Source organism: Garra rufa, chromosome 22 (assembly GCF_049309525.1).
Source record: "Garra rufa chromosome 22, GarRuf1.0, whole genome shotgun sequence".
Lineage (NCBI taxonomy): Eukaryota > Metazoa > Chordata > Actinopteri > Cypriniformes > Cyprinidae > Garra > Garra rufa.
The window spans coordinates 40068382-40140470 of record NC_133382.1 but is presented as its reverse complement, the minus strand read 5'-3'; the positions used below and the strand labels follow the sequence as shown (position 1 = coordinate 40140470).

Genomic DNA, 72089 nt, shown 5'->3' with positions numbered 1-72089 from the left:
GAAAACAGTTTATTAAATGAATCAATCAACAACAGACTCACGGCTGTCACAGTTCTGTTGTTGCATTAGTTACTGATAAACACTGTGTAGTTTGATTCATAAAGGCGTAAAGAAAGTTAGATAGTCTGTGCAATATAACTGTACGAAATCTTTCAATCCAAACTCAGAATAAAGTGGTGTGACTATAAATGACATCTGTGATTGTCAAGAGCTTTTTATTCAAATATAATGTACATTATGTATCTTTCCGATGCCTATTTATGTACAGTACCTGTGTGTTAAAGGAACATCTAATTGTAGCACTTTTAATTGATTTGTAACTGAGTTTAATCACTGTAATTGGTCAGAAACACTTGATTGTGGTTCTACAGGTAATTGTTGCTAATGTCGTGATGTTATTTCTTGACTTTGTGCCCCGTCGCCATGGAGACCAGCATCACTGTAGCAGCATCTGTTGCTCTGCGTTTGAATGTCAAGCAACCGATGTTTACGGGAAAAGCAACATGTGAGGATCATGTGAATGTGATGCATGCGTATGATCTTGCTGTAATTGGGGAAATTTCCTGTCCTACACACACAAGCACACTGATTCATTACCAAATCAGTAAATTAGAATGATTTCTAATTGAGGACTGGAGTAGTGATGCTGAAAATACAGCTTTGATCACAAAAATAAATTACATTGTAACAGATATTCACATAGAAAGCAGCTGTTTTGAATTATAATAATATTATATAATAAGATAAATGCATCCGGTGTGAACAGAAGAGACTACTTTCCGAAACCACGGAACCACAAACTTTTGACCAGTGTAAAGAATCAAGTATAATGGCTTAAACTTCTTATCGCATCTCTCTAATTGCTTTTTTCCTAAGCAAGTATTGAAGTTTTAATTTTGAGCTATTAAAATATTAAAATCCACTTACAGGTTGATTAAGGCAGAGATCAGATCTTTATTACTGAGCATGTGATGAATGTCCCAATTAAAGAATCACCTTACCCAATGTAATATTTTTTAAAGATATATTTTAGCTGAGATAAAAGGAGTGGAATTTAGTATAGAGATGCTATGACATGTCCTTTCAAATATCTAGCGACTACTAACAATAATTAACAATCGCGACTTTAAGCAGGTTTGTGAATCATTTGGTTTAGATATGAACTTCGGAGCGGGTTCGTGATTCTTTTGATTGAGATCAGAACTTTGATGCAGGTTCACAAATCATTTGATTCAAATCAGGACTTTGGTGAGGGATCGTGAATCATTTTGATTCAGATTTGAATTTCGGAGCGGGTTCTCGAATCATTTGATTCAGGTTGGGACTTCAGTGAGGATTTGTGAATCTTTTGATTTACATAAGAACTTCGGAGAACGGATTGTGAATCATTTAATTCTGTTTGGGACTTTCGGTGCAGAACGCGAATCATTTGATTCAGATCAATTTATTTAAATCGGGACTTCGGTGCAGGTTTTGTGAATCTTTTTTAATTTTTTTTTTTTATTACACAGTACTCAACTTAAATTCACTGAGTCAATACGGTTATAAAAACAAAACAAAGAAAAAAAATTATGATACACAAATACAAATCCCTTAAGAAAATTAGCCATGGATTCACTTTATAACTTATTAAACAAATTAAGTTATATTTTTCCATATTCTCTTTTGAGTAGTTAAATAATCAGAAGAAAACTATGTAGAAATGCATAAATAAATGTAGTATAACACAAATGGTACAAAAATAGCACAATTAACAATGACACTTTTGACAAATTTATTTGTGCATATCTGCATTTATTCATTTCCACATTTGATTATTTATTTATTTGTTGATTAATTAATTCATGTATGTACAGTACAGACCAAAAGTTTGGACACGTGTTCAAACTTTTGGTCTGTACTGTATATTTTTCTGTTTATTAAAGTTTTTAACTCTACATTTGTGCAGTTTTCAGTGGATTAGTGATATTTTTTAAATATATATAAATTAATAAATAAATATTTTTTAAATGGGTTTTTATACAAAAACTGCTTTTTATGTAAAATTCACTTTATAAAAGACCCACATTTCTAACTTTAATTCATGGGGATAACATGGATAATTTCACATGGTTTAGTGTAAGATTTTTGCCCATCTTTTAGAAAATCCAGTTTTAAAAGTAAAAAAACAACAACTACAAATAACATTTACCAGTAGGTGGCTGCAGAGCTCCACTATTTGCTATTTGACCACCTGAAAGATATTTTTTCACAAGTTTTTTCAGTTGAATTCATATCTACAGTACAGACCAAAAGTTTGGACACACCTGAATGAGAAGGTGTGTCCAAACTTTTGGTCTGTACTGTATTTCTACATTTATTTGTTTTATTTATTTATGCATTTAAGCATTTATTTAAGTACTTGAGTCATTTCTCGTCCTCCATAGAAAACATCTTTAAAACAGAAAAAAAAGTAACTTACTGTACAGAAATGAGATCGGATCAAATCTAGGCTAAACATCGACATCTAGCGGTCAGTGGTTGTATGCGCAATACACCTGCATGCACAAGTTGGCGTTCTAAAGCCATAAAGTGCGATTAAATCCACATCAAAGCGTTCATTTCGAAGAGCTGCACTTACAGTTCATGATCTGGTCCAGACAGGATCACTTCACATGATGCTGTTGCACGAGACAAACAAAGAAATTATCAAAGCTGCTCTGCTGCTCAGCCCAAACAATCTCCACCTGCGCCATCCTAACCCGCAGTAACTCCACACACCGCCAGAGGGAAAAACACAGAAAAATAATCTACTTTTTCCAATTTTATTTATATATTTTATTTATTTATTTACTTTTAATATTCTAATTACACTTTTTTGTAGCCTATATTTTATATATAATACACCAGAAGTTAAAAAAACGTAATTAAATGGGACATTAAAAAGGACAGGGGTATGTAACTAGTAAAAATAAATAATATTAAAGGAAAATATTAAAGTTACATATTTCAATCATTTTTAATTATGACTCAATTATTTGGTCAATAAAATTGTGACTTTTTGTACAAAATATTTTGTAAGCCAAAAAAGAATATTAAATGTATTTGGATTTTTTTGGTGTTGTTCTTTTCATATTTAACAAATCCAGAAAAAGAGAAAAGAAAAATAAGTCAATGTTTTCCATTATAAATTGGGAAAAGCCCTTCTACAATAATTTAGTGTAATGTCAATGCCAAAATAAATGCACTAAAGCTTTTAGATGCTGCTTACAAAAATAATAATTTGTGTCAAAATCTTCAATCTTACTGACGTTAGTGCATAAATAACAATTTTCTAAATAATAGTTTTATTATTAATAATAATAGTGCTATATATAAATAAATTAGTGCTATAAAAGTCTGTATATATATATATATATATATATATATATATATATATATATATATATATATATATATATATATATATATATACATAATGTGTGAACACAAATTTATTTTGGATGCCATTAATAGCGATTAATCCATTTGGCAGCACTAAAATAAAACGCCGTTTTAAAATAATACCCAGATTCAATTTAGTTTCACTTAAAGTACATCCAAATTGACAAATATCTCTAGACATCGTGATTTTAATGTGAAGCATCTTTTTATTTATTATTTTGTTTTTAGCATTGTGATCTTATTTTCATTCCTCACACACAAAAATAATGATTTAATTATGTTTTTTAACTGTAAAAAAAATACTAAAAATTATTAATATTCACTGCCCAATGAGATCGCGCACCGACGGTGACGTGCGTCAAGGCGGAAGTAAGGGTGCCGTGCGCGCTCACGTGAGAGATTCTGCGGGTTACTAGAGACGCTCCGGCGCACCGCTGCTCGCGCGCTTACATATAATAACGGCAGCGATCGCCTCAGAAACCGGAGGATTCAACAACGACGCACTGAGGCCGCGACACGCGTCTGATCAACGGTAAGAGATGAGAAAAACACACAGAAACACGGAGAGAGAGAACCGGACGAGGCTTTATTCAGGCCCGGGATTAACGGTGTGTGTGTGTGTTAGCTTACACCTGATGATGGCTCTCTGTCACTCTTCTGATCATCTCATCAGTGTTTTACGATATATTCATATAATAATCATCATAATAATAATAATAGATCATATTTATATTCAAGCAGAAACTGATTTACTGTACAGAATGTGTATCTATTATATGAAGTGTACATTATAGAATACAGTAAAGCTGTTGTTGTACCTCAATATACCATCCTGCTGAATATTATTTACATGCACATTGATGTTTGTGGAAAAACATGTATATAATATATCTTAATATTATGATATAGCGGCCTAAATGTCAAAACATGGTGCTAAAAGTAACAGTATTACCATGTAAATATTACCTACTTGTCTAAAAACATGCCATGTTTGTTCTGTTTATTCTCTTGATAAAATGCTTTACTTACTTAGATTTTTACAAGACTTTTTTGTCTTGGTTCCAGCCAAAATATCTAACAGTTCTTAAATCAGGAAGGATTTTCTAGACAAGTACAAATTATTTTCTTGTTTTCAGAAAAAAACAACAACCAAGTCTTAAAATTAAGTGCGTTTTTGCTTGAAACGAGTAAATAATTTGCCAATGGGGTAAGCGAAAAAATCTCATTTTAAACCAAAAACAAATCCATACAAAGCATTTTCCCAAAGTAAAGAAAAATGAGAATGTTTTCCATAAAAAATTGGGGAAAGTCTTTCTACAATAGTTTAATAGCAATGCCAAAATAAGCACTAAAGTCATTGGGTGCTGCTTACAGAAAGAATCATTTGTGTCAAAATCTCAAATCCTATTGACATTAGCGTATTTATAAATAGTAGTTTATTAATAGAAATAGTACAATAAATAAATAAATTAGTGCTGTCAAATTGGTTAATCACAACTAATCACATCCAAAATGAAAGTTTGTGTGTATATTTATTATGTATATATAAAAACACACATGCACATTTATATTACTTTTTTTTTTTGTAGGTTTATATACATAATAAATATACACACTATACATAATGTGTGACCCAAACTTATTTTGGATGCGATTAAGCTGTTATTGTACCTCAATATACCATGGTACTGATGTTTTACCCTAATATTATTTACATGCATATTGATGTTTGTAAAAAAAACATGTTAATATTATGATATAACGCCCTAAATCAAAAATCATGGGGCAAAAAGTACCAGAACCACAGTATTACAAATGTAAGTATTACCTACTTGTCTAAAAACATGCCATGTTGTTAGTGGTGTGTCTTTTTTGTTTATTCTGCATGTATTCACTTCATAAAATGCTTTTCTTATACTTCATAAGTAAAAATTATGTTCTTGTTTTTAGAAAAAAAAAACAAGTCAAAATTAAGTGAGTTTTTGCTTAGAACAAGCAAAATGATCTGCCAGTGAGGTAGGAAAAATAATCTTATTTCAAACAGAAAACAAGATTATTTTTCTTACCCCATTGGCAGATTATTTAGCTTGTTTCAAGCAAAAACACACCTAATTTTGACATGTTTTTTTCTAAAAAAAAAAAAAAGATTTTTTTTTACTTGTCTAGAAAATCCTTCTTGATTTAAGAATTTTTAGATATTTTAGCTGGAAACAAGACACAAAATCTAAGTAAGAAAAACATTTTTTGCCGTGTTTACAGTTACCAGTCTGATTAAATGGATATAAAAAAAGATGTTTAATTATATATCTTTTATTTTTAAGGAAACATCTGCAATGTCATTTATTTTCGACTGGATCTACAGAGGCTTCAGTGGAGTGCTGCAGTTTTTAGGTGATTCAAATCTTTTATTACTCTAAACTACTCTAACATGGAAAATAGACAGAATAAAGAATAAGTAAATAGCTAGACTCTCTGACTCTGATGTTTTAATGTTTTTGAAATACGTCTCTTCTGCTCACTAAGGCTGCATTTGTTTGATCAGATGTGCAATAAAAATTGTGAAATATTATTCTAATTTAAAGTAGCTGTTTTCGATGTATAGTTAATCAAACATTTACATACACCTTGCAGAATCTGCAAAATGTTCATTATTTGATCAAAATAGGAGGGGTCATACGAAATGCATGTTATTTTGTTTTTAGTACTGACTTAAATAAGATGTTTCACATAACAATAACGCTTACATATAGTCCACAAGAGAAAATAATAGTTGAATTTATAAAAATGACCCTGTTTAATACTGTGTTGTTACCTGAATGATCCACAGCTGTGTTTTTTTTTTAGTGATAGTTGTTCATGAGTCCCTTGTTTGTCCTGAACAGTTAAACTGCCTGCTGTTCTTCAGAAAAATCCTTCAGCTCCCACAAATTCTTTGGTTTTTCCATCATTTCTGTGTATTTGAACCCTTTCCAACAATGACTGTATGATTTTGAGATCCATCTTTTCACACTGAGGACAACTGAGGGACTCATATGCAACTATTACAGAAGGTTCAAACACTCACTGATGCTCCAGAAGGAAAAACCATGCATTAAGAGCCGGGGGTGAAAACCTTTAAACAGACTGGAGACGTGTAATTTTTTCTCATTTTGCCTAAATATCATATTTTTTTCATTTAGTGCTGCCCTTCAAAAGCTACAGAAGATACATGTTTCCCAGAAAACAAAATAAGTTCAATTTACCCTGAATTTCAAATTTCGTAAGTTTTCACCCCCGGCGCTTAATGCATGTTTTTTCCTTCTGGAGCATCAGTGAGTGTTTGAACCTTCTGTAATAGTTGCGTATGAGTCCCTCAGTTGTCCTCAGTGTGAAAAGATGGATCTCAAAATCATACAGTCATTGTAGGAACGGGTTCAAAACACAAAAATGCTGGAAAACCGAAGAATTTGTGTGAGCTGAAGGATGTTTTTGAAAAACAGCAGGCAGTTCAACTGTTCAGGGAACAGGGAACAAACAAGGGACTCATGAACAGCTGTGGATCATTCAGGTAACAACACAGTGTTAAGAATCAAGCGTATATAATCTTTTGAACAGAGACAACTTTCAAATTCAACTATTATTTTTTCTTGTGGACTATATGTAAACATCTTTTATGTGAAATATTTTATTCAGGTCAGTGCTAAATAAACAACATGCATTTGTATGATCCCTCTTATATTGGTAAAATAATAAACATTTTGCAGATTCTGCAAGGTGTGTGTCAACTTTTGACCTCAGCTGTAAATATCGGTTAAACTGTAATTGATTGCTTGTCTTCAGTGTCACATGATCCTTCAGAAATCATTCTAATACACTGATTTGCTGGTTAAGAAACATTTCTGATTATCATCAATGCTTTTAAACCTTCTGTTTCTGTTTCTTGCAGGTTTGTATAAGAAGTCCGGAAAGCTGGTTTTTCTTGGGCTGGATAATGCTGGGAAAACAACTCTGCTGCACATGCTCAAAGATGACAGACTAGGACAACATGTGCCCACATTACACCCCAGTAAGGCTCAATTACTACAATTAAAACACAACAGAGCTGTGAGATAAATAATTCCCATCAGGCAGTGCTCAGATTTGACTGTGTTTTGTCTCAGCATCAGAGGAGCTGACCATCGCTGGAATGACATTCACTACATTTGATCTGGGTGGACATGTACAAGGTCAGAACTACTGTTTCAATACCAGTCTTTTAGTACAGTTCATTTGTTTTCAGTTACGGTGCCTTGCACTTCATTTTTTTTCGCATTTTGTTTTGTTGCAGCATTATGTTAAACTGCTTTAAATTACTTTTTTCACACATCAATCTACATCTCATACTCCATAATGGCAAAGCACAAAACAGGTTTTTAACATTTGTGACCCTGGACCACAAAACCAGTAAGTTGCTGGGGTATATTCGCAGCAATAGCCAAAAATACATTGTATGGGTCAAAATTATTGATTTTTCTTTTATGCCAAAAATCATTAGGAAATTAAGTAAAGATCATGTTCCATGAATGTTTTTTGTAAAATTCCTACTGTAAACATATCAAAATGTAATTTTTGATTAGTAATATGCATTGTTAAGAATTTAATTTGGACAACTTTAAAGGTGATTTTCTCAGTATTTTGATTTTTTTGCATCCTCAGATTCCAGATTTTCAAATAGATGTATCTCGGCCAAATATTGTCCTATCCTAACAAACCATACATCAATAGAAAGCTTATTTATTGAGCTTTCATATGAAGTATACATCTCAGTTTTGTCAAATTTAACCTTATGACTGGTTTTGTGGTCCAGGGTCACATTTGTGCAAATTTATTAGAAAAAAATAACTGAGAAGATCCCCAACAAAACAAAATGTGGGAAAAAATGGGGTATGAATACTTTTGCAAGGCACTGTTTAAAGCAATAGTAATATAAGCATTTTTATCATTTACTCACCTCATGTTTTTCTAAGCCTGTATGCTGTTAAATTTCTGTGAGAAGAAAAAGTTTAAATTATTTTGATATTTATTTGTCTTTATTCGTCTGTAGCGCGGAGAGTGTGGAAGAACTACTTTCCTGCGGTCAACGGCGTGGTCTTCCTCGTGGATTGTGCCGATCACGAGCGCCTCGCAGAATCAAAAGTGGAACTGGACGTAAGTCTCCATTCTTTCAGATGATGATCACAGGCATTCACCTTACACACACAATGTTTATTATTTTACCAATATAAGAGGGATTATATGAAATGCATGGTATTTTGTATTTAGTACTCTCTAAGGTCAGTCTCTGTCTTTTCAGGCTCTGCTGTCGGACGAGACCATCTCCGGCGTGCCCGTGCTGGTTTTGGGGAATAAGATCGACCGTCCGGAGGCTGTGAGCGAGATGAGACTGCGAGAGGCGTTCGCTCTGGACGGACAGACCACTGGGAAGGTCAGCACCAGCCAATCACAAACAACACCAGACACACTGAAATGAAAATTCCTGGCCAGAGCCAAACAAAATGAAACACTGGGCCGAAGGCCAATTACTGAACATGGTTTTTTGTGTCTTTTGCCCCATGCATTTTGCTAATTTTTTTTAACCATTGCATTAATTAAATAGCCAAAATGTCCTTTTTACAGTTTTGTCTTGCTTTAAAAAAAAAAAAAAAAAAAAATCTATTACAAAACAACATTTAAAAAAAAATTACTTAACACTGAATATTTTTTACTTTCTACTAGACATTATACATTGCAAAAAATGCTTTTTTTTTTTGTCTTGTTTCCAGCCAAAATATCTAAACATTCTTAAATCAAGAAGGATTTTCTATACAAGTAAAATTAATTTTCTTGATTTCAGAAAAAATCAAGTCAAAATGAATTGAGTTTTTCCTTAAAACAAGCAAAATAATCTGCCAATGGGGTAAGAAAAAATATCTCATTTCAAACAGAAAACAAGATTATTTTTCTTACCCCATTGGCAGATTATTTAGCTTGTTTTCAAGAAAAAACACTTAATTTTGACTTGTTTTTTTTTTTTTTTTTTTTTTTTGGAAAATCAGAAAAAAATGTTTTACTTGTCCAGAAAATCCTTCTTGATTTAAGAATTTTTTGATATTTTGGTTGGACACAGGACAAAAATGTAAGCAAGAAAAGCTTTTTTTGCCGTGTAGCCTACCAACAAAGCACAATTTAACTTAAAATGAATAAGTTAGTAAAATAAGATTCTTCAGCCATTTTTAAGAGCCCCTTCTCGAATCAGGCATGAGTTTTTAATGCACAAATAAATGCATCCTTGCTGAGCAAAGGACAATGTTAGAATAAATGTATTATTAGAGCTGTTAGGATTATTTTTGTCTTACTTTTTTATTTTATTTTGTGGTAAACCCGCAAGAAGAGCTCAGTCCTAGTTTTTGCAGATTTGTGAATGATTGTCATCTTTGGTCTTTGAACCCTGGCTAAGGAGCTGCTGTCAGAATAAATACAATTGGTGTCTGGTGTATTAGACAACAGAACGTTCTGGAGTTGATTGACTAATGGATGATTTCAGTCATCATACAGTAACCTTTCTCTCCTCATGAAGACATGCGATGCGCTTCTAAACAGTCTCTCGCTGCCGGTCTTTCTCGGACAGTTTTAAATGCTTCCACACTGACCACATGTTTGCTACATTAGTGCACGCCTTTATTTGATCGCGTTGTGTAATTTTTTTTGTATAATTTATTTAGCCTTTTCACTTATTCTGCCTTATTTTTGCTATTTTTGGTCAAATAATTTCAGCTGCCGAACATTCGGTGCATCTGTACTGATCATTCAGTCAAGCATTTCTGACATTTTTCTGCAAAGTAACATGTTTGTATTTAGTTTAATACTGTTTTAAGCGACTGCTGTTGTGTTTTTAGGGTAGCGTGTCGCTGAAGGAGCTGAACGTGCGGCCGCTGGAGGTCTTCATGTGCAGCGTTTTGAAGAAGCAGGGTTACGGTGAAGGTTTCCGGTGGCTCTCGCAGTACATCGACTGATTGCAATCCTTCTGGCCTGATTTTAGTTCTGCTCTGTGATTAGCAGCAATAAATATGGAAGCCGGTTTCTGACACCGAATTAAAAAAAATGAAGGTAATTTATCTCACAATTCAGAATTTGATTAAAGAAAAGTCAGAATTGTGAGATATAAATTCAGAACTCAGAATTTGAATTTATATCTGACCATTTTAATTTTTTCTTGCCATTCTAAGGGGAAAAAATGACAATTGTGAGAAAGTCATAATTCTGAGTTTTTAAAGACATTAAAGACAAATTTTGACTTTTTTTCTTAGAATTGCAATTAAAAAGTATGAATTGTGAGATTTCCCAATTCTGTTTTTTTGTTTCTGCCATGGAAAATGTTAATTGCAACTTATCACAATTTTGACATTTGTTCTCGCAATTTCAAGTTTATATCTCGCAAATCTGAGTTTATACAATATCTCAAAAAAAAAAAAGATTTGTTAAAAAAAAGTAAGTCAGAATTCTGAGTTTATATCTCATAATTTTGACCTTTTCCTCATAAAAATTAATATACATCTGACAATAGTTTCACCGTTTGGACAAAAAGTCAGAATTGCAATATATATATATATGGACAAAATATAAACTCAGAATTGCTAGAAAACAAGTACAAATTGTAAAAATCACATTTCTGTTTTTTTGTTTGGTGGTAATTACAACTTTTGTTTTGTTCTCAGAAGTGTGAGTTTATACAATATCTCAAAATTCTGACTTTTTTCCCCTCACAATAAAAAAAAAAAGCAGAATTGTGAGAGAAAAAGTTTATGTCTTACAATTTTGACCTCTTCCTCATAAAAAATTAATTTACATCCCATAATTTGAACTTATTTTCTCATAATTCTAAGAAAAAGTCACATTTGCAAGAAAACTCGTCTGAATTATAAAATATAAACTCAGAATTGCTAGAAAACAGGTATGAATTGTGAAATCTCACAGTTCGGTTTTGTTTGTTTTTTACCATGGAATAAAAACTAAAAAAGATAATTGCAACTTTATCTCACACTTCAGATTTTTCTTTTACAATTTGTAATTCTAAAAAAAAAAAAAATCTGAATTGCAAGTAAAATATAAAATAAAATATAAAAACACAATTACAAATGTGAAATAAAAAGTCACAGTTCCTATTTTAATTATTTATTCTGTAGCAGAAATAAGCATCCATAAATAAGAGCTGTTGATTTTTTAGTGGATATTTTACTAATTGGTTTCTTGTTTTAGTCTCATCACTCCATCTGTTCTGCATGTTAAAGCTGTAAGGTGTTATATTGCAATTGACACACTGCAGCTTTAAATGCAGACGCACGTGCCGTTACTTTATTGAATTCCATGGGAAATGAGAAAAAATAACCCTGGAATCAAGCCATTCATTTTTACACAACAATCACAGTGTGAGATTTCAGTTCCTACAGCGTTTGATTGGGGAGTTTTACATTTGCACTGTTATACTTGAGTGTTGTACTGTAGTATTATTAAGCATCTTTCTGCATTATAGAGAGCTGATGTGTTTGAGATCTACAGTATGTTGTAATATATATATATTCTACTGTACAGTGTTTGTGTAGATAATGTTCATATAGTGGTGTTTGTTGATCATCAGATGAAGCTTGGACTCGTCTGACGCGAAAGCACCTCCCAGGTTTTTTTTTTTTTTCTTTGTTTTTGTTTGCAAATTTGTAAATATTGTATAATGGAGTATAAATGTGTTTTTATTGTTCATAGCCTTGACTTGAGTGTACAGGAATCCATCATAACTGTAATGTATGTAAACAAATATAAACTAAACATATTTTGAAGAATGTTTCTGCTGTTGTTTTTCAATTTCTTGAACTTCAAGTTCGGAATTCTAGTAAAAAAATGGTAAAACTAATAATAGAGTACTCTGGCTTTTAAAAATTGAAATTAAAATGCACAAAAAGAAAAACATACAATATAGAAAGATAATCATACAGCCAAGTGTTTAAGTACTTCTAAACAAAGAAAAAACAACTTGCTTCATCATGCATGCAACAAATCTGCTGTAGGTGAACTGGAGCAGGATGCAATTCAAACTAGAACAGGAAATTAAGTGATAAACATTAAACCAGAATCATAGATTTTATGCAAGTATGTTAAAAGCATCATAACAGTAATTCATAGGACTCATATGATGCATGAGCTTTGAGAGCTGAATTCTGTTCAATTTTCAGTAAACATCAATAAAATATTACATTTATGGCAGTTTATACGCACTACTTGTTTGTGTTTTATCATATATACTAAGTCATATGTGAGCCTAGACCACAAAACCAGTCATAAGGGTCATATTTGTATTCGAAATTGAGCTTTCTATTGATGTATGGTTTGTTAGGATAGGACAATATTTGGCTGAGTTACAACTATTTGGATAATCTGCAAAAAAATCTAAATATTGAGAAAATCTCCTTTAAAGGTGTCCAAATGAAGGTCTTGGTGATGCATATTTCTAAGTTTTGATATATTTATGGTAGGAGTTTACAATATCTTGATGGAACATGAACCTGTTTAATCTCAAATTTTCCACAGACATCAAAATATCCAAAATCATGTGTAATTAGTAGCCCTTTGATATAATAATTAATTTTTTATATTTCTTTGGAAAAGTGAGTGAAAAATTGTGTTTTATAGTCGGTGGGATAATGTGTGCACTGAATTAACTTATTTCTGCAGTCATAAAATGGTTATATATGTTAGCTCAGCTATTATTAACTGTTTGATCACATTCTAGGGTTACTATTATGCATAAAAACCCCTTATACAACATTGATAAGAATACCGAGATAAAAGACAAAAATATATAATCATTAACATATTTCAAAATCGTTACTTTATTGTAAAATATATCATCAAATTGTTATATTAGTGCTAGCAGTATTGCAACATCAATATTGTAACTTTGATTTAGTGCAATATTTTGTCATTGTAACATTTGAGTGCAATCTTCACTAATAACAGCAATTGGATTTATTATAATTTTTTGATTATATTTTGTTTTAGTTTTTAGCTAAAGTTGTAGTAATTTAGTAACTTATTGTTTTTAGTAACTAATTATAATCTCTATAATAGTAATTTAGAAACTATTGCTTTTATTTACATTTTAAATTACTTTTTTCTACTTTTTTTATTTAGTTTAGTAAAAGTTGTAGTAATTTTGTAAACATTGTAGCCTTAATTTAGTAATTATTATAGTTTTTTGTAAAAGTAATTTTGCTGCTATTATAGTGTTTATTAATATTTTGAATTCGTTTTTATTTTAATGCTTAGCTTTTATCCTTTTTTAAAGTTATTATGTAATTCTAGTATTTAAAGTATTTATTAACTATTATAGATTTTTAGTATTGGTAATTTACAAACTTTTAGTTTTTTTATCAATTTCAATATTTTGTTTATTTTTAGATTTATTGTAAAATTGCTGTAATTTAGTGACTCAGTTATAGTCTGTGGGATAATGTGTGTACTGAGTATATTTCTGCAGTCATAAGAATGGTTATATATCTTGGCCCATTTTAAACTGATCACATTCTAGGCTTACTATTATGCATAAAAACCCCTTATACAATAATAAGAATACAGAGATAAAAGTATATATATATTCACCATTATCCCACCGCTCACAATTGTGACCATGTTTACTCATCCTCCTACGACAACACTTAACAAATCTGAATATATGTGAATTTATATATTAATACGAGACATCTTAGAGATAATGTGTACCAAAATCTTTGTCTTATCTTTATGTTAACATACTTTACTAGCCTTATGTTTTTGAGCGACCTTCATGGTCTCATGGTGCAAACAGGAAATAAACTGCTCTGGTCGTGTGACAATTTGCACTAATCGTGTGAAAATGCACATATTTTTTTTTGAGTGAGACCCTTTTTCTATACCATATTTGCAGGAAGTGCATTGTGACCGGTTGGATTAAATGGGTTTTAATATCCTAATGATTTTTGGCATGAAAGAAAAATATTCCTTTAAAGTGTGTTAAACCTCAGTCATATTCAGTTCCACTGCAGAACAGCAGGAGGCAGCAGTGATTTCCAGATCATTCGGTTGCACCAGTGGTGTAGCAAGTCAGCCCTGGGCCCATATGCAAAAAAAAAAAAAATGTTTTTCTTAAGGTTTTGTGAGTATTCACAAGCTGTTTTATTTATGGTATAAATGCTTGGAAAAATATTTAACATTCTCAAGTCCATGCATTATTTGTAGCATGCAAGTCTCAGCCTATAAATTCTGTCAATTCTATGATAAAATACAAACAAATAATAAATATTTTACGCTCTTTAAATTGTAGTGAGATAACTATATTCGCCTCAGGAAAAGATCTTTGACTCACATGCTGCTTGATCTTTTTTAATATTTGCAGCACGAAATAAAATGAAAAAAAAAATTGAATGCATGTTAAAAAAATCTATCAATCAGATTTTTAAAAAATGTCAATAAAACATCTTATGAATAAGTCATAATAATAGTAACACCTCAGAAAAGCCAACAAGCCTATAACTTTGCCAACATTGTTGTATTTTTCTCATAAATCAGCCAGTTGAAGCCTTACGTTTTTATTGCTGTTTTTCATGTTAAATGTTAAATATAAAGACAGATTGGATGCCTTTTTTGGGGCTGAGGCAATATTTGTTGCATATATTCCATGCATATTTTTTGTGAAGTGCTCCTCCTCGAGACACATGTTTGTTTTCTTTCACTACTTTACAAAAGCACAACGTTTTATTAATATTGTGAGCGAACACAGATGAAAATAGACCGTTCCGAATGATGTATTACTTTGACCTTTATGAGCAAAAATGATGGCGTATTTTAGGTTTCCACTGTTATTAAGTGCTTTCTTGTCAGCTGCAAAGCATGCTTTAGCTTCCGCTCTCCGCACAAACGATTGGATATGCGTCTAACAGCACACATTTATCTAAGTTAAATGTTTAAATTAATATTGTAAAATGCATCAAGTGTTTTATGTCTGTAGATTTTATTTTAGGCAAGTCGTGTTGATTTGAGAAGGCTAAATTGATCAAACATGCTCCGACTCATTGCCGCTGGCCGCTTGGTCGTTACTTTAAAAAATGAAAGTTTGAATTTAACAAACATAAAATGTTCCAAACATATTTTTAAATTAACTTAATAAAGAAACCAAAAGAAATCTAGCCGTTTTGCCATTAATGCCTCCACTGCATACCCAGACGCTACACCCCTGGTGAATAAAGCAGAAATAATATCAAAATCAATACTCATTCTGCATAGTATTTCTGATGCATTAATATGCATGAATGATCTGATTCTCATATATTTTATTTAGATTTTTGTGTCGATATCACAGCAGTGTTTTCAGTGACTCTGAGGCTGTATATTAATTCCGTTCACTGCAAACAGCAGCGCTGCCAGATATTGATTTTCAGACGCTTTGTCAAACTCAGTCGCATCGTGCTATATATTTCTCCTCTCGAGTTTCTTAAGATGTAGAGAACATCAAATACATCCTTACACACGAACACACAGCTGATTTAGTATCAGAGAGACGCTTCAATTATTTACAACATTTTATTTCACAGATTTCGAGGAGCCGACGTCACGCCACCTTCAGCCACAGCGCCGCTATCTCAACATCACACGCCACGCTATCTTACACAGACAACAGCTTTCTGTTGGGAACTATCATGCAATATGAAAAATAAAGCAATTCAGAGGCCGAGAACATTTACATCAATAACTCATGTTTTGTTTTTAGCAAAATGAGCTTTGAAGTTCCACACAGGCCTCCAGAAACAATCAAAGACACATTCAGGTCAAACTGACACATTCAAGAAACCGGAGTCACTTCTGATTCAGAGACGAGTGTGAAAGCAATTTCAGTTGTCAGTCAACACAAATTATAGAAGAGTTAATTACATTTCAGTCATTTGTCTGTTTGCTACATTGATTCCTTTGCGAATATTTTATCGGCAGAGCAAAACGGAGTCTCAAAATTAATGCATTTACAAAATATGATTCGCAAATGTGTAAGCTTATTTACATTCACAGAAAATGTGTTCATGTAGAACCTTTCAGAAATACGCAAACATAATCGTCTACATATGGATTCGATTTTGCATTTGTGAATTTCTGTGAACGTCAATTTCAAATGCATTTGCAAATCTTTTTTTGTAAATATGAATCAAGATTTTCAATATCTATTTTCAAATACAGTATATATTTTAGTGTGAGTTATCGCAATTAAATCGCATCCAAAATTGTTTTTGTTTACATAATATGTGTGTGTGTGTTGTGTATATTTATTAGATAAATAAAAATATATAGACACACGCAGTGAATATTTTGAAAATATTCACATGCATATACTTATATAATTTATATTATATATAAATATATGTAAACAACATTTTTCTTAAATATACACATGCATGTATATAAATAATAAATATACACACATATATTATGTAAACAAAATGCAATTAACAATTAATTGTTTGACAGCACTAATGTATATCTAAAATACATTTAATTAATATAAATAATAATCGTTAATTTTTTATAAACTTTAAATATATATTTACAATAGCTTCAAACGTAAGTTAATTCACAATCACAAAAAGTCAATCTATTGATGTAACTTTCAGAAAGACCCCAAAAACTTGCATTTGCAAATAAAATTGTGAATATAAATTAGGTTTTAAATGTCAATTTGTGTTTGCAAAAAAATTATATATCGATAGATTATACTTTGATACAGATATAGATACATTACTTATAAATTATAAATATATACTTAAACTTAAATATACACTAGTTTACATCACAAAAAAGTTTCAGAAAGATGCAAACGTGTATTTATGCATTAGAGTTTGCATTTTGTGAATCACAATTTTGCATTTGCAAATAATATTTTATAAATATGAATTGAGATATGACTGTCGATTTCTGTTTATAAATATATATTTATAATAAATATATATAGAATAAATTAGTGCTGTCAAACAATTAATTGCATAGAAAATTAAAGTTTAGATGTGTGTGTGTTGTGTGTATGTATTATGTATATATAAATGCACATATATTTATATTTATATTCATTATTTATATTTATAAAACATGTATATATTTATATTCATATAATTTATATAATATATAAATATATTTAACATATATAAACAACATATTTTTCATAAATATATACATGCATGTGTGTGCATTTATATATACATAATAAATATACAAGGGAAACACATTTTATGTAAAAAAAACAATCACAATTAATCATATGACAGCACTAAAATAAACATACTTATTAATACATTGCTTATAAATAATAAAATAAATACAAGCTAATTCACAAAAAAAGTTTTTATATTTACAAACAACAACTGATGAATTCATAACCTTACTTATATTCACAAAATCCGATTTCATACAGTATCTTAGCGCATTTCTTTTTTTGCAAATGTAAATTAGAGAATGAATTTTGAGACTATTTTGCTGCTCCAGACAGCAAATGTCATATATACTTCAATTTCTTGAGTCTTAATTTAGGGATTAGCCATTAGAAATTCATCTAATTTGTCATCTTTAGCACATCGGAGCAACTGATGGCCATCACGTTTTTTTTTTTTTACAGATACAGAAGCTTATAGTCATATTCACACGGATGAATGTCTGTACAGTGAGTGTAAAGTTCTGTTGCATAAATCACCTCAAATAAACCTAAACACTCTGTTAATGATGAAGATGCATCAAACTCAAAGCTTTCATGTCTTCCGTGTCGCTGAGTTTGAGTCTGTCTTGCATCTGAATCTTGCATCCGTTAAACCGACGGCGGAAATCAAAAACACTGAAATGCAAACTCAAACACTGGTCGAAATGTTTGAGGAAGCGAAAGTACTGTAAAACAGGTGGTTTGTCGGTGCGCTGGACGTCAGACGATGAAGGTGTTTTACCAGATGTATCCGCCGTCGTCGCTCTCTCCCGGCTCGGCCTCCTCTTCTTCTTCCTCTGCATTCTCGTCGGCGTCTTTCTCCTCCTCATCTTCCCAGCCCACGCCGCTGCTGAAATCTCCGGAGCTGAGCAGCTCGTCTACGGCACACAGATGCATTTCAATTAGGGATGCACCGAAATAAAAATTCTTGGACAAAGCCGAAACTGAATATTTTCCCCGATGCATTTTGCCATTTTCAAGTAAATAGCCAAAAATGTGCATTTTACCATTTTCAGTTTGCTCTTGTTTTAAAAAAAAACAATTACAAAGCAACAATTTAGACATATTTACTTTAACACTAAACATTTTTAACATTCTAGAAGACGTTATATCCTACCAACAAAGCACAATTTAAATTAATAAGTTAGTAAAATAATATTCTTTAGCCATTTTAAAGCATCCTTGCTGAGCAAAGGACAATGTTAGAATAAATGTGACCCTGGACCACAAAACCAGTCTTAAGTCGCTGGGGTATATTTGTAGCAATAGCCAAAAATACATAGTATGGGTCAAAATTTTTTATTTTTATTTTATGCCAAAAATCATTAGGAAATTAAGTAAAGATCATGTTCCATGAAGATTTTTTGTAAAATTCCTACTGTAAACCTATCAAAATGTAATTTTTGATTAGTAATATGCATTGTTAAGAACCTAATTTGGACAACTTTAAAGGTGATTTTCTCAGTATTTTGATTTTTTTCCACCCTCAGATTCCTGATTTTCAAATAGTTGTATCTCGGCCAAATATTGTCCTATCCTAACAAACCATATACCAATAGAAAGCTTATGTATTAAGCTTTCATATGATGTATAAATCTCAGTTTTGTAAAATTTAACTTTATGACTGGTTTTGTGGTCCAGGGTCACATATTTACTTAACACTAAACATATTTAACATTCTAGAAGACGTTATATCCTACCAACAAAGCACAATTTAAATGAATAAGTTAGTAAAATAATATTCTTTAGCCATTTTTAAGAGCCCCTTCTTGAATCAGGCATGAGTTTTAATGCACAAATAAATGCATCCTTGCTGAGCAAAGGACAATGTTAGAATAAATGTATTAATAGAGCTGTTAGGATTATTTTTGTCTTACTTTTTTATTTTATTTTGGCATAAACCCGCAAGAAGAGCTCAGTCCTAGTTTTTGCATATTTGTGAATGATTGTCATCTTTGGTCTTTGAACCCTGGCTAAGGAGCTGCTGTCAGAATAAACACAATTGGTGTCTGGTGTATTAGACAACAGAACGATCTGGAGTTGATTGACTAATGGATGATTTCAGTCATCATACAGTAACCTTTCTCTTCTCATGAAGACATGCGATGCGCTTCTAAACACTCTCTCGCTGTTAAGATTAGATGAATAAATAATGCAAACAACATTGTTAAGTGTTTCTTTTACAGCACTGTATCTATTTGTGTCAAAAGATTTCAATAACAATACATATTTCTAGAGGATGTTTTCTCAAAATGAGTTTTTTCTTCTACACTGAGCCATAAATCTCCACTTACACATACCAAACTTTACATTTTCATTCCTGTCTATATCCTGTCTATTTTTACAGAGGGATTTGTACATACTATGATTTGCTTGATTATATCGAAAAATGAGTTAGGGCATGATGAAATGAGATTCCCTCTGTAAAAAGTTTTGACTCTAATATGTCAAAAACAAGAATTTTGAAACTGACTTCATCCAGTGTTTAGATTTTTGTACAAGAAATGTTTGCAACTTAGCCTGTATTTCATTAAATAATGCTCATTTGCATATTTAAACCTTACATTTTAGAAAACTAATACAAAAAATGTTTTCAATTATCAATGTAATCAATCAACTGAGTAAGTAAGGTGATAACTATTAGTTATTTGTTTTACCCTATTCACCTGCAGTGTCTCTCCTTAATTAATGGACCACAAAACCAGTCTTAAGTCGCTGGGGTATATTTGTAGCAATAGCCAAAAATACATAGTATGGGTCAAAATTATTGATTTTTCTTTTATGTCAAAAATCATTAGGAAATTAAGTAAATTTTCATGAAGATTTTTTGTAAAATTCCTACTGTAAACATATCAAAATGTAATTTTTGATTAGTAATATGCATTGTTAAGAACTTAATTTGGACAACTTTAAAGGTGATTTTCTCAGTATTTTGATTTTTTTGCACCCTCAGATTCCAGATTTTCAAATAGATGTATCTCAGCCAAATATTGTCCTATCCTAACAAACCACACATCAATAGAAAGCTTATTTATTGAGCTGTCATATGACGTATATATCTCAGTTTTGTAAAATTTAACCTTATGACTGGTTTTGTGGTCCAGGGTCACAAATGAGAAAAAACTGTTTCATTTGTATCTTTTTTTTTTTTTATTGTATTGCTATCTTTAAATTAATCAATCATATAAAGTTTAGGACCCACTCATAATCGTGTTAAATAATCGTGATTATGATGTTTACCATAATCAAGCAGCCCTATTCCACACCGCCCACTTGTTTGCTGCATTAGTACGCGCTTCTCTTTGATCGCGGCACCTCAGTGTTCGGTATAATTCATTCTGACCTTTCGCTTATTTATTATTTCGGTTTGCGAACATTCGGTGCATCCCTAATGAAGATGCCAAAGGCGTCGAGCAGCTGTCACTCACCACAGTCGGGGTTTCCATGTATGCGTGACCCTGTGGCTTCGGCTCCGTGAGGGTCGACGCACCAGCACTCGCCGCGGCTGTGGTCGCACTGCTGCTTCCGGTAGTAGCCGTCCTCATCGCAGCTGGGGATGTACATGCCTACACACAGACAAGTTTATTTCACTCTAGTCTAGTTTTAGTCAAAAAAAGGGGAAAAAGTAGTCTTTTAACAAATTAATGTAGGTCAGTAAGTATTTTGCTGTTGGGTAGTGTCACTTATAAGTTCTGAAAATAGCAGATCTATAGTTCAACACAATGTGAGCTTCCGGATCGACTATTTTCACCAATAATTACAATAATGAAGGAATGTTTTAGAACATAAAAGACAAACAAGGATGGAATGCTAAAACGGCTTGCCATACTAGTATGGCAAAGAGTATTTAATGCTAATGCTTTTTAAGTTTTAATTGGCATGCACAATAAGCAGAAATGTCATGCATTTTAAACGTCTGACGGACCACCCACTAACATTTTCGTCTATTCTCGTCTCGTCAACGAAAACTCACACACGTCTCGTCATGTTTTAGTCATCAACGAGCCATTTTTATCTCGCCATCGTCTCGTTATCGTCATGAAAAAAAGTGGCGTCAACGAAATGATTTCGTCATCGTCATCGTTGACGAAAACAACACTGGTTCACAGTGTGTTAGGTTAGTTTAAATTCGTTTTATTTCGTTCAAATTTTCAATAAAATTGAGTTTAGTTTTTATTAGTTTCAACAACAATTTTTTTTAATTTTAGTTTCGTTTTTATTTTGTGAACACATTTTGTTTTTATATAGTTTCGTTTCAGTTTTAGTTTGAGTTTTTTTGAAGATCAAATGGAGATCATGATTTCCTCTCAATTCTAAACTAAGCAAAATAAATTGAGACAAAATATAAAATGCTGCAGTCTATTTAAAAGTGTTTAATTCATTTGAATGAATTAATAATCATTTAATACATAATATTGGTATTTAAAGCAACACTAAGTAACTTTTCCCTCAACGCTCCCTCTACAGGTTGGAAGCGGAATTGTCCGTTACCGCTGTCGTAAATAATTTAGCCTAGCGTCGCGTCACATGCACGTTATTTGTTTGGAGGCTATCCAGGACCGGCTTTGGAAATAACGATGTCCAGTAACAAGGTAGAGTATGTTGTATGACTTTATAAAAGTATGAAAAACTTTTGTGAAGCCTGCCGTAAAGCAAGTCGCATTTGAATTACAAAACCGCGACCCGACGACCCAAACTTACATAGTGCTGTTATGGCCGATAGAGGGTCGCAAAGCAAATTCGAAAGTGCCGTTTCACCCTGTTATGAGTTGATGAACCACTGACACGAGTTCGGAAACATTATTTTAAGGTAAAAACAACTCTTTTGTGTTGACAATTCCACTTCCAACCTGTAGAGGGAGCGTTGAGGGAAAAGTTACTTAGTGTTGCTTTAAAATACAATATATTTAATACACCAATTTATAATATTAAATTTATGAAAAGGTGGTTTGAATGAATAAATGACTAGCTCACAAAAACATTTTGTGTGTGTGTGTGTGTGTGTGTGTGTGTGTGTGTGTGTGTGTGTTTGTTCAGTTCACTGTTCACTTCTCAAAACTAACATTATTGGATGAATCTGTGCTTTTATCTCTGGTCAATGAGAAATACATTTTTTAACAGTTGTTTCCATCTACTGGCGAAACAATGCAATCGACACAAACGTTAGTTGAAGCGCCAATTACTTTCAGAAGATGACGTGCTCTATTTTGATCTCTAATAGACATAAATGTTTGAATCCAAACTACGACCTTTAATCAGACTACTCTCAGACTGCTCTCTCTGTCAGCGGTAAGACTTTTTCAAAGACAATAGACATGGGGAATATTTGTCATTTAGAAATGAGATCACGCGGGTGTTTGAATCTTGATCTTTTAATGATGAATCTGCTCTAGTATATTGGTTTGATCACCTGTGTTACATAAAAAAAAATAATAATTTTGCCTAAAACTGATGCTGTAGCCTAGATTTAATGCAGGTGCTGTTCAGGTCGCTGATATATTGATCATCGCTGATGATGATATTTTCTATCACCTAAAGTATTCAGTTATAAGTAATTAAATACTTTTTAGAGAGTTGTAATTGTACAAGGTGTAATTAGTAACTAGTAATTAATTACTTTTTTAGAGTAACTTACCCAACATCAATGTGTGTGCAGAACAGTACATTTACATCAACAACATGTTTGGACCATTTATACATTTTACATTTAATATAAACTTAAATGTATAACACTTATACATTTTATTAAAAGTTTTTACTTAATTCATGTTCTTGGTATTTTATTATTATTATTTTTTAAATAAATTGATTTAATAAATATTTATATTTATTTTATTTATTTATATTTAATGATTTTTTTAGCTGGTTAAACAAGGAAAAGGCATTATTTCTATAATACAAGAACATTAATATGGTTACAAAATGTTTACCAAATTAAAACTATAAACTATGAATTAAAACTACTTATTTTATTATTATTTACTTATTTTATCTAGTTAACCAAGCAAAATAAATAAAGTGACCAAGAGCATTTTGACCATTTTAAAACTATGAACTGTTGATTAAAACTTTTTACTTTCTTAATTCATGTATATGATCTTTTTAATTTAATTTAATTTAATTTAATTTATTTTTTTATGTGTGTATATATGTTTGTATCTGTTTCATTCATTTATTCATTCATTTAGCTACTTATCTAATATTTACCAATATTTAAGATGTCATCAATCACCTATATACAATATAATCCACAAATTCCCTGATAAAGAAAATACATTGCATGCATTTTCCATTCAATAAACATTTTTTCTGATTTAACCAAGGTCTAATCTAAGGGTTTGATGTATTATTAAGTGCATTTATTCCAAATCAGAACAAAAGTCTGGATCTAATCTGGATCTTTAAAGGAATAGCTTTAGTCTTTTCATTGCACATATTTTGCGTATTTTATCCTTCAGCTTTAACCATTTTCTAGTGTGTGTGTGTTTTTACCTGGTTTCCTCTTAGACGCCTCCTGTATCTGGATCCTCTCAATTTCAGCCAAACACGGAGGTTCTAGGAAAAACACATGAAAAAATTATTTATAAAAAAGAAAGAAATCAGTTTATTTTTTATTAAAAAATGTATAAAAAACGTGGAATAAAAATACAATTAAATTAAATTAATAATTTAAAAAACAATAATAGGTTTCTTTAAAATGCAAGATATTGTTTGGCTCCGTATTAGAATTTTTTTTAATAACTTTTGTTTCCAATTAATTTTTCAATCAAAGGACCAAGATTCCTCATTATATGAGCTGTTTAATTGGACATTAAATGTTACACTCACTCTCTCTCCAGAAGCACAGGCACCATTCTGCCGTAGAAACCTTTCCGTCGCGGTAGGAGTCGCACGAGTTGAAGAAGGGCCTGATGCACACTTCATACTTCTCCAGGTTTATAGCGGCCAGCTCTGACTGATCCAGGAACAGGTCATTACTGGTGTCCAGCTTTGAGAACATCCAGCCGATGGAGTCCTTACAGCCGGCCACGAGACCCCGGTCAAACACTGCACAGGAAGAAAATGAACACTATCAGAGATGCTATTCTTTTTAAACTTTTATTCATCAAAGAATCCTAAAAAAGTATCACAGGTTCCAAAATATATATTAGGCAGCACAACTGTTTCCAACATTGATAAAAAATCAGATTTCTGAAGGATCCTGTGACACTGAAGACTGGAGTAATGATGCTGATTCAGGTTTTTATCACGGGAATAAATTACATTTTAAAGTATATTAAAATACAAAACCACTATTTTAAATTGCATTAACATTACAATTTTACAGTTCTTTTCTGTATTTTTAATCAAATAAATGCAGCCTTGATGAGCAGAAAAGTCTCCTTTAAAAAAATTTTTTTTTTAAATCTTACTGATCCATAGATATTATTTTTTAAGTATTATTTATTTATTTATTTAAAAAAAAGAATATATATATATAATTAATACTTCACAAATTATTTTAAATATTTGTGAGATAAAAAGTCACAATTACTTTTTTTTTATTCCGTGCTGGAAACAGGTTTCCAGTTTTCAATATACATTTTTAACAATGAACAGAAATTATATACTTATAAGTATTTCAAATAAACTAGAAATACAATATTATTTTTAAATAAATAAAAATTAATATTTAAAAATAAATTGAGAAAGTAAAAATAAATTTTTAAAAATAAATTAAAATGAAATAAAAAACACAAAATATGTAAAAGTTAATTGAAAATGAATATATAGAAATAAGTATTTAAATTAAACTAGAAATAGATATTTATAAATATATATAAAAACTATTTTAAAAAATTGCGATTTTTTTTTAAATAAATTACAATTATTTTTAAAAATATTTTTTAAATATTTTAAAGTACATTTTATAATAAAATAAGTTATCATAAATTAAAAAATTAAGTATTTAAAATAAACTAGAAATAAACATTTATAAATATATATAAAATCAATATTTAAAAGTAAATTGAAAAAAATAAATAAAAATGAAATAAAGAAAATATATATTTTTAAGTAATTTTATAAAATCAATACTTTATAAAATCACAATAATTATTATAAATAAATATTTAAAAATGAACTGAAAAATTACTTTTTTTCATTCCGTGCTGGAAACAGGTTTCCAGTTTTCAATATTGATAATAATCAGAAATGTTTGTTGAGCAGCAAATCAGCATATTAGAATGATTTCTGAAGGATCATGTGACACTGAAGACTGCAGTAATGATGCTGAAAATTCAGCTGCGGATCACAGAAATAAATTACATTTTAACAGGTATTCACATCGAACACACCTATTTCAAATAAGAAATAATGTTTCATAATTTTCACAGTGTTTTTAAACAAACAAATGTAGTACAATAAACTGTGTTGTGTTTTCACCTGACGCTGTGCTTTGTCTCCCAGAGTTGTTCTGTTTTGCATTTCCATGTAGAAGCTGAAACCAGTCTCTGAGTCTGTCGCCCAAATCCGCCAAATCCTGACCCGTACAGACCTCTAGAGACACAGAAACACCACGAGAGTAAATAATGACTGCATTCTTACGGGTAAACAGGATCTCTTTAACTTCAGCCAGCAGATGAATAATGCAGAGGAACAATAAACTCACTCAAATGCATTAAAATTTCAACTAACTAGGCTTCATAAAACATGAATGTCTGAACTCGCTGTGACACCAAACATCATTTTGCACATTTACTGTAAGAGCCGATGGAGTAATGAGGACCTGGTTTGGGTTCGGGTGACGTCTCTGGGTTCGTCTTGATCTTGGGTTCTGCTTTGGGAAGTCCAGTACTGATACAAGGACATAAACCGGAGCACAGAATGGAGACGTCCTTCCCCGACAAACACGCCTGCTGCTCCAGCTTACACTGATCACACACAAACACACAAGAAAAGAGAAAACCGCAGCGTGTTCATGTCTCAAAGCAACACTCACATACATAATTAAGCAGATACGAGCGGCTGAAGATGGTTTTTCACTATTCAGAATTGAAAAAGACTGTTTGCTGGATGGGTAAGATGTTTTGAGGATGTGGAAAGAGCCACTAATTAAAAATTTAGACACGCTTTAGTGTTTATCATGGTGTTAAAAACCTTCTGGTTTGGTCTTATAAAGCCCGTTTCTTAAAATAAGACAAAAATGTATTCTAAAAAAAATAAATAAACATATAACGTGTAAATTATGTAAATGTGTGTTCCGTGCTTAAATAAAAAAATGTATAAATATACATTTTTAAATATTTAAAAATTAATTTAAATAAATTAGAAATAAATATTTATAAATTAATAATAAAGAAAATACATATTCAAAAATAAATGATTTTTTTATAAAAATATTTTTTTTTAATTAAAAAATATATTTTAAATTTTATAAAAAAAAATAAATGATTATAAATATTTAAAAATGATTTGAATAAGTATTTAAAACAAACTAGAACAAATATTTATAAATAAAAAATAACTATATTTGAACATATATTGAGAAAATAAAAATACATATTTAAAAATAAATTTAAAAATGTAAATAAAAAATAAATATTTTTTAAAAAATTAAATATTTTCAAGTACATTTTATTAAACAATTAATTATAAATAAAAACAAAATACATTTTTAAAAATTACCAGAAATTTTATATTTATAAGTATTTCAAATATACTAGAAATACATATTTATAAACAAATAAAAAATTATTTTTAAAAATAAATAAAATAATAAAATATGTAAAAATGAATTGAAAATGAATATTTAAAAATAAGTATTTAAATTAAACTAGAAATAGATATTTATAAATAAATGAAAAACTATTTTAAAATAATAAAATAAATATGTAAAAATGAATTGAAAATGAATATTTCAAAATAAGTATTTAAATTAAACTAGAAATAGATATTTATAAATAAATAAAAAACTATTTTAAAATAATAAAATAAATATGTAAAAACGAATTGAAAATGAATATTTAAAAATAAGTATTTAAATTAAACTAGAAATAGATATTTATAAATAAATAAAAAACTATTTTAAAATTTTGAGAAAAGAAAAATACATTTTTAAAAATAAATAAAAATAAAATAAATTAAAAGCATTCTTTAAAATATTTTAAAGTACATTTTAGAATAAAATAAATAAGTCATTATCATTAAAAAATGTAAAGTATTTAAAATTAAAATCAAATAAATTAAAAGTATTTTTAAAAATGTTTAAAAAATAAAGTACATTTTATAAAAAAAATATTATTATAAATAAAAAAATAAAGTATTTAAAATAAACTAGAAATAAATATTTATAAATACATATAAAATCAATATTTAAAAATAAAAAAAAGAACTGAATTGAAAAAATATTTAAAAACTAAAATATATAAAAATAAATAATTATAAATAAAAACAACTCAAATTTGTTTTAGTTGTTTACCTGTATGTCAAGCATTAACTGACATCAGAGAACTGTGAACATGTGAATGTGCAAAGCATTGAAATATTAACTTCAAATCTCATGGTGACTTCAAGATAATATTTCACCTCAAAGGGGTTCAGGCTGACAAACAGTCTGTGTGAATCCCTGCTCTAAATAATCCAAATAAAGGAGGAGTGACCGATCTAGTGTGCTTGTGATGGAGCGTCACCTTCACGAACCCTTGCCATGCTCCTTCCTCAGAAATCAATGGATGTGCAGCGGCGCAGTGTAAACTGTAGCGTGTGGGCGGCTGCAGGTCGCATGCGTGTGAATGACGGCAGGCGGCTCTGCTCCTGGTGACTCTATTGATTCATGCACTGTTTTTAATTTTGACCTTGTGTGTAAGAGACAGAAAATTACCTCCCTCCCTCCCTCCCTCATGCTCTCTCTCTTCTATCTGAATGAGCAATCGCTGTTTCCTGCGGTCACCCTTATAAATATTTGATTGGGTTCCAACTCAAAGCTTGATGTTCTTGCTGCAGAGCAGACGCAGTCTGTGAGTGTTAATGTCTAAAATATGGATGTTTTTATTTATTTATAAATATTATATAAATGTAATATTAATTTCTAGCTTATTTTAAATACTAATTTTTAATAATTTATTTGTTGTATAAATTTTTTTATAAAATTTACTTTTAAATATTTTTTTAAAATTTTTATTTTTATTTGAATAAAATTCTCATTTTTTAAATATGTATTTTGTTTTTATTTATAATAAATCATTAACATTTTTATCAAATTTACTTTAAAATATTTTTTTTCTAATATTTTATAAATATTTTTTATTTAATCTATTTTTTAATTTGTATTGTTATTTTTGTATTTATTTATAAATATTGAGTTTTTTTCTAATTGACTTTAAAATATAAAATTATAATTTTATTTAAATTTATTTTAAATTGTAATTATAAATATTCATTTCTAGTTTATTTTAAATAACATTTGTTGTATTAAATGTTTAAATGTTTTATATTTTTTTAATTTTAAAATTTTACATTATATTATCTTATAATAATTTATTAACATTTTTATCAAATTTACTTTAAAATATTTTTTTTCTAATTTTTAAAAATATTTTTATTGAATCTATTTTTTTAAATGTATTGTTATTTTCTCAATTTATTTTTAAATATTGATTTTTGTATTTATTTATAAATAATTTTTTTGTTTTTTATACAATTTTTAAATATTTATTTTTATTTTATATTTGTTTTTATTTATAATAATTGATTAAAATTTGAATCAAATTGACTAAAATATATAATTCAATATAAATATACAATTAAAATATATTAACTATATAATAAACAAAAATTTAATATTTATAAATATTGATTTTTGTATTTATAAATATTAATTTTTTTAGTTTATTTTAAATACAAATTTTAAATATTTATTTAGTTTTTAATTATAATTATTTATTTACATTTTTATCAAATATACTTTAAAATATTTTTTCACATTTTTACAAAAATTTTTTTATTTTAATCTAATTTTTTTACTTATTTTTAAATATGTATTTTTTTCCTCAATTTATTTTTTAAATGTTTTTATTTATAGTGTGTGTATGTGTGTGTACCTGTGAGGCGTAGTTGTGTCCGTCTGATCCGCACACAGGCGTCGAGGGTGTCGTGGAACAGGATTTACAGCTGTTAGTGTGAGGCTTCAGTCCAGACTGTCTGATTCTACAACAAACACAACAAAAACGTAATCAGCCAGTTTCTGCTTGTGATGTAAATCAAAGAGATCTTTATAACAGTACAGCAGATACTGACATTAATTGATTTCAAAATCAGTGGTCACTCTATATCTACAATAATATGTCTTAAATATGAATTTATTTATTTATTTATAAATATTTATTTCTACTTATTTATAAATACTAATTTTTAATAATGTATTTTGTTGTATAAAATTTGTATAATATGTACTTTAAAATCTAAAAAAAAATACTTTTTGTTTTAATCACATTTTTTATTTTTAAATATGTATTTTCATTTTCCCAATTTATTTTTAAATAATGATTTTTTATTTATTAATATTTATTTCAAATATATTTTAAATATTAATTTTTAAATATGTATTTAGTTTTTTATTTACATTTTTTATTTAATTTACTTTAAATACTTTATATATTTTTTTCTAATTTTTTTATTCTAATATATTTTTAAATATTGATTTTTTTATTTTTTTATAAAAAAAATGTTTATTTTAAATACTTTTATTTAATAATTTTATTTATTTTTAAATGTATTTTTATTTTCTCAATTTATTTTTAAATACTGATTTTTTATTTTATTTACGAATATTTATTTATAATTTATTTATAATATTTTGTCTTAATAAGATGAGATTAAAATGATCCAAACATATAATGCAATGCAATCCAGCGATGATTAAGAGACAAACAAATAAACGTTCCTCAAAAAAATTTAAGGCTTTTGGAGGCTTGGAAAGATCATTCCTCCACTGAGGAACAATGAAAGCAAAGCTTCTGGACTATCAGTCAGACGTCACTGACAGAATAAAGACTATCTCTCACACACACACACACACACACACACACAGATAATAAGACCATTACACACAGAGAGATGAACAATCGTTTCAGCAGATATGAACACACTGGCTTATAATGTTCTGATCCATTAGTTTTTGCCGATTACACTAAAGCTCTGCGGACCAGATAAATGCTGAAACACACACATATATCAATGAGAAACATTCGGTGGGTTCATAAACTCTGCCGTTCTGTGCTTAATATCAGTCAGGAGCAAATGAACGGAGACCGAAAGAGACACAAGCCATTAACACTAACACTACTGAACACTACAGAACATTTGAGAACATTTGTACTTCTATTTAAAGAGATGTTCATTCAAAAATACATCATTTTAATATCTGTTAAAGCTTCAGCACACGATTGGATTATTAAATCTTCCACGGAATATTTTATAATCTCAATTTAACTGATATCTCTTATATTATGTTGAGATTCTGGCTACGATCATTATGTTCCGGGTCAAATTGACCATAATTGGATTCAATACAATTCAAAAATCATACTATGACAATCAATCAATAAATTCAGATATGGTAAACCTTTAACATTAACACTTCTCATTCATTATAAAAATTAAACACGAGAACATACGCATATGACCCTGGACCACAAAACCAGTCATATAGGTTTTGGTATTTTTATTTTTTTTTACTTTTCTATTGTATGGTTTGTTAGGATAGAACAATATTTGGCTGAGATACAGCTATTTGAAAATCTGGAATCTGAGGTTGCAAAAAAATAAAAATATTGAGAAAATGGCCTTTAAAGTTGTCCAAATGAAGTTCTAAGCAATGCATATTACTAATCAAAAATTAAGTTTTGATATCCGAACTGTCTGATTCTACAACAAACACAACAAAAACGTAATCAGCCAGTTTCTGCTTGTGATGTAAATCAAAGAGATCTTTATAACAGTACAGCAGATACTGACATAAAATGATTTCAAAATCAGTGGTCACTCTACATCTACAATAATCTGTCTTAAATATGAATTTATTTATTTATAAATATTTATTTCTAGTTTATTTTAAATACTAATTTTTAATAATGTATAAATTATTTTAATAAAATTTACTTTAAAATCTTTTAAAAAAAATTAAATAAAATACTTTTTATTTTAATCACATTTTTTTTATTTTTAACTATGTATTTTCATTTTCTCAATTTATTTTTAAATATTGATTTATTTATTTATAAATATTTATTTCTAGTTTATTTTAAATACTAATTTTTAATAATGTATAAATTATTTTAATAAAATTTACTTTAAAATCTTTTTAAAAAATTAAATAAAATACTTTTTATTTTAATCACATTTTTTATCTATTTTTAAATATGTATTTTCATTTTCTCAATTTATTTTTAAATAATGATTTTTTTATTTATAAATATTTATTTCAAATTTATTTTAAATATTTTTAAATATGTATTTTGTTTTTATTTATAGTTAATTTAATTTTATTTATATTTTTTAAACATTTGTTTTTCACAAAAAGTGAATATTAAATGTTGTATTTTAAATGTTTGATATTCATTTTAATTTTTATGATTTTTGTATCATATTTGATACATTTACTACATTTATTTACTACTCTAAATTATCAACATGATGAAAACTATACGAGCCATAAAAGCCTGACGTATAAAATGCAATACTTGACAAAAAAACTTATTTTTTAATTTATATATGCATACATTGATTGTTAAAAAGTTGGGGATCAGTCTTTTTAAAAACGTCTCTTTTGCTCACCAAGGCTGCATTTATTTGATCAAAAATACAAAAAAATAATATTGTGAAATATTATTACAATTTAAAATATGTTTTCTATGTGAATATATAGCAAAATGGTACAATAAACTTTTCTATTTAAAAAAAATTCTTACTATTGTTTTATATAATTGAGGCTTTACAGAGTTAAAGGCACAGCAGTCAACAATGCAAAAGATGAAAATGGTCATGAAAACTCGAGACTGACCTGTGCTGGAGTTTCCTGCGGTTCACACACATGGCTCTCTGATATCCCTGAGCCACACACACCTTATGACGACTGCACTTCACCTTCTGACACGGATCCTTCGTAGTGTCGAGACCTGCAAAAGACCACCGTCAGATCCTCAAGACTGAAAGTCAACATTTGCATTTGATTTGTATCTGCGGTTATTCCACATCTTCTCCCAAATGAATTTTCATGAGATTTTCAGTTGATTGTGATACAATGTGGATACATTTACAAATTAACATTGCAATTGTAACAAAATAATTGTAACAAAATGACATTGATGGAATGTTTAACTAACCAACTTCTTTTTTTACTTCAAGCTTTTCTATTTTGTTACTTGTTTTTGTCTATATTTTTTTCTATATTTAGCCGCAATTAGTGGCCAAGCGCCAAAGGTGCAATGGCACCTATTGTATCCATTGGTGTTCTTCTTCATCTTCTTCTTCTTCCGCTTTGGAAGTCTATGGCGATTACGGAAGTTATAAAATTTGGCATACAGATAGAGAGCAGTCTCATCATTAAACACAGCAAATTTGGTGTCTCTAACTCAAACTCTCTAGCGCCACCTCTTGTCCAAAATTTCACTCATGTTTATGCTAATAAGGTCAAGGTTTTTTACTATTTTTTAATAGTATGAAAAAACAACTTTTTTTGTCTGATTTTCACCAAAATTGGCTCAGATAATCTTCAGACCATGCTGGCAAAAAGTTATGGAATTCAAGTTGATTAGTCAAACCGTTCTCGAATAACGCACAAATGAATTTGACGAAAAGCACACAAAAATGCATGTGAGGCTATATCTCCGCAAAGGTTTTGCGTATTGAGACCAAACTTGGTGTGTGTTATAACAAGCATGACCTGAGGCTACTTGCACAGTTTTGGAAAATTGCCACCTAGTGGTCAGGAGATATGAAAAATGGCCTTTTATTTGCATAAAACTTCTGAATGGTTTGGCAAAAAAACACAAAAATTATGTCTAGATTCAATGGAGCATTGCAGTCGAAACATACCCACTTTTCTAATGCCAGCAATTTTGGGTGCTGGCCATTTTGAACTTTGTTGTAAAATGTTATATTTTACAAATGCATCGTTATAGTACTGTACGTGTCTTTGGCACCATGCTCTGACAGTACTCAAAAAGTTTGGGGGCAGTGCCACCTTCTGGCTAAAAGTGCTAAAAAATGCTAATAATTTTTGTTTACATTAGCCTATTGTAAAGAAACTGGCCTTGCTATGTTCTCCGATAATGCCGAAAACATCAATACAAATTATGCCATAATTGGATGAACTTCCTGTCCCCCATAATGATTAATGTTGAAAACCTACTTTTTCGTACTCCTCTTAGACTATTGGTCCGATTTTCACTAAATTTGACTCAGATCATCTTCAGACCATGCTGGCAAACAGTTATGGATTTCATGTCGATATACAAACGTTTTTTGTTTAGTGCATCAACAAATTTTCTGGAAAGATGCCAAACCGCATCGGAGGCTGTATCTCTGCAAAGTTCTGACATATTGCTTCAGTTGCTCTGATGCTTGCCATCATCCCATAATTGCTGCTTGCAGCTATATTTTATTTTGATTTCAGTTTCAGTAATTTTAGAAATTTAACTTCAGCTTATTTCAGCAAGTTACTAAAGCAACATTTTTTTAAATGTTACATTAAGGCCAGGTTTCACAGACAGGTTTTAGACTAAGCCAGAATTAGGCCATAGTGCAATTAGGACATTTACATTTTTTTAGTTTTTATAAAGGTGCTTAGAAAAAAACATTACTGGTGAGCATCTTGAGACTAAACAAAGACAGACTTACATTTTAGCCTGGGACTACACTGCAAAAAAACTTTTCTAACTTAGATTTTTTGTCTTGTTTCCAGGCAAAATATCAAAAAATTCTTAAATCAAGAAGGATTGATAAGGTAAAAATTATTTTATTGTTTTTAGAAAAAGTCAAAATGAAGTGCGTTTTTGCTTAGATCAAACACAATAATCTGCCAATGGGGTAAGAAAAATAATCTTGTTTTCTGTTTGAAATAAGATTTTTTTGCTTAACCCATTGGCAGATTATTGTGCTTGTTCTAAGCAAAAACGCACTTCATTTTGACTTTTGAAAAAAAAAAAAATAATAATTTTTACCTTATCAATCCTTCTTGATTTAAGAACGTTCAGATATTTCAGCTGGAAACAAGACACCACATCTAAGTAAGAAAAGCATTTTTTGCAGTGTCTGTGAAACCAGGGGTATATGTTTATGTTTTTTATTTAATTATTATATTTTATATATTTATTATTTCCTTAATTTTTAAACGTGGAGTGTTATTTATTAATATAATTTATAAAATGAATGATATTTATTAAATACATGAAATTCTAGGCATCTACTGTATTTATTCATCTTATTTTAAAATTGCACATTTTGCAACCCTGACACATACACTCAGAAAAATGCAATAAAATAATCGCATTTCACTTTTGATGGACAAAGTAGCATTTGATTTTGCTCTTGTATTGATTATTCATCAGATGATAGTGAAATGATGGAGCAGCACTTTATAATCGGGCGTCTATCCAGAGACACACACTCTGTGCATGTTAAAGAGCTGATGCAGGTGTCTGGATCTCAGCGACGCTGGATCAGAACGGTCTGTGATGGGAACAGCGTTCAGCACAGCTCTTGATGGGCTCGTTGCCTGATTTGCATAATTCCATTAGCGAATCAGGAGATAGAACAACCTGTGCCTGCAAATGAGCAGCTCTAACAGCAGGTGCACTTCACACTAGTCAATTCCTTCTTACTGTTTAGAAGTTTGCACAAATTTAGCCAAGGAATAATGTTGATCAGATCACATGGTCTGTTCAATACCTTGTCTTTAAAAATGTTACAGGAATATTATTATCTAAATAAAGCAGATTTTACAATCTCATTAAGCACTTTTATGGAAACTGTCTTTTTTATATGACATGCTTAAGAAAATAATCAAACGTTTTATTCACTTTACTATTTTAAGGGAGACACTGCATGCAAAAACACTGTTTTTGAGTTTGACTTTCATGAAGGGTTTTTTTCAGACCAGTGGAAAGAAAACACCCAAAAGACACTGTTACTTTTATAGCACTTTATCTAATTGTGTCAATAGATTTCAATTACAATACATATTTTTAAAGGCTGTTTTCTCTAAATGAGTTTTTCCTCTTACACTGAGCCATAAAAAATCCACTTCAATAGCATTTACACACACCAAACTTTACATTTTTATTCCGGTCTATATTCTGAAGGTTTTTACAGCAGTATTTGTTAATATATAATTTGCTTGATTTTATACAACATTTTATTCCCCAATTTTGGTGTCTCTAACTCAAACTCACTAGCGCCACCACTTTTTTCTCAAAAAAAGTGCTAAAACATGCTAATAACTTTTGTTTACATTAGCCTATTGTATTGATTTATTGTTATATTCCTTGGATAATGCAGAGAACATCAATACAACTTCCTGTCCCCCATTTTGATTAATGTTGAAAACCTACTTTTTTGAACTCCTCCTAGACTATTAGTCTGATTTTCACTAAATTTGACTCAGTTTAGATTTTTGTACTAGAAATGTATGCAAATTAGCGGATATTTCATTAAATAATGTCTCATTTGCATATTTAAACCTTACATTTTAAAAAACTTGAAATACAAAAAATGCTTGCAATTATCAATGTAATGTCGAAATATTACGAGAATAAAGTCAAAATATTGCGAGAATAAAGTCAAAATATTACGATAATAAAGTCAAAATATTACGATTATTAAGTCAAAATATTGCGAGAATAAAGTCTAAATATTAAGAGAATAAAGTCTAAATATTACAAGAAAAGTCAAAATATTAAGAGAATAAATTCAAAATTTTTACAAGAATAAAATTGAAACATTAAGAGAATAAAGTCAAAATATTAAGACAATAAGGTCGAGATATTAAGAAAATAAAAGTCAAAATATTACGAGAATAAAGTCAAAATATTGCGAGAATAAAGTTGAAATATTACGAGGATAAAGTCAAAATATTGCAAGAATAAAGTCGAAATATTGTAAGAATAAAGTCAATATGTTACAAGAATAAAGTCAAAATACTACGAGAATTAAAACCAAAATATTATGAGAATCAAGTTGAAATATTTCAAAAATAAAGTCTAAATATTATGAGAATTAAGTCGAAATTTTTCAAAAATAAAGTAAAAACATTATGAGTATAAAGTCGACATACTACGAAAATAAAGTCAAAATACAATGAGAATAAAATCAAAATATTACGAAAATAAAGTCGACATATTTGCATATAAGCATTTCTATTCTAATTAGATTTGGACACCCGGATTTTACCATCTCATCGAGCACTTTTATGGAAAACAGAAATCCTGAATCTCTTTTCATCTGTCTCAGCGCTGATTATGAATAATTCAAAACTAGACTAGAGAAGAGAAAAACCTCAGGACGCCGAGGGAAGAGAAGAAGGGATGGGGCTGGAAGCTGAGAATAAGCCATCTGTTTTCTGTGTGTGATGATAAACCGATAAACAAGAGCGCAAACAAACAACTACAGGCCAAAGACAGAACGACACGACACGGAAACATCTAATCCCCAGAGAAAACACAGAGAAAACATGCTTTCATACAAATATCAGCAATGATACTGCAGGCGGCCACGACTGATGATTATTCAGATTATTTACTGAGAAACAAACTGTGAATCTAACAGAAAATTTCATGTTGTTTTCTTTTGGAAACAGTTATTCCATAGTATCCTTTGGAATTTAAAATACATTAGATTGTAAATACTATGGCAGTATAGTGGAAAATAGAAGTATATACAGGCTTTCCACATCATTTAAGCAATTATCTTTACTTAAATTTTCAATTCGTGACTATAGAATAGAAAAACTCAGTCAAAATTCTTGAAAATCATATTGACAAAATGTTTAACTTACTAACTAACCAATTGTTTTAAGTGTGAATTTTAGGTTTATTTGTTTTGTTATGTGCTTTTGTCTTTATTAGGTTTAATATTTCTATTTAGCGTTAATTTATTATTAATTTTGTTGATTTAATAATAATATTATTATAATAAAATAATATTTATTATTCATTTTAGTTTTCATTAGTTTAAGCACTTAAACTTTATTCAACTAGTTACCAAGATAACTTTTTATTTATTTTTTAAAAAATTTAAATTAAGCTTTTCATGTAATATTTAGATTTTATTCATTATTTATCTATTATAAATGTAGAATATTATAAATTACCATAGTAAAACATTATTTCAATTTATTATTATTTATTTTATTACAATTTTATTTTATTTTTCCATCTAAAATGCTTAACTTTGTAAACAGGACAGGATTTGTAAACTTTACTATTTTCTTGAAAATCATTTAATGGACAATACATTCATACACAGATAATAAAATATTTTTAACCTGAAATATATAAACTATTATACATATTTACTACACAAAATGTATGACTTTCCCAGAATTGGAAATCAGTTTGTGATTACTGAATACAAAGAACTTTTATATTAGTTTATTTGACAAAAAAGTTTAACTAATTGTTTCAAAAATAAAATTTATTTATGTTTTATGTGCTTTCGTCTCTTTTAGTTTTACTATTTACTTTATTCTTATATTTTTATCTTAAATTAATTATTAATTTCATTATTAATTTAATAATGAAATAAAAATGTATAATAATGTTTTTAATAATAAAAATTAAGTTTAATTCATTTTAGCACTTAAACTTTATTCAGCTAGCTATCAAGAGAACTTTATTAATTTTTTTAATATATATATATATATATATATATATATATATATATTTTTTTTTTTTTTTTTTTTTTTTTTATCCATCTAAACTATTTTAAACATTTTTCAGCTGAAATATACAAAATATATTTTATAAACACATATTTCAAAATTGCACATTTTGCATGAATGTGAAACACTCACATGCATGTTGAAGTACTGTGATTTGATCATGTGATCATGTCTTTTGAGGTCTATATTACAGTAATGACTATCTGACTGTAAATTCTCAATATTATTCACACTGGCAAACACACAGCACTGTCTGTCCATCAGCATGGCTCTGATGGCTCTGTTCTGCTGTGGGTTATTATTACGGTCAAACCCCGTGAGGTGAGTAATGCCTGTGATTTCTGTTTGACCGTATGCAGGCCATCACATCTCTCCCTCTGCGCCTCGGAGCTGCGCTGGAGGTGTTTCCATAGAAACATGAGCGTGCTGCAATTCCTGCACTATGATTTGTAGCACACTTACAAGCTTCATCAATTTATGAGAGCAGCCTCACCAAGAGCCACAGAGAAAGAGGTGTAAAGTGTCGAAGGGGTTTGATTTAACGTTTGATTTGACTCTCACTATAAGCAGTCTATTTGTCCAAATTTACTCGTATTTTGTGGCGTATTTATCTCAGTCTGATTCTCAAAGGCTCACAATGACAAACTAGAGATGATCAGATCTTTATAACCCAAGGTAAAAAGCTGTTTGAACGAATCGAGTGAGCCAATGATTCAGTGACTCGTTCATTAAGACAGTAACTTGATTTGTTTCTGAATGAATCTGCCGTTTGAACAAATCGAGTGAGCCAATGATTCAGTGACTCATTCATAAAGACAGTCACTTGATTTGTTTTTGAATGAATCTGCTGTTTGAACGAATCGAGTGAGCCAATGATTCAGTGACTCGTTCATAAAGGCAGTCACTTGATTTGTTTCTGAATGAATCAGCCGTTTGAACGAATCGAGTGAGCCAATGATTCAGTGACTCGTTCATTAAGACAGTAACTTGATTTGTTTCTGAATGAATCAGCCGTTTGAACGAATCGAGTGAGCCAATGATTCAGCGGCTCTTTCATTAAGACAGTAACTTGATTTGTTTCTGAATGAATCAGCCGTTTGAACGAATCGAGTGAGCCAATGATTCAGTGGCTCTTTCATTAAGACAGTAACTTGATTTGTTTCTGAATGAATCAGCCGTTTGAACGAATCGAGTGAGCCAATGATTCAGTGACTCGTTCATTAAGACAGTAACTTGATTTGTTTCTGAATGAATCAGCCGTTTGAACGAATCGAGTGAGCCAATGATTCAGTGGCTCTTTCATTAAGACAGTAACTTGATTTGTTTCTGAATGAATCAGCCATGTGAACGAATTGAGTGAGCCAATGATTCAGTGACTCATTCATAAAGACAGTCACTTGATTTTTTTTGAATGAATCTGCCGTTTGAACGAATCGAGTGAGCCAATGATTCAGTGACTCATTCATAAAGACAGTCACTTGATTTGTTTCTGAATGAATCTGCCGTTTGAACAAATCGAGTGAGCCAATGATTCAGTGACTCATTCATTAAGACAGTAACTTGATTTGTTTCTGAATGAATCTGCCGTTTGAACAAATCGAGTGAGCCAATGATTCAGTGACTCATTCATTAAGACAGTAACTTGATTTGTTTCTGAATGAATCTGCCGTTTGAACAAATCGAGTGAGCCAATGATTCAGTGACTCATTCATTAAGACAGTAACTTGATTTGTTTCTGAATGAAACTGCCGTTTGAACAAATCGAGTGAGCCAATGATTCAGTGACTCATTCATAAAGACAGTCACTTGATTTGTTTTTGAATGAATCTGCTGTTTGAACGAATCGAGTGAGCCAATGATTCAGTGACTCATTCATAAAGACAGTCACTTGATTTGTTTTTGAATGAATCTGCTGTTTGAACGAATCGAGTGAGCCAATGATTCAGTGACTCATTCATAAAGACAGTCACTTGATTTGTTTCTGAATGAATCTGCCGTTTGAACAAATCGAGTGAGCCAATGATTCAGTGACTCATTCATTAAGACAGTAACTTGATTTGTTTCTGAATGAATCTGCCGTTTGAACAAATCGAGTGAGCCAATGATTCAGTGACTCATTCATTAAGACAGTAACTTGATTTGTTTCTGAATGAATCTGCCGTTTGAACAAATCGAGTGAGCCAATGATTCAGTGACTCATTCATAAAGACAGTCACTTGATTTGTTTTTGAATGAATCTGCTGTTTGAACGAATCGAGTGAGCCAATGATTCAGTGACTCATTCATAAAGACAGTCACTTGATTTGTTTTTGAATGAATCTGCTATTTGAACGAATCGAGTGAGCCAATGATTCAGTGACTCATTCATAAAGACAGTCACTTGATTTGTTTTTGAATGAATCTGCTGTTTGAACGAATCGAGTGAGCCAATGATTCAGTGACTCATTCATAAAGACAGTCACTTGATTTGTTTTTGAATGAATCTGCCGTTTGAACGAATCGAGTGAGCCAATGATTCAGCGACTCGTTCATAAGGACAATAACTTGATTTGTTTCTGAATGAATTAGCCGTTTGAACGATGCGTGAGTCAATGATTCAGTGACTCGTTCATAAAGACAGTCATTTGATTCATCTCTGAACAAATCAGCTGTTTGAACAAATCAAGTGTGACAATGATTCAATGACTCATTAATAAAGATACTCACTTGCTTTGTTTCTGAATGAATCTGCCGTTTGAACGAATCGAGTGAGTCAATGATTCAGTGACTCGTTCATAAGGACAGTCATTTGATTCATTTCTGAACAAATCAGCTGTTTGAACAAATCAAGTGTGACAATAATTCAATGACTCATTAATAAAGATACTCACTTGCTTAGTTTCTGAATGAATCAGCCATTTTAAACAAATCAAGTGAGCCAATGATTCAGTGACTTGTTCATAAAGACAGTCACTTGATTTGTTTCTAAATAAATCAGCCATTTGAACGAATCGAGTGAGCCAATGATTCAGTGAATCATTCATAAGGACAGTCACTTGCTTTGTTTCTGAACAACTCAGTTGTTTAAACAAATCAGGTGAGCCAATGATTCAGTGACTCATTATTAAAGATACTCACTTGCTTAATTACTGAATGAATCAGCCATTTGAACAAATAAAATGAGTCAATGATTCAGTGACTTGTTCATAAAGACAGGCACTTGCTTTGTTTCTGAATAAATCAGTTGTTTAAGTGAATCAAGTGAGACAATGATTCAGTGACTCGTTCATAAAGAAGTCACTTGCTTTGTTCCTGAATGAATCAGTTGTTTAAACAAATCAAGTGAGCAAATGATTCAGTGACTTGTTCATAAAGAAAACTACTTGCTTTGTTTCTGAATAAATCAGATATCTGAAAGCATCGAATGAGCCAATGATTCTGTGATTCATTTATAAAGACACTTGCTTGTTTCTGAATGAGTCATATGAACAAATCAAGAAGCCAATGATTCAGTAACACATTCATGAAGAATTCAGTTGAATTGTTTCTGAATAAATCAGCTGTTTTGAACAAACTGAGTGAGACAATGATTCAGTGACTCGTTCATAAAAACAGCCACTTGCCTTGTTTCTGAATAAATCAGTATGAATGAATCAGTTGAATGACTAATTCAATGATTCACTCATTAAGACCCCACCACCCACTGGCATTTTTATTACATATTTAAAGAATCATTTAAAAAAATATATATATATATATTTCAACATTTATTTATTTAAAAAAACATTAATAACCATTTATTATCATTATTGATGCATGCTTAAAAAAATAATTTTTAAAGCAACTTTTATGCATTTTAATGGTTTTGGGGTAATATTAATTTAAAGAATTAATTGGCGTATTAGGTAAACATTTTAATTGCTTGACAGCAGTCACAAGATCCAACCATAACTTGTTCATTTGACCAAAAGGGAGCTGCTGAATTCAATTATGCAAAGCTGTTCCTGTAAAAACCTCAAGATCCCCTTTTTCACACTTTTTAATCTGCGCTCTCAAACAAAAGCCCTTTTTGATCCCCAATCTGATGTGTGTTGAATCCCGCTGGCCCTGTAATTACTGCCATATTAGATGGGATTTCAGACAGTAATGCATAATTTTCTGAAGGCCGTTAAGTCAATGTGACAATACTAGTTTAGAGCCATTGGCCAGCAGCAGACAGGCGCATTCTCCAATAATGGAGCTTTGAGGAATTCAATATAGGCATGAAATATTCACAGTAAGCAGACGCGAGCGTGACGGATGACACACGCATTCAAACAGAGCAGAAGAATACAAATGTCTGGGGATAAATATGAAAAATGCAGCCAGCAGAAGAACATCATGTAGCTACAAAAACACTCAAATAAATCAGACACAAGAGAGCTATAAATACATATGCAGTATTTACAGTATGAGGCGTTTAGATGTGACTACAAAATATATTTTTGTCAAAAAATGCAAACTCATCATTACAAAAGTATGAAATGTCTGCATCTATACAGACTTTTTTTTTTTTTAATTACTGAGTGACGAATGAGTGAAAAATGTTGATGCTTGTGATCTTTAAGTCTTTCTCTATATCATGCTGGAGCTTCAAGGATTGTTGAAGCGTCTGCAAAGAGCAGCATTTCCCTCACTGATGTTATGAGAGCAGAAGAATAAATGCATTTTATGTGTGAGGACGGATTATATTTGTGTAAAAATGGAAATGCAGTCAGAGCTCCAGAGCGCTTCGGATGCACACTGAGCGGATATATTCTGAGCAAAGCAGAAATACTGGTTACCTTACAGATTTATATTAAGAAATAAGTAGAGTTGATAAGAGTTGAGTTTGCTCTGGACAGAGTTATTATATTTAACTAAAAATAAATACATAAATAAATATAAAACCTAAAATAAAATAAACATTAATTTAAACAATATAAAATATACATATAAAAAAAAAGGAAAAAATACAAAACAAAAATATTTAAAATATAATTTAGTTTAGTGTACTGTGTGCTGTATTAAAAACTATATTAAAATAAAAAAGAATAAAAAAACTACTTAAACTAAAAAAACTATTACTAAAACTAAAATTAATTGAAAACACAAAATATATTAAAAAAATATACAATAGCAATTAAATAACTTTAATTATAAAGATATTATCATTATTTAAGGTAATGTCTCACCTAAATCAATAAAAAAAGATTTAAAAAAATATTTTTAGTACCACTGTTTTTGCATTTTAATATTTTCATTTTAAAAAACTAAAAAAACACAAAATTACTAAAAACTAACTAAAATTAAAATGAAAACAAAAAATATTAAAATATATATTAACAAAACCTACAATAGCACCTTTATGACTATAAAATAACACTAATAATCACTGATAAACACTGATATTATCATTATTTAAGTTAATGTCTCACCTAAATTAATAAGGAAAAAATATTTAAAAAGTACATTTTTCTTAGTAGAAGTTTTTGCATTGTAATACTTTCATTTTAAATAACTAAAAAACACAAAATTACTAAAAACTAAAATTAAAATGAAAACACTAAATATATTTAAAAATATATATTGATAAAACTTACAATACCTTTATGACACCTTTAATTTATAACCTTTATAAATTAACACTTTAATTCTAAAGATATTATTATTTAGGGTAATGTCTCACCTAAATTAATAGAAAAATAAATAAATAGTAGCTTTTTTTAGTACCATTGCTTTTGCATTGTAATATTTTTATTTTAATTAACTAAAAAACATAAAATTACTAAAAATGAACTAAATATATTAAAATATATATTAATAAAAACTACTATAGCACCTCTATAACTCTAAAATATAATTGATAATCCTTTTTGAATTCTAATTCTAAAGATATTATCATTATTTAAGGTAATGTCTCACCTAAATTAATAGAATTTTTTTTTTTAGTTTTTTTAGTACCATTGTTTTTGCATTGTAATATTTTTATTTTAAATAAAAAAACACAAAGTTACTCAAATTAAAATGAAAACACTATATATATATATATATATATATATATATATATATATATATATATATATTATTATTATTATTATTATTATTTTTATTTGAATCAGTTTAGAGGCATTTAAATAAATCAAACTAATTTTAACTTTATTTTCTCTTATTTTTTTCCTTTGACGAGGGACAGAGATTTAATAAGCAAAGAGTGTGTTACATTACTCACTTTCATCAGAAGCCTGTGGACCTTCCAGTGTACGGATGTAGTCATCCTGATGAGAAAAATAAGAAACAAATCATTATACAATCACTATATGTGACATAAAATTAAAATTCCAGATGGTTTAAATGTTCTTTTGTTTCCAATAAAATTGCTAAAATGATCCAAACATTTATTATACACAATATTTACTGCACAAATGTCAGTAAACCAGACTCTGGTGAAACACAGAAACACATTTACCAACCTCCACTTCCTTCAGCAGCGAGAGCAGCCGGCGGAAAGCAGGTATGAAGAAAGAGAGAGAAAATTAGATAAATTTAGAAACACATGAAAGAGGACAGCTCTGTGCTTTGCTTTAATTGTCATCTATTAATATGATCTGGGTGAACATGAGCCGAGGGATTTCCCACAGGACCCAGCCGACAGAGTCTCCGGGAATTACTGAAGCTCAGTGTTTTTAAAATATATAGATTCTGCAAGGACTGCCAGAGCAACGTAAACCGTTTTTTTTTTTTTTTTTAACAATGCAAATAATATATGTTATCAGTACCAAAGACAGAAAAAAAGATCTTCAAATTTTCCACTCTGTTCATTTGCAACTCCGAAATAAAATAACAGTATCAAAACTTACAATATTTTTGTAATAGTTTAATAAAAAAATATATTGTCATATTTATCATAAATAAATAAAATAAAATGTTACAATTTAAGAAATCACTCAATCAAAAATTTACATTTTGTCATTGTTTACTTATTATATATATATATATATATATATATATATATATATATATTAATATTTGAGTGATTGTTTATATTGAACTAGAAAATAATAACAGGAATAATACACACAGAAAATAATAAAATAATATATATAATTAATGAAATTAAAACTATTATTTTGAAAAAGTTTCAAAAAAGATTTTTAATGGTTTTTAAAGACGTTTCTTATGCTCATCAAGGCTGCGTTTATGTATATAATATTGTGAAATATTATTTCAATTTAAAATAACAGTTTTCTATGTGAATATATTTTAAAATGTAATTTATTTCTGTGATACAAAGCTACATTTTCAGCATCATTACCACAGTCTATAGTGTCACATGATCCTTCAGAAATCATTCTAATATGCAGATTTTTTCATATGTGGAAAAATATATTTTTGGAACCTGTGATACTTTTTTTTAGGATTCTTTGATCAATAAAAAGTTAAAAACAACAGCATTTATTTATAATATAAATCTTTTTTCGCCAAACGTCTGGCCTCAGTAAATTTTTATTATTTCTTTTTTGAAAGAAATTAATATATCATGCTATTTATTCACCAAGGATGTGTTAAATTAATTAAATTAATTAAACGTGATAGCATAGATTTACATTGTTACAAAAGATTTATATTTTAAATAAATGCTGTTCTTTTTAATTTATTCATCAAAGAATCCTGAAAAAAAGAATCACAAGTTTCAAAAAAATATTTTTCAACATAAAAAAATCAGCATATTAGAATGATTTCTGAAGGATCATGTGACACTTAAGAAAATTCAGCTTTGCATCACAGGAATAAATTATATTTTAAAGTATATTAAAATAAAAAAAAATTATATTGTAATAACATTTTGCAATATTACAGTTTTTTTTCTGTATTTTTGATTAAATAAATGCAGCCTTGATGAGCATAAGAGACTTCTTAAAAAAACATTACAAGAACTTTAGAGCGACAGTGTATATTACAAACGGTTTGCATGAATGTAAATTGTGATTTTGACTTTGAAATGCTCTCTAGGTAGGTTTTTCCTCAGGGTTTTTCTCATGCATGAAAGCTGAAAAAGCATACATGTGTAAGACTTGAGTTTGCCCTTCAGAAGAAGGCGTCTTTAGGCTGAATCAGAAGCTGAAGAGCGAACAGAGAACATGTCATCAGACACAAAGAGACTGACAGCAGCTCGACTTCAGCTCAGCTTCTCATTATAATGTTGTCGATCTCCTGGAGCGAATCCTACTGGGAAGCTCAGCTGAAATTTAGTTCCAATGAAATTTGCATGCTTCACGCTGCGCCGGCGCTGCACACGCATACTAAACTGACACCCGCACATCCGCATGTGCAGCTTCTGCCAACACAATCAATCTGCGATTCTGTAGCGTTTAGGAGCCGCACTGTTCAATTAGATGCAGACAAAGCCCTGGAGAATGAGCAGAACGTAAAACAAACCCGAAACGGACAGACTGACACTAGCACTCGATCAATATGAGGTTTTCAATGGCAGTTGCCAATACTGGTGTCCAGAGATCACAAAACGTCCAAACATCTGCTGAGTAAACAGACAAGTTTAGTTGCTGCTGGTAGATGCTAGAACTACATCGATATGTGGATAAAAGCTAAAAAAAAAAAAAAAAGCTTTTTTCATTAACAGGCGTTAGGAAATATATAAAAAAAGTTTATTCTGGTCAAAATAATTTTTTACAACCAATGTTTTATATTTTATTATATTCTATAATATGATGATATATATTATTATTATATATTTATATTATTATTATTAGATACATTATTATTATTAAATTATAGCAGATATGGAATAGATGTGGATTTTAACCTATCTGTTGTGTTTGATGTCAATTTACAAAAAAATAAATAATAATAATTAATTAATTATTATATTTGTATTACATATAAAATTTATTTTGGAATTGCAACTCTAAGTCAGCAAATAAAATTAAAAAATAAATAAATAATAAAAAAAAATTAAAAATTAAAAAATTAAAAATTAAAAATTAAATAAAAATAAATTAAAAATTAAAAATTAAAATAAATTAAATCAAAAATTATTTACTCATTGTTATATATTGTTATTTTTAAAGTGACATGTGATTTTATTTAAATAATCATACTATATATATATATATTCTACATATTATTATTATTAAATTATAGCAGATATAGAATAGATATGTTATTGTGTCTGAATGTATCTATTTGTATTACACAAAATTTTTATTGGAATTGCAACTCTAAGTCAGCTAATAAAATAAAATAAAATCTCACAATACTTTAAGGAATTGTACAATCAAAAACAAATTTATTATATGGTGTAGAATCAGCACAAATCTGTTCATTGTAAAAATATCCTCTAAATAAAAAAGTATAAATATTTGTATAAATACAGTATACATATATATAATATATATAAATTAATGATAAACATAAAAAACTCTGGTTATTATGTTTAAAACACAATGTGCATGAGAAATATGCATCACATTATGTTCATTAGTGTGTTTGTGTTAAAACGGTGTAATCCAAATAAATAAAAATATTATTTGCAATGCAAATACATAAATCTAAATATTTTTTGTTTTTTTGCACAGTCACAGACTGTGGAGGAGGGGGGGGGGGTGTTAAAGCTTTGCATGAAACCTAAAAAATGCAAATCTGTTTATAAATGGGTGGGATTTCCTCGTCAACGATTTAAAGATTGTTGTGTGTCCCGGTGATTGACGAAATGAAAGCTGAGTGACGGACCGATGACCCAGCAGCTCCCGTAATGAAACCCCGTCCACAGAATGCAGCGCTGCACAAATTGCTTTGGCAGTGAGACGCTGCATGTCACTCTTCAAGACTCAAAAGAGCCTCTCCGCCTGTCAGCCTGTGATCTGTGAAGTGGGCAAGGCTATTTTTTCCCCAAACGCTGTTCTCTGCAGTAACTGCTTGGTGTGGTTTCATTCCACAATTTCCATACCAGATTAGCTCCAAAAACTAGTGAGTCTACACAGACAGCAGCCTAAATTAAATGCTTAAAATGCTGTCTATATAGGCAACTCACTGTGTTTTAGAAAGGAGTAAAAGTGTGTATTGCATCTCTCTCTGAAACTCAGTCACGATTGCCACTCTATGTGTTTCTCTCACTTTCCCTATCTCTATTTTCTTTTCCTTTGCACTTTTGCTCTCGCAGCGCTGCCATTTACTGACAGATACAGGCTGAGAAATAAAAGACCTGCTGCTGCATCCTGTCAGAAATGCATTAAGGCTCTTCACAGAGCACGGTTTCATATCAGTCCGGCCATACGAGAGCCATGAAACTGGACATTTTCTTCAGTCGAGCGCGTGTCTGACTCCTCACGGATAAAATCCGAACAACCTCCGGCCCGTGGCTTTTATCGTGAGGCCAGAATAAATGGACATCACAGTCTGATGCTGCCAGCGGTACGTTTAGATTCGCTTCCAGCTTCACAGGAAAAAGACACTCGAGAAAAACCGACTACAGATCCTCCTGATGCACTTCAGACCATCATTAACATTCATATACAGTCTGATTTCTGTAGGAATAATCGGTTAGGAAGAGCAGATATGACACTTCACTGCTTTCAGAGGATGTTTTTTTTCCCTGTTGTTCACTTACTGTATGTTAGTCAAGGTTTTAAGCTTCGAAAACATGAATCACAACTTGACAATTAACACAAAATAGGATTAAAATGCAGAGATCTGCCAGAACGGAAAGAATTAAACAATCACAATCAAAAAAATTTTAAGGTAAGTGGTTGCAATCAATTTATTTTAGCTGCATTTAAGTAAATGTAAAGCTAAAAGATTTTTTGTAAAATTCCTACTATAAATATATCAAAATGTAATTTTTGATTAGTAATATGCATTGTTAAGAACTTAATTTGGACAACTTTAAAGGTGATTTTCTCAGTATTTTGATTTTTTTGCACCCTCAGATTCCAGATTTTCAAATAGATGTATCTCGGCCAAATATTGTCCTATCCTAACAAACCATATATCAATAGAAAGCTTATTTATTGAGCTTTCATATGATATATACATCTAAGTTTTGTAAAATCTAACCTTATGACTGGTTTTGTGGTCCAGGGTCACATATTTATCATAAAAAAACAATTAATAAATTTTAAGTCATTGATTTTATTTAAATAATCATATTTTCAAAATGCTTTTATTTTAACTGCTTTAATAAATCTGTTCATTGTAAAAAATTATATTTTATAAATATAATTTTTTTATAAATATGCATATTATGTTATATATTTATATTCTACGTATTATTATTATTATAGCAGATATGGAATAGATAAGCATTTTAACCTGTCTGTTGTATCTGATGTCAATTTACAAAAAAAAAATAATAATAAAAAAATAATAGATGTATGTATTTGTATTACATTTAAAATTTATTTTGGAATTGCAACTGTAATTCAGCAAATAAAATAAAATAAAATAAAATTCACAATAATTTAAAGAATTGTACAATCAAAAATGAACAGTCATTATTTAGCAGCATTTAAGTAAAAAATAAATAAATAAATTGATTGTAACCACTTACCTTAAAAAAATTGTAAATTCAATGAATCATTTTTAATTGTCATGTTTCACCACAAAAATACAAACGAAAAATTTTGCTTAAAGAAACTAAAGTCTATTATTAGAACAGGTAGTAGAACTTTCTGAATGTACACCATTCCAAGACAATTAAGCCCATTAATTTTTTTTTTTTTACATAAAAAAGTCAGATAAAATATTAAAAATAATTATTATTTAAGCTATTTGCCAAAGCAAAATTTCTCATTTCAATTTAGTTTAACTTGATGTACTTAAATTAAAATTGAAATAAAAATTAAACAAAGAAAACTCACAAAAATGCATGACAAAATTACTGAAACTTAAAAACTTAAAATGAAAATATAAAATAAATTTAAAAAAATAACTGATTCAAAATGTAAAAAAAATATTTTATATTAATAATAATAGTATCTCAATGACATTAAAATAACCTGTTTGATGATATAAAATTAGGGAATATAACTATAGCAATGGAACTGACAAAAAATAAATAAATAAATAGAATAAAATATGATACTGTATATACACTTCCAGTCAAAAGTTTTTGGACAGTAAGATTTTTAATGTTTTTTCTTAATCTTCTGATCACCAAGCCTGCATTTATTTGATCCAAAGTACAGCAAAACAGTAACATTTTTAAATATTTTTACTATTTAAAATTATTTTAAAATGTAATTTATTCCTGTGATTTCAAAGCTGAATTTTTAGCATCATTACTTAAGTCTTCAGTGTCACATGATCCATTAGAAATCATTCTAATATTCTGACTTGTTGCTCAAAAAACATTGATTTAATATTATTATTATTATGTTGAAAACAGCTGAGTGGACTTTTTTAGGTTTCTTTGATGAATAGAAAGTTCAGAAGAACCGCATTTATCTAAAATAGAAATCTTTTGTAACATTATAAGTGCCTCTATCATCACTTTTGATCAATTTAAAGCATCCTTGCTAAATAAAAGTATTAATTTCTACAATTTTTTTCCAAAAAACATTATACTGACTCCAAGATTTCTATTTATCAATTTTTGAAAGAATGTTTTAAATATTAAAAATAATAATAAAAAGACTAATATTTCAGATAAATGCTGTTCTTCTGAACTTTTTATTCATCAAAGAAAAAAATTCTCATCTGCTTTGGTCACAGGAATAAATTACATTTTACAATATATTCAAATAGAAAGCAGCTATTTTAAATAGTAAAAATATTTCACAATATTACTGCTATATTTTGGATCAAATAAATGCAGGCTTGGTGACTTCTTAAAAAAAAAACTTACTGTTCAAAAACTGCATCCAGCCCTGGATTTACCTAATAATGTCATTACATAATGCCCTGTTTGTACTGTAATTTCATAGGAAGCAACAGCAACACTTTCCCTTTAATAACTGTAGAACAACCATCAAACTGAATCTGCTTCCAGGAGGTTCGTCATTAAAAATCAGAACAAAGACTTCCAAAACATTTTTATCTCTAAGGCACTGAAGCGGCTTCATCCTGAGGGTAACGTGTCTTTACCTCTAACACACGAAACACAAAGACTTCCTGCACCTGCTGTGTCAGACAAGACCTGAATTTAAAAGCAGAAAGGAGGAAGCGCTCCATTATTAAGTTTGATATTCCGAAGCCGCACGCTGCCGTCAGATGTGATTTACGATTCTTCAAAAGACGCAGTACCTGGAGATCCGTCTGTGTCGCAAGACTTCAGTCTGAGATCATATCTCCGCCTTAAATTATTCCCAGCTATCTGAAAGTCGATCTGACACCGGAGAGGGTTTCCAATGAAGACTTTCAGATCTGAACGCTACACAAAATGCTTCACCGCATGAGACCGCGGTTATACAGCGCTCACAAAAACCCACAAGAAAGGCTTTGGCTGTCAAAAGAACAGTGGCTCGGTCCAGTGAAATAATCCACTGCATGTTGACATCCCATCAGATCTGACAAACCGAAAAACTCCTTTACTCTGGGAACTGAAAGTCTTGCTACAAGTCTGTTAAAGTGAGTTAAACTACTGACATGTTTATATCCTTCTACCTGAATAACAACACTGTTTTGAAGGCTAGAATACTGAGATCTGCAACCAACTTGCTGAAAATGTGCAAATGCAAAATTAGGACGAGTTTGTCTCTTCATCAGATTTTCAGAAATGTGTCATTCCATCACTTGCTCACCAATGGATGTGAATGGGTGCCATCAGAATGAGAGTCCAAACAGCTGATAAAAACATCTCAATAATCCACACTACTCCAGTCCAGTTAACGTCTTGAGAAGTGACTGAAAAAACAACTTCAGGCTAAAATATAAGTCCATAATACATTGTTCTTCGCATCAAAAGTTTTGGCTTGTAAACAGTGCTTGATCTGTGCAGATTTCTCTCCTGTTTTAGACCAGACCACTTTTTCACTGTAGGAAGCATTGTTATTGATTACGGATTGTATTTTAGTTATAAACATCTTAATGATAGATTTGTTTCAGCTTTTGTCTTCTCAAGATGTTGACTGATAGATAGACTGGAGTGGTGTGGTTTTTATCAGCTGTTTGGACTCTCATTCATATACAGTTGAAGTCAAAAGTTTACATACACCTTGCAGAATCTGCTAAATTTTAATTATTTTAACATTTAGTAAAAGGGGATCATACAAAATGCATGTTATTTTTTATTTAGTACTGACCTGAGGAAGATATTTCACATAAAAGACATTTAGTCCACAAGAGAAAATAATAGTTAATTTTTTTTTAAAATGACAGTTCAAAAGTCTATATCCCCTTGATTCTTAATACTTTGTTACCTGAATGATCCACAGCTGTGTTTTTTTTTTTGTTTAGTGATAGCTGTTCATGAGTCCCTTGTTTGTCCTGAACAGTTAAACTGCCTGCTGTCCTTCAGAAAAATCCTTCAGCTCCCACAAATTCTTTTAGTTTTCCAGCATTTTTGTGTATTTGACCCCTTTCCAACAATGACTGTATGATTTTGAGATCCATCTTTTCACACTGAGGACAACTGAGGGACTATTACAGAAGGTTCAAACGCTCACTGATGCTTTAGGAAGAAACACAATGCTTTCAGAAATTTGAAGATCAGGGTAAATTTAACTTATCCTCTGTAGCTTTCGAAGGGCAGTATTAAATGAAATATATATATATTTAGGCAAAAATAGGAAAAATGTACACATATTTACTCTGTTTACTCATATTTACAAAAGTTTTCACCCCCGGCTCTTAATGCATGTTTTTCCTTCTGGAGCATCAGTGAGTGTTTGAACCTTCTGTAATAGTTGCATATGAGTCCCTCAGTTGTCCTCAGTGTGAAAAGATGGATCTCAAAATCATACAGTCATTGTTGGAAAGGGGTCAAATACACAAAAATGCTGAAAAACCAAAGAATTTGTGGGAGCTGACGGATTTTTCTGAAGAACAGCAGGCAGTTTAACGGTTCAGGACAAACAAGGGACTCATAAACAACTATCACTAAACAAAAAACACAGCTGTGGATCATTCAGGTAATAACACAGTATTAAGAATCAAGGGGATGTAAACTTTTGAACAGGGTAATTTTTATCATTTCAACTATTATTTTCTTTTGTGGACTATGTGTAAACGTCTAATGTGAAATATCTTTTTCAGATCAGTACTAAATAAAAAATAACATGCATTTTGTATGATCCCTCTTACTGTGGTCAAATAATTAATATTTTACAGTATATCCAGTATGTATTTGCATTTGCTTTAAATTTCAGGTTCTGTAACAGAGCCAATAGGCCAGATATCTGTATAACTATTACCGTCTGTCTCAGAAATATTAACAAGCTGACACACACAAACACACACACACAAATCTGGCTGTTCAAAAGCATTTGCATGAATCTGAAAGTGTGTGTGACATTATGCTAATGTGTGTTGACAAACTAATGTGGATCATAGTGTGCAAGTGTGTGTGTGCGTTTACTATCCATTGCTTACTAAATGGCGCATTTCAGCTAACAATAACCCGTCTCTAGGCACGAACATAATAAAAATCAACAGGCACAGTGAGATGAACAAGCCTCCTGCTAAATAACACCAATCCTGAAGCGTAATGACAACTACATTTGTACATTTTCTGAATTGCATTTTCTGAATCTTTACTTAATATACAAATCATTTTTGGCATAAAAGAAAAATTGATAATCTACTCAAGACTGGTTTTGTGGTCCAGGGTCATAAATAGCAGGCGTAAAATGTGCATTAAAATGCAAAATCTTGCTTCAATGTGCATCACCTATACTATCTTTTGGAAACGTCCGTTTACCTGCGTCAGTGCAGGAAAACGTGGGCAGTGGAGGGCAGACGCATCGGCCACATCACCCTGAGCGAGAGCAATTACCCACAATCCCCTGCTGTCTGACTGCAAGCATATGCAGAAGGACAAACACAGCTTGCGGCTCAACTCCTCAATGTCCCTTCAGTATGCGCGCCGGTTTTATACACTATACGTCTCTAAAAACTGCTGCAGACGGGGAAATGGCTCCTGATGATGAAACTTTAAAGGCCAGGTGCTGAGAGCAGATGCATCATTAAGAATTAAGCACAATCATGGCAGCCATGAAGCAAGAGTTTATGCATTTACATCCACATTAACTTCCCGAACAAACAGGGATGCCGTAGCTCTAATGAGAACACGGCCGGTTTGTCAGGAAAAAATTTAACGGTAAATAAAAGAGCACAGAGAACAACACTAACTCTGCACATAAATCACAATTACTTCACGTTATGGGGTTTTGCATGCGCATGTTATGATCTTATAGCAAGTAAACAAAAACTGTTTTGTTGCTTTTCTCTGCACTTTCATTAAAAACAGCACTAGAGTACTTCCACTTCCACTATTAAATATTAGATACAGAGTGAAGACTGATCATTTTATGTCAGTATCTGCTGTATTGTTTTAAAGATTTATTTATTTACATTAGAAACGTCAGATTTTCATTACTTTTTGTCCATATAAATCAGCATCTGCACCAAATTGCATATTTTTTTTACCTATTTTTGTTCACTTACATTAGTAATCAACTAACATTAATGAACATTGTAACAAATGTACTGCCAATTAATGCATGCATTAGGACCTTATTATAAAGCAATGCCATTAAAACACTAGCAACACTTGTGACATCCCTACGGTTGCCATAACAACTAAAAGATAAGACAAGACGATCCACTGTGTCTGACAGCTACAAGATTTCTGTTCTTTTGTGTATAATGTGCCCTGAATGTAAAATAAATCCCCAGTTACCAGTAAAGCTTTACAGAGGGCTATTACACATAGTTTTACATGCACAAGACATTAGCATAATTTATGGCAATGCTGAAGCCACACCCACTTCCTGAAATGCTTACCATATATGGGTAAAAAGTAACTCAGGGTCATTTTAAAGCCTAGATTCTGAATCATTGACATTTCATCATGGGTGAGGCTGTGTAATCTACCTTTCGGACCAAATAGCCAGGGTTAAACCTTAAAGAACTAACCAACACATCCTCTAAAATCAGATCTGAGAACAAACACAACATATGCTGTTCTTTTGAGCAGTAATATCAGTTTCTATAAGCCTAGATTCTGATTTATTGACATTTCATCATGGGTGAGGCTGGTTTAGTCTACCTTTCAGACCATATAACCAGGGTTAAATCTTAGAGAACTAACCAACACATCCTCTAAAATCAGATCTGAGAACAAACACAACATATGCTGTTCTTTTGAGCAGTGATATCAGTTTTTATAAGCCTAGATTCTGATTTATTGACATTTCATCATGGGTGAGGCTGTTTAGTCTACCTTTTGGACCATATAACCAGGGTTAACTCTAAGAGAACTAACCAACACGTCCTCTAAAATCAGATCTGAGAACAAACACAACATATGCTGTTCTTTTGAGCAGTGATATCAGTTTTTATAAGCCTAGATTCTGATTTATTGACATTTCATCATGGGTGAGGCTGTTTAGTCTACCTTTTGGACCATATAACCAGGGTTAACTCTAAGAGAACTAACCAACACGTCCTCTAAAATCAGATCTGAGAACAAACACAACATATGCTGTTCTTTTGAGCAGTGATATCAGTTTTTATAAGCCTACTAGATTATGATTTATTGACAATTCATCATGGGTGAGGCTGTTTAGTCTACCTTTTGGACCATATAACCAGGGTTAACTCTAAGAGAACTAACCAACACATCCTCTAAAATCAGATCTGAGAACAAACACAACATATGCTGTTCTTTTGAGCAGTGATATCAGTTTTTATAAGCCTAGATTCTGATTTATTGATATTTCATCATGGGTGAGGCTGGTTTAGTCTACCTTTCAGACCATATAACCAGGGTTAAATCTTAGAGAACTAACCAACACATCCTCTAAAATCAGATCTGAGAACAAATACAACATTTGCTGCTCTTTTGAGCAGTGATATCAGTTTTTAACAGATGCCACATTATAACACGATTAGGACACGCCAGCTGATTATGAGAACACGAAGAAGACCGTGATCCCAAAATGAAGTCATCTCATCGTGACTGATTCAGCAGATACAAAAAGACTATCAGGCTTTAAGTAATTACTCACTTTAGCAGCCGAGTTTCTCATTAACACACACAAAACCCAAGAGCACAGACTTCAACACCTACTGTGAGGTCTGACGCAGAGACACGTCAGCGCAAAAACAAGAGACATGGGCTTGTGTGTCTCTATCAGTGCCATTCAAGCATGATTTTCTGCTTTCATTGATCTTCTTTTTCTTTCATATACAAAATCATGAAATTGGCTCTTTCAGTTCACAAATTGGAATCTGAATTGTTCACAACACACAGACGGCATTTCCAGATCTATAAACCTTCAAAAACTCAAACAAACCTTTGCCAAGTCAACATTCAAACTTTTTTAGTTAAAAATGAAAAATGACTTGCTACATGAATGTCTTTGATTTTCAATCAAACACGACCTGCTTACATTACAATTCGAACTGCAATTTTGTAATTTGTTACATTTACATTTATATTTATAGGTTTAGCAGATGCTTTCATACAAAGAGACTTACAAATGAGCAATACTAATCCAAACGATTCATCCAGGGTTTCTGCAGGTTGATGAAGGAAAATGTAAGACTTTTTAAGAGAAGACGATGCAGGCAAAAACACTGTTTTTCATGCACCTGTCAAGTTTGAGATTTTAGGCTTTTTTTGGTGTTTCATTTCAGACTAATGAACAGAAAACACCCAAAAGACACTGTTAAGTGTTTATTTTATAGCACTTTATCTATTTGTGTCAATAGATTTCAATTACAATAAAAAATTTTAAAGGCCGTTTTAAATGAAATGCATTTTTTCTCCTACACTGAGCCATAAATCTCCACTTCAATAGCACTTACACACACTAAACTTTACATTTTTATTCCTGTCTATATTCTGAAGGTTTTTACAGAGCGATTTGTTTATATATAATTTGCTTGATTTTATACAACATTTCCCCCTAAAAACGTCTGTTCTACGTTTTTTTTTCTTCTAAATTATGGAGTGACAATATGAGATACCCAAAATTGAAACTTGTGAATTTTGAAACTGACTTCATCCAGTGTTTAGATTTTTGTACTAGAAATACAATAGAAAAATGTTTGCAATTATCAATGTAATCAATCAACTGGGTAAGTAAGGTGATAACTGAGTTAATGCTTTTACCCTAATATTGCCTAATAACGTTTGTAAAACCAAAAGATAACTACGGGAAACTCCAAATTTTTTATCATATGAGCTTCAAAGTTTGAAAATACAACTTTCAATAGATGCTCATTACTTTTTACTTCATTTTACAAACACAAAAACACTAAAATATGAAAATACCATTAGAGTATTTCGGTATGTTTGTCTTGTTTTCTAGTACTAAATGTCTGCGATAATGATTCTTACTTCAGATACATTTACTTCGGAAGCAAAATGACATCAAATAAGTCTTGTTTAATGAGAAATTAATCAAAACGGAGTGAGTTTGTGATTAAAACAACAACAAATATTTGCCAGTTGGCTCAGAAAAATCTAATTAATTCAAAGAGAAAACATGTTTTTAATTCCACACTGTCTGGCTTCTCTAGTAAATGTCTCTTGATTTAGGGATGTTTAGATATTTGTATTAGAAAACAAGACAAGAATACAAAGTAATATATTTATTTTTTGCAAAAACATTTTTAGGCTTTAATTTGTGAAAATGACTTTTAAAGTCATTTTAAATTAATAGAAAATTATGCACAACCCTGGTTATCTTCATCCAATCTATTGCTTCTAAATAAAATAATTCTCAAAATGTATTTTTTCCCTAAATATTCTGTTTCATTATAGAAATATACAACCTAAATCTAAATATTGAGAAAATCACCTTTAAAGTTGTCCAAATAAAGTTCTTAGCAATGCATATTACTAATTAAAAATTAAGTTTTGATATATTTATGGTAGAAAATGTACAAAATATTTTCTTGGAACACTGATTGATGAACAATGATTTTTGACATGAAAAAAAATCGATCATTTTGACCCATACAATGTATTTTTGGCAATTGCTACAAATATATCCGTGCTCCAGGGTCACATATTATCATTTAAAAGCCCATTTACAGACAAAATCGTCTAAATCCATTTATATTATCTCCTCTAGTACTTACACCAAGAAGTAAGCAGTTGCATGGCACAAAATACCCTCCATCTAATTTATTCACAGCAGTTGCAGCAAATCATTCTAAGCATATTCCCCATATTTTTCTGTGAAACAACCATCTGTGCAAGACTGCATTATCAGTCAAGAAATCTGTCTGAAACATAACTGCGAGATAACACGATTCTTCTTGCCATAATTGATCGTGATGAGACGCTGCTTTCCTAACGGTTGTCTCAGGAATAGTGCTGTTATTAATAACAATGATGCTGCGCTGCAGAGCTATTAATCAATCAGTGATGCGCAGATATTGCTCTGTCTGTGCTGCAACGTTTGAGTGACACTTCCCTTCAATAGTCTCAGCTAACTGTGCTGGAATCAGTTTTGAAGTTTGAGATTTGCATCGCATTATGCAAAAATAGGCGATAACGTGACGCGAGTATCAGTCAGCTGCTTAGTTTACTTTTTCTCTCAGTGAATCACCTTAAGCAGACAGATTTCAAAATACTGTTGCATTTCTAGTACACTATAGTATAGTATAGTAGACAGTGTCCAAAATTTGCATGCAGCAAGCACAAAATGGTTATTGCATGGTTTAAAGGCACTAAGCCTGCATTTATTTGGTCCAAACAAAGTACAGCAAAAACAGTAAAATTGTAAAAATATTTTACTAATTAAAATAATGTATTTAACATATTTGAATGTACACTACCAGTCAAAAGTTTGGACACACTTGACTTAATATTTTTTTTTTAGTCAAATATTAATTATTAAAAAACACAATACAATATATATTTTTTTTGAGTATTTTTAATTTAGTTTAGTTTAGCCTATTTTCAAATACAAATTGTTTTTTTTTTAAGTTAAGTAAGTTTAAGTTAAGTAATCGAAAAAAAAAAACTGAGAATCATTCTTTGGCACAATTTGTATTTAAAAAATAAAATAAAATAAAATAAAAAAATATATTGTTTTGTTTTTCAAAATAATTTATATTTGACTAAAAAAAAATAAGTTAAGTGTGTCCAAACTTTTGACCTGTAGTGTATTTTAAAACGCAATTTATTCCTGTGATTTTTAGTATCATTACTCCTGTCTTCAGTGTCACATGATCCTTCATAAATCATTCTAATATTCTGATTTGCTGCTCAAAAACATTATTATTAATACGTTGAAAACAGCTGAGTAGAATTATTCAGGTTTTTTGATAAATAGAAAGTTCAGAAGAACAGCATTTATCTGAAATAGAAATCTTACATTATAAACATCTTTATCATCACTTTTGATTAATTTAAAGCATCCTTACTAAATAAAAGTATTCATTTCTATAATTTCTTTCCCAAATATTATACTGACTCCAAGCTTTGGAATGGTAAAGTGTATAATATTACAAAAGTTCTTATTTCAGATAAATAATTCTTTGGATCTTTCTTTAAAAATGTTTCTTAAACAGCAAATCACTAAAGACTGGAGTAATGATGCTGAAAATGTAGCTTTTATCACAGAAAAAAATTACATTTTGAAACATTTTCAAATAGAAAACAGTTATTTTGAATAGTAAAAATATTTTAGAATTTTACTGTTTTTTGCCATACTTTGGATCAAATAAATACAGGCCTGGTGAGCAGAATAGACTTTAAAAACATTAAAAAACTTTTGACTGGTAGTGTATATTATTAATAACGCTAAACAAAGTAATACAACAGAACACATGAAATACATCAAAACAACAATGTAACAAAACAATGTAACAAAATGGCATAACATTAAGCAACATAAAATATAACAAAACAGCATAAAACAACGCAACATAAAACAAAAATAAAGTATAGTAACAAATGAGATGAGCAGCATTAGAGTGAAGTATGTGATTACTGTAGAGAATTGCAGCCTGAGGCTTATAGACTGTGTTTACAGTCTTAGGAGTGTGAATAAACATGTCACACAGAAGCATTAATCACACACACGTCTCTAGACTGGCATATGGCAAGTGTGCGATGACTGTATCACAATGCATCAGATCATTTACATTGTAACACTCTAGTTTTCACCTCTGACCAGCGTGAGAGTTGTTATGAACGACTAAACAGAAAGACGTGAGATTCATTTAATCACACAATGTGTGTTTATTCAGCCTCTAGAGTGAGGGACAGTATTTTAACCAGGGCTCTACAGTGCGACAAATTCAGTCGTAAATGCTCCCCGTGCGACTATGAATAAATATTTAGGAGCACCAAGTGTGACTGACTCGATATTTGTGTTTGCGCTGAGGGGAGCTTCTATGTGTCTTTGCAACGTTGAGTAATGTATCACAGACATATCTGATGAATCCTTTCATAAACAAAGTGTAGAGAGAGTGTAAATACGAGATTGTGCAATGAGTGACATTATGGTTTGTAAATGAGATATTGATTTAATACAACAGTTAAATAATCAAAAAGTAAATATTAAGTGACTTACATTGTCTGACTATTAGGGTTGGGTCTCGTTTGAATTTTATCAATTCCGATTTCGGTTCCGATAGGATAAAAAAATCTATTAAAAAGTTTTGAGTCAAACATTTAGGAGGTCAAACATATTTATTTTGTCTTTTGCCTATGGTTTTACCAAAAAAATAAATACCACAGAAAAAAACAACTAGACTAATATACATTTCAAACGTTAAATTGGTAAAAGACAAGTAATAAAAAAGGAACAAACAAATCAATTAGCAATAGCATAAATATATAAAACTGTACAAATGTCAGGTACAGAAATTGAAATCGAAAGTTTAAAAACACTGCATAGTTTTCTTTTCATGAATAAAATATTGATTAATCCTCATTACTTTCAGAACAACAATTTACAGATAATTTACTCACCCCCTTGTCATCTAAGATGTTTGTCTTTTTTTCTTCAGTCGTCAAGAAATTATGTTTTTTGAGATAAACATTTCTGGAAATTTCTCCATATAATGGACTTAAATGGTACCCCGATGTTTGAATCTTCAAAATGCCGTTGTTCTGAAAGTGGACTACTCCTTTAACCTTATAAAAGATATTCAGTCAGTTAATGATTTTCTTTTGTTCTTTGATTAACATTAATGACAGGCAGCACGTTTATTAGACGGCAGTCTCTTTAACACCGAATACAGATCTAAAAATACTGTTACACATGTGTTTTCTTTCTCATCTGTTCATGTTCACTCGAGACAAAAAACTCTGTGTTTATGAAATACATGTGTCTTTTGAAATACCCGGTTATTGGAAATTTGGAACCGGTTCTCGATACCCAACCCTACTGACTGTAACACAATTGCCTGATTTTGCTCTATTTCGTCATCAAAAATAGTTTGAAACAAGTCACAACTGAGCCGCTACGCATCTCCATTCAAACACAGTGGTGTTTTGTTTAAGAAGGATTAGAATTAACTAAACTAGTGAGTCAATGATTCAATTTCGCATTCAATCACTTGATTTATACCTAAACGAATTAGTTGTTCGAACGAATCAAATGAATGAATGATTCAGTAATTAAATCAGCGACTTGCAGCCACCTACTAGAACTTTTAGTTTAATTTCTAAAGCATCTTTCAGAAATTTTTAAAAGCTTATAAAAGTATAATTTTGTAAACATTGCATAAAACGTGACATAATTTTATTAAAGTTAGAAAAATGCCATTTCAAAGGTAAAAACAAAATTCGCCTTTATAGCACTTTAAGGAGTCAAATATCACCTCGTATAATGGGAAAACTAATTTAATATTAGATTTTTTAAATTATTGATTAGAAGGTGGCTCCTGATATTTTGATTGTGCTCGTAGAGCTCTGTTAGGAAGCATAATAAATTAGCCGTCTTGTATCTTTGTCACTTTAACGTTGTTTTTGTTTTTGAGCACAAGTGAGTTCATCTGCTTGATAAATCTTTCATCTTGAGATCATAACCATGTATTAAAAGAAAAGTTGACCCAAAAATTAAAATGTGCGGAAAATTTACTCAACCTCAGGCCATCCAAGAGGTAGATGAGTTTGTTTCTTCATCAGATTTAGAGAAATGTGTCATTCCATCACTTGCTCACCAATGGGTGTGAATGGGTGCCGTCAGAATGAGAGTCCAAACTGCTGATAAAAACATCACAAGTAATCAGTTAACATCCTGAGAAGACAAAAGCTGAGAAAAAAAAAATTAAATCCAAAAATCCATTTTTAATCCATAATAACACTTCCTCCAGTAAAAAAGTACATCTTTCACATCAAAATCCAGCCACTTACATGTATTTGTATAGAGCTGTTTTGGCTTGTAAACAGCACTTGATCTGTGCAGATTTCTCTCCTGATTCAGACCAGACCACTTTTTTCACTGGAGGAAGCGTTATTATGGATTATGGAGTCGTATTTTAGTTTAAAATGTCTAAATGAAGAATTTGTTTCAGCTTTTATCTTCTCAAGATGTTAACTGATGGACTGGAGTGGTGTGGATTATTGTGATGTTTTTATCAGCTGTTTGGACTTTCATTCTGACGGCACCCATTCACTGCAGAGGATCCATTGGTGAGCAAGTGATGGAATGACACATTCCTACAAATCTGATGAAGAAGCAAACTCATCTACATCTTGGCCTGAGGGTGAGCACATTTTCAGTTTCGTTTTATGTTGTCTTTAGTCTCTATGGTTTGATTCAAATAAATTGTCTTCAGCAGCTGAACTAAAGAATCAAGCTTGTTTGTTCTGAAGAATGCTTGAGAAATGAGTTGATTTTATGAGTTGACAAAACAACAACACCTGTAGTGTATCAATTGCAAAACTATAATCCAGCCCTTAGACTTACCAATCAATGTTAATCTGATGAGGTTACCTGAGACCAACCAAGCAGTCCAAACCAAAACTCTTCCTCTAAACACACACACACACACACACACAGAAAACCCGTCACCTGAGTCAGTCCTGCACTGACGGACGGTTCCCAAGGTGTCTCTCACAAATAAATAAACACAAAAACACACAATGTCTGTCTCTGTAGCGCTAACTCATCCAGACAGCAGGACCTCTGGGAGCAGACGAGACTTCAGCTGTCATTTCTCACCAGCTCTCACTCGTTTCCTCCGTTTCTCACTTTCTCTCTCTCTTACTAACAGCACGATGAAGATGAGCTCAGATTATGTGTGGAAAAGAGCAGGGAATGTTTTCTCGCCTCTTTGGCGTAAAAATCATTTTCAAAGTAACAACTTACAAAGCTCATAAATTCAGCATGCTTATTAACATACATACTCTTGCAAAAACAAAGTTATCTGTATCTGAATTAAGTTTATCACTCTGACTGATGTTGAGGTGATCTTCGTTATTGTCATACAATTGTTAGATTTTTTTCTATGTAGTATTTATTCATTTTTCTTATCCGTTTAATTTATTTAGTTTTAGATCAGTGGCGGGTGCTGGAACGAAAATGAAAAATGTTGCCTAATTGTTTTTTTTTATTATTTCACATTAATGTTTATTTTAAGTAACAAAAACTTTGTGGTTTTAGTTTTAGCTAATGATAACAATCCTGATCAAAACTCAGTATGTACACTACCAGTCAAAAGTGTTTGAACTGTAAGATTTGTTATGTTTTTTAAAGAATTCTCTTTCCTTTTCTCACCAAGCCTGCATTTATTTGACCCAAAATACAGCAAAAGCCGCAATATTGTGAAATATTTTTACTATTTAAAATAACTGCATTCTATATTTAAATATATACATAATGATAAAAAAACTATACATTTAGCAAGGATGCTTTAAATTGATCAAAAGTGATGATAAAGACATTTATAATGTTACAAAAGATCTTTATTTCAGATAAATGCTTTTCTTCAGAACTTTCTATTCAAAGAAACCTGACAAAATTCTACCCAGCTGTTTTCAACATAATAATAATAACAATAAATGTTTTTGAGCGCCAAATCAGAATATTAGAATGATTTCTGAAGGATCATGTGACTGCAGTAATGATGCTAAAAATTCAGCTTTGAAATCACAGGAATAAATTATATTTCAAAATATATTCAAATAGAAAACAGTTAATTTAAATAGTAAAAATATTTCAAAATGTTAACGTTTTTGCCGTACTTTGAATCAAATAAATGTAGGTTCGGTGAGCAGAAGAGACTTATTTAAAAAAAAATAATAATAATAAAAATAAAAAACTTTTGACTGGTGTAAATATGAATAAAAGTTTAAGATTCACTGACATTTAAATTATGGTCGCTAATGAATACTAGATAATTATTTTCATGTTATGGTAAATAAATAGCTCATATTAAAAATCTACGATGTACATTTAAAAAAAAAAAAAAATTGTTCTAATAAAAAGGAATTCTTGCTATAAATTTAAAGGTATATCCAAATTACCAAGAGTAGGCTAATCTAAAAATTCCACTAAAGTCCACTAAATATATAAAATAGGCTATTAATACTAATTATCGACAGGTATCAGTACATGCATTTTACTTTAAAATATTTAAATTGAATACAATTTAATTGATTTAATTAAGCAAAAATATGTGGGTCAATATTTCCAATCAATATATCAGCATCTCTAATCACAGACCAAAGTTAATAAGAACATCAAAGCAACATAACGGAGAAAATACTGTTATTTATAGATAGATAGATAGATAGATAGATAGATAGATAGATAGATAGATAGATAGATAGATAGATAGATAGATAGATAGATAGATAAAAAAAATCACTTTTCATCAAAATCATTCTGAAATGAACATTACAGCAGAATAGCAAAGACCGGGGCTAGTTGTCACAATGTTTTTATCAATAACTACATCAGGTTCTCTATTTTTGTCCTTCAAAAATTATCATTAAAAATTCAATATGATAAACTGATTTAATTTTTAGAATTGTTTTATATCAGTTTGATATTTTCTGGCAGGCTAAAATACATAATTAAATCATTGCCAAAGGGGTTTCTATTGTGACAACATGCCCCGGTTTAAGGGTCAACGAACGGAATATTTATTCCTGTCAGTTTACGGTCGATACGTTCAATACCATCTTCAAGACTATAAAATATTTGTCCACACAGAAAACTGACTTTGAAAATACACCCTTAAATGTTGTAGTTCAGTCAGGATATTTGTTTAGTTGTAATTTAAACCCACACATCCAATAATAATCGCCAGCGGTGTGAAGGCGGTTTAACTCACGTCTCTGAAGCGGTTCCAGTGTTTGACGGTGCGGCTGTACTGGTGGACCGTTGACAGCCACTGCTGCTCGTCTTCCATGAAATTCCCGCCGCCGTTCTCCCGCGCTTCTCTCGCGCTCGCCAGAGACGCGCTCAGTGTCACGAGCAGCAGCTGAAGAACAGATAAACCTCGCATCATGAGCCGCTTCTCACGAATAAACACACCGGAGAACCGAGGCGACGGTCTGATCTCTGCTTGGGTGACGCGCAACTGAAGAGAGAGAGAGAGAGAGACAGAGAGAGAGAGAGAGAGAGAGAGTCCCGCGCGCTGCGTCAACAGCATCTGCGCGCACCCGCCGCTGACCGCAAGCAGGTCAATTCATCGATTCTTATTGATTGTGATTTTTTTTAGCGATTCAAAGTGCAATTAACAGCATTTAGCCTATTTGAAATATATTATAAATTGCTAACATGTCTTTACTGTCACTTTTGATCAGATTAATTCAACTGGAAACCATATTTGTCATTAACTGTTGACCTTAGACATAGTGTCTTCTACTGGATTCAATAACAATAAAGCACATAAATAGCATAATATTAGCATTTTTACACATTTACCTCAGGTATTCATTACCACTATAGGTTAGGAATTTGGTAAACATTCAAAAAAGTTTATTATGTTACCAAAGCTTGAATTTATTTGATCAAAAATACAGTAAAACTGCAATATTGTGAAATATTGTTCATTTATAACATCATAACTGCAGTTTTTGGGTGACTTATGAGTCATGATCCTTCACAAATGATTCGGTAACACTTTACAATAAGGTTCATTAGTTAACATTAGTTAACCACATTAGTTAACATGAACTAATAATGAACTGCACTTATACAGCATTTATTAATCTTTGTTAATGTTAATTTCAACATTTACTATTATTAAAATTTTGTTAATGCAGTGTGAACTAACATGAACAAACAATGAACAACTGTATTTCCATTAACTAATGTTAATAAAGATTAGTAAATACAGTAACAAATGTATTGCTCAGGTTAGTTCATGTTAGTTAATACATTACCTGTTTAACTAATGAACCTTATTGTAAAGTGTTACCGATGATTCTAATATAATTTGCAATCACACAAATAAATTACATTTCAAAATATATTCACATAGCAAATAATATTAATTTTACTGTTTTGATTGTATTTTTGATCAATAAATGCAGCATTAGTGAGTTTTAAAAGTTAAAATTTTCATTTTTGGAAAGAAATGATAAAAAAAGAATACTTTCATTTAGCAAGGATGCTTTAAATTGATCATTAGTGATGATAAAGACACTTATAATGTTACAAAAGATTTCTATTTCAGATAAATGCTTTTCTTCTGAACTTTCTATTCAAAGAAACTTGAAAAAAATTTAGCTGTTTTCAACATAAGCGTTTTTGAGCTGCAAATCAGAATATTAGAATGATTTCTGAAGGATCATGTGACACTGAAGTAATGATGCTAAAATTCAGCTTTAAAATCACAGGAATAGATTATATTTTAAAATATATTCAAATAGAAAACAGTTAATTTAAATAGTAAAAATATTTAAAAATGTTACTGTTTTTGCCATACTTTGGATCAAATAAATGCAGGTTAGGTGAGCAGAAGAGACTTTAAAAAAAAAAAAAAAAAGCTTGCATTTTTTCAAATTAAAAATATAGTAATAATTTCAATTGCGAGATATAAACTCAGAATTGTGAGATATATAAACTCAGAAATGCAAAAAAATTAACTCAGAATTGCAAAAAGATTAACTCAGAATTGCGAGATAAAAATTAAAAAATGTGAAATAAACTCAGAATTGCAAAAAAAATAACACAATTATGCGATATAAATTGAGAATTGCGAGAAATAATCTCAATTGCGAGATATTTACCCAGAATTGTGATATATATATATAAACTCAGAAATGCAAAAAATAAACAAAAACAAAAAAAAAATTACAATTGCGAGATACAAATTCAGAATTACGAGAAATAATCTAAATTGCGAGATATAAACTCAGAATTGTTAAAGCAAAAATACAGTAAAACAGCACTATTGTGAAATATTGTTCATTTCTAACATCATAACTGCAGTTTTGGGTGATTCATGATCCTTCACAAATGATTCTTATATAATTTGCCATCACACAAATAAATTACATTTTAAAATATATTCACATAGCAAATAATAATTTCACAATATTACTGTTTTGATTGTATTTTTGATCAATAAATGCAGCATTAGTGAGTATAAGAAACTTTAAAAAAAGAATTAAAAAAAAAAGTTGTCTGAGATGGTATTTTAAAGAGCATCATGGTATTACTTTAGTACATGTTCAAAAAACATGGTAATACTATGTATTTTTGCTGTTTTGTAATAATTCAGGGTATTCACAGTCTCATGCATCACAGAAACATTTGATTTCAGCTCTGAGTTCATCTATTTTTAGTGGAATACTCTAGAGATTAGTCTAATGAGCATATGAGGATTCAATAATCCCAGATTATGCTGTCATTTCTCTGCTTGATGCAGAAGAGCCAGTGCGTGTGTGTGACTATCATCCATCCAGCACATGTGTGTGAAATAAACACTTCTGAAATCCTACAGGAGTTTAAAGATTATTCTGTAGTTCAAATGTCTGATTACACACCATATTTCTAAGGAAGCCCATTTCCATCACAGAAAAAAGCAAGCATTTCAAAATATTTATATAAACTCTGAAATGCAAGGAAAGAAAATTCAAGAATTACGATATATTTCCATTTTTTCTCTCTCTCGCCCTATATATATATATATATATATATATATATATATATATATATATATATATAAACTCAGAATTGCGAGATATAAATTAAAAAATGTGAAAAACTCAGAATTGCAAAGAAATTACACAATTGTGAGACTCAGAATTGTGAGATATTATTCCAATTATAAGATATAAACTCAGAATTGTGAGATATATAAACTGCAAATGCAAATGCAAATATATAAATTCAGAATTGCAAGAAATAATCTCAATTGCGAGATATAAACTCAGAATTGCAAAATATAAACTCAGAATTGTGATAAACTCAGAGTTGCAAAAAAATTAACAATTGCAAGATATAAATTCAGAATTGTGAAATCTAAATTTAGAATTGTAATTTAAAATCAGAATTGTGAAATATATAAATTCAGAATTGCGAGATATAAACTCAGAATTGCAAAAAAAATTTACAATTGCGAGATATAAATTCAGGATTACGAGATATAAACTCAGAATTGCAAAATATATAAATTCGATTATGAGATATATAAACTCAGAATTCCGAGATATAAATTCATAAATGTGAAATAAACTCAGAATTAACAATAGCGAGATACAAATTCAGAAATATAAATTCAAAATGTGAAATATAAATTCAGTTATATAATCTCAGTTGCAAGATATAAACTCAGAATTGTGAGATATAAATTTAGAATCAAGATATATAAACTCAGAATTGCGAGATACAAATTCAAAGATGTAAAACTCAGAAATGCGATATAAACTGAAAATTGCAAAAAATAAACAATAGCGAGATACAAATTTAAAATTGTGAGATATAAATTCAGAATTGCAAGAAATAATCTCATTTACGAGATATAAATTCAGAATTCTGAGAAATAATCTCAACTGCGAGATATAAAATCAGAATTGCAAAACGATTAACTCAGAATTGCGAGATATAAACTCAAAATTGCAAAATATGTAGACTCAGAATTCCGATTTATTTTTTACATCTATATCACACAATTCTGACTTTTTTCTCTGAAGTCTGAGAAATATAATTAATTACACACACAAACACACTCTTTTTTTCTCAATTTTCAAATAATCCTGTTTTTATGTACCTGTGCAACCCAAAAATAGGTTGTTTAGTAATTCATCTTTCCAGGTGTCAAACATACCAAGTTTAGAAACATATTTATGATCCCAGAAAATCTATACGCAATTGAAAGAAACATTAATAAAGACATAGAGAACACTTCTGCAGCTGGCTATATATCAATCAATACTATTTCAGCCACTTCAGATGAACATATATTTCAAATAAACCTGATTGCCGTGACAACCGAGATGTTATTAAAAGAACAACTTCATGAAAATAAGAAAAGCATCGAGTTAAAAGCTCCCGATCAAGGTTAAGCGATTAATTTAATCTTTCACTAATTGCCAATAAATCCACAATACTATATTTCAACCCAGCAGACATCAACAGCTCTGTGAGAATAAAAACAGACGTGAATGGATTTTCTGTGCGACTATGAAACGCTTGCACTTTCATCAAAGACGTCTGAAGATAATAAATGAGAAACACTCATGCACTGAGGTTTGCAGAAGCGCTGTGAATGAGATGTGGAGGTTGTAGGTGGGCAGAAGAAGCCCACGGCTTTAACTCGACACTCATTTATTGAGTGGGAAGATGTGAAATCAGGTTGGAGTTCACTGCCTCTCTATATGAAATAAAAGCGTCTGCTGGCAGCATTATTCAGCTGAAAGAGAAACATCATTTAGCTGATACGGCTCACTGCTAACCTGGAGGAGATGATGAAAATCATTGACACCGCGTCGCTCCTGAATGAAGAGAAACTCGCATTCAACTTTAATATAACAACCAGAGCTGAGAGTGTGACCTTAAGCGAGACACTGCAGGTGAATAGGGTAAAAAAAAAAGTTAACTTACCCAGTTGATTGATTACTTTGATAATTGCAAACATTTTTTGTGTTACAAGTTTTCTAAAATGCTAGGTTTAAATATGAAAATGAGCTATTATTTAATGAAATATGCAGTAATTTGCATACATTTCTAGTAGAAAGATCTAAACACTGGATGAAGTCGGTTTCAAAATTTTTGTTTAATTTTTTTGACATATTAGAGTCAAAAGTTTTTACAGAGGGAATTCAGACATAATTCAGAAGAAACATACCCTGTAAAAAAGTTGTTTCAACTTAAAAAGTAAGTGTTGGTGCTGTCTTAATATTTTAAGTTTACTCAACTCAAATATCCAAGTTGTCACATAGTACAACTTAACATTTCACATCGACTAAACTTAAAATTTTAAAGCAGCACAAACACTTACTTTAAGTTGAAACAACTTTCTTATTTTATTTTTTAAGGCAAGGCAAGTTTATTTATATAGCACATTTCATACACAATGGTAATTCAAAGTGCTGTACATAAGAGGCATTAAAATAATCATAAAAGAAAAAAATAATAATAATAATCACAACAATAAAAACAGAGAATTTAAGAACATTTAAAATGATTTAAACATTTATTTAAAATTAATGTACACTATTTTCCAGTGTAGAGCAAACAGGAAAACTATATTATTTACCATTTAGGGGGGGGGAATAAAATGTTGTATAAAATCAAGCAAATCATATATGAACAAATACCTCTGTAAAAACCTTCAGGATATAGACAGGAACACAAAATGTAAAGTTTCGTGGAAATTTATGCCTCAGTGTAGAAGAAATAACTAATTTTTGAGAAAACAGCCTTTAAAAATATGTATTGTGATTTACATCTATTGACACAAATAGATAAAGTGCTATAAAAGAAACACTTAACAATGTTTTTTGGATGTTTTCTTTCCACTAGTCTGAAAAAAAAAAACACTTTAAGAAACACCAAAAAAGCCCAAAATCTCAAACTTGACAGGTGCATGAATAAACAGCATTTTTGCCTGTAGTGTCTCCCCTTAAAAGCCACAAAATCCTGATGATTTCATATCCAAAATGATCTATATTTGATTATATTATTTTATCCTAATGGCCAGTGCCAATACTGACAATGCAAAACAACAATATACATGTTTAAAATACAATTTAATGGTGCTAAAAAAAGCTATTAGAGGCCTGAGCAATTCAAATGAGAAATGTTTGAGGATTTGACAGCGGAGGTTTGTTGTGGGCAGGAGTGACTCATGAGTTACTCACCCGTGTTCAGGCTCCGGCTGGTCTTCATCTGACCGCTGCTACACGCTGGACCTTCTACAACACAGTCAACACAGCACACAGTTAAT

At 30.4% G+C, this 72089-nt stretch overlaps 3 protein-coding genes across 3 annotated transcripts in view; 2 read left to right on the top strand and 1 right to left on the bottom strand.

The window, feature by feature from the left end:
- Positions 1–192, top strand: part of ppa1a (inorganic pyrophosphatase 1a) — an 18274-nt gene extending 18082 nt beyond the window's left edge. The window contains exon 9 of the mRNA XM_073827969.1: positions 1–192. This exon is cut by the window's left edge and continues 68 nt beyond it. The gene's annotated coding sequence lies outside the window, so the exon portion shown is untranslated.
- A 3625-nt stretch (positions 193–3817) lies between these two features.
- On the top strand, positions 3818–12183 carry sar1aa (secretion associated, Ras related GTPase 1Aa). The gene is made up of 7 exons (XM_073828359.1): positions 3818–3955; positions 5745–5814; positions 7349–7468; positions 7563–7628; positions 8486–8589; positions 8735–8866; positions 10317–12183. The coding sequence occupies exons 2-7, from the start codon at positions 5757–5759 to the stop codon at positions 10431–10433; spliced, it is 597 nt and encodes a 198-aa protein (XP_073684460.1). The 5' UTR covers positions 3818–3955; positions 5745–5756; the 3' UTR covers positions 10434–12183.
- A 6086-nt stretch (positions 12184–18269) lies between these two features.
- LOC141297921 (testican-2-like) lies at positions 18270–66248 on the bottom strand. Its single transcript, XM_073828388.1, has 11 exons — positions 66021–66248; positions 45062–45070; positions 44821–44866; positions 32715–32829; positions 29755–29860; positions 26442–26586; positions 26099–26212; positions 24503–24721; positions 24167–24229; positions 21103–21240; positions 18270–18552 (listed from the first exon to the last, which is right to left on the bottom strand). Exons 1-11 carry the CDS (start codon positions 66195–66197, stop codon positions 18413–18415), a joined length of 1272 nt encoding a protein of 423 aa, XP_073684489.1. The 5' UTR covers positions 66198–66248; the 3' UTR covers positions 18270–18412.
- Between the last annotated feature and the right edge of the window lie 5841 nt (positions 66249–72089).

Coding starts and splice junctions, on each gene's coding strand:
- LOC141297921 (XM_073828388.1), bottom strand. CDS start 66,197: ATGATGCGAGGTTTATCTGTTCTTCAGCTGCTGCTCGTGACACTGAGC. Junction 29,861..32,714: donor CGCAGGAAACTCCAGCACAG/GTCAGTCTCGAG, acceptor TGTTTGTTGTAG/AATCAGACAGTCTGGACTGA. Junction 24,722..26,098: donor GAGACAAAGCACAGCGTCAG/GTGAAAACACAA, acceptor CTTCCTGTGCAG/TGTTTGACCGGGGTCTCGTG.
- sar1aa (XM_073828359.1), top strand. CDS start 5,757: ATGTCATTTATTTTCGACTGGATCTACAGAGGCTTCAGTGGAGTGCTG. Junction 5,815..7,348: donor TGGAGTGCTGCAGTTTTTAG/GTGATTCAAATC, acceptor TGTTTCTTGCAG/GTTTGTATAAGAAGTCCGGA. Junction 7,629..8,485: donor TCTGGGTGGACATGTACAAG/GTCAGAACTACT, acceptor ATTCGTCTGTAG/CGCGGAGAGTGTGGAAGAAC.